Source organism: Urocitellus parryii, chromosome 8 (assembly GCF_045843805.1).
Source record: "Urocitellus parryii isolate mUroPar1 chromosome 8, mUroPar1.hap1, whole genome shotgun sequence".
NCBI classification, from domain to species: Eukaryota; Metazoa; Chordata; class Mammalia; order Rodentia; family Sciuridae; genus Urocitellus; species Urocitellus parryii.
The window spans coordinates 133432147-133493094 of record NC_135538.1 but is presented as its reverse complement, the minus strand read 5'-3'; the positions used below and the strand labels follow the sequence as shown (position 1 = coordinate 133493094).

Here is a 60948-nt window from a genome sequence, read left to right as displayed (position 1 = left end):
CACAACTGGCTGCAGAAAACTTAGCCACTTTTTTTTTTATAATATGTGCCATGAAGAAATCCACCTGGTATGTAACCACACAGTTGTTGTAAACCACCTTACTGTGAATGGTTACGTATAACTCTGACCCCTGGGAGCAATTTAACTTTACAAGGCAGGGGGCAGTGTGTGTGAATATATCCATTCCCCATCACAACAGAGGAAAGTAGAGATGCCCATGGAAAAGGGACTGATTTCTCACTGGCCCAAGTTACCCACTCTCCCACCTCCATGGAGTCTTCCAGAAAGCTCACAGAAATTTTAGAATTTTTGAGCTCTCTACATGAGGTTCCTGAGATGTGCCCTCACCCCTCACACCTCCTCACAGCTCTGCATTCTACTTTAGACTCCCCCTAAAAATGGGCTGAGATTTTCATGCCACAGTGGAGAAGAGAGAGGCACCACTTATCTTCTTATGCCTGGAGAAGGGCCAACGGTGTTGGCAGTTTTCTGCCCACAGTGAAGCCACAGGGTCCTTCCCAGCTGCAAGGGGGTAGGTGACAGCTGATCCCTGACAAGGCTGAATGAACCCAGCAGCCAATATGACCACAGACCCACAGAGAAGGGCAATTTCAGATCCTGGAAAAACATCTCACATGCAAACAGTAGTCAACATGGGTCTCCAAAATGACCCTTTATTTCTGAATTGTTACACTGCACTGATAAGGTCACTTGGGTCACAGGTACATGGTGGAGTGTCAGAAGAAAAGTGGGTCAGAGGGAGAAAGCAGAGGACTGCACCCAGGGATGACTGTTTCCTCATGGAGAAGAAACTCAGCCACAGAACAGCATCCCTCTGGTCCTGCTGTGCTGGATGAAGAAGAGGAAGGGGTGGTCTTCGCAGAAGCATGGAGTTATGCACATTGGCAGTATTCCAAGGGCTGTGGTAGCTGCAGCTTCAGTACCCTCCTCATTGACCTCCACAAAGGACTTGTGCATGACCTTGGACAGATGCAGGTCTCTCCTGGATGACATTCCAGAAAAGTCTGCCCTGACCTGATTGAAGGCATCAGTCATGCCCAGGCTGTGAAGGACTTCCTCCAAATCATAATTTTCTTGTAGCTTAAACAGAGGGAGGAAAACCTCCACCTCCTCTTCGTCCATCAGGTCTGGGCTGGTCCACTCTATGTATTTCTCATAAGTAAGTTCCTTCTCCACCTAGAAGGGAGTTGAACATGTCAAGACCGAGCTCATGCTGTCACACAGGGCCACGTGCGATAATGGAGATGCTCGAGTGGGAGCCTCACCTTGGACAGAGGTGGTGCTAGTGGTAACCAAGGTAAGCTCAAACACAGCTCAGCAGGAGACCTTACCTAGCAACTGCAAGGCCCTGGGTTCCATCCCCAGCACAGACACAAAAAAATAAGATAAAATAACAAGCTAACTGGGAATGGGGGAAAGCAGCTACACCAGAAACCCAAATGCCCTTCCCCTGCCATCACGGCCTCGTTATGGCTTAGTGCTCCTTACCGTTTTCAAGTCAATGTGTTCATTGGGCAGCATGATGATCATATTCAGCTCCTGGCTGACGTAGGGAAGGACCAGAATCTTGGTGAATATTTCCCGTATATAGGTCATTTTAAAAGTAGACTTCTGAAACATCATTTGCACAGGCTTCTCCTCATTCTGTAAGGAAATGGACAACTGTTAAGTAGAAACATGACCCAGCTGGCACAGTGGACTAACTCCACAGAGGCGGCCCCTGTGGGCCCCAGGAACACTCTTGACCCAGCTTCTAGGACAGGCCATGAGGTTCCGCCTGAACCCCTGTTATGGTTACACACCAAGTGTCCCCAGAGGCCAGTGTGTTAAAGGTTTTATCTACAGTGTGGAGCTATTGGGAGGCGGTGGAACCTTTCAAAGGCAGGGCCTATAGAAGTTAGGTCATTGGGGCAAGTCCTTGGAGGGGACTGTGAGACCCAAGCCCTTCCTCTCTCCTTCATTTCCTGACTGAGCTGACCAGTTTTGCTTGATCAACTGCTCTCAACTCTTCCATCCACCACCCTCATGCCTAAGAGCAAAGGGTCTGCCTCATCATGGATGGGAAACTTAGATTTTGAGCCCGGGTGAATCTGTCCCTTTTTAAGTGGATTATCTCATTATTTGGCACATTGAGAGAATGCTGACTAACAAACTGCCCATCACCAAGGTGCCCAGACTCACACACAATACCTTTCTTGGTGACTTAACCTAGTCTTACTACTTTGAACTTAATCCACGAATTTACAGTTCTAGCCAGGACCTCTCCCCTGGACTCCAGGATCATGTATTACACTGGCTGTGTGACACCCACACTTAGACCAAAAGAAAGTCCTAATGTCACACATGACTGTGGGGCTCTTTATATCCCCTTCCTGCTCCACCTACACCTCTGCCCATCACAGTTGGCAGTAACACCATGCATCCAGTTGTCAAAAGCCACGGTGCGTCCTTGCTCATGTCTTTCTCTTACACTCTGCATCTCACTCCTTAGCAGATTATGGTGGCTCTACCTTTGAAATACAACCAAAACCTCATCTGTTGTTCTTTCTTCCACTGCCATCACCCTGTCCCTGGAATACAGAGATGACCTCAGAGGGATCCCAGTGAAACATAAGTCAGATCACACCCCTCTGACTGGACACCCTTCCATGACACCCCCTCTCCTAGGAGCAAGACCTGAAGTGCTCAGTACATCCTATAATCACAACAGCTCATCTCCCATTCCTTGTCTCTCCTCACCTCCTACTACTCTCCCTCTGCTGGTTCCTATTCTCACAGGGGTCTCTATGGAAAATCAGGGTCATTCTATCCCTCCCCTGTCCACTTATCCCTATAACCTAGAGGGTGTAGCCTTTGCCTCTTCCTGGTCTTTACTCAAGTATCACCCTCTCAGTGAATGCTTCCTTGATAGACCTGACCTGCAACTGTACCCCCCAACCAGAGCTTCCTGTCTGCTTCCTTTGTGCCTCTGCAGCACTTACCACTGCCTAACAACTACTAATGTAGAGTTGAATGAAGCCCTAACATATATCTTGTTAAAGATGTAAAATGTAAGTTTCATGGGGCAGACATGTTCAGCTAGTCAATACCTGGCACATAGTAGGCTCTCAATTAACATCAGCTGAATAAATGAATAAACAAACTGGTCAACAGAAATAGCAAAGGGCCATCCTCAGACCATGAGAAAAAGACAGAGGACAGTGACCACATCCTACCCTACAATACTGCTTAACTCATGAGTACTCCACAGTTTGATACCAGCAGCTACTAAGATTTTGTTTTTAATTCCATGCAACAGGCACAGCTGAGGGAGCTCCCTAGTTGTCTGGCACAGCACACCATTCCGGATCAAATGCAGTAAACCAAAGACATATCTGCTGTCACTTTCTGTCTCTGCCTTGTTGAGCTTGCCTGAACTAGACCTCAGCCACAACAGTCTCTTGCCCTTGGCTCCTCAAACATGTCCTTGGCCAGAACTTGGCACACTTTTTCAATAAATGGGAGGACAGTAAATTTTTTGGTGTTTGTGCTACAGAGAGTTTCTATCATAACTACTGGATTCTACTGTTGTGACACATATAAACAAGTAAGTATGTGTGTGCACCAACAAAACTTTATCTGATAAACTTGATATGGGCCAGCTTTGACACACAGGCCTCAGGGTGCTGACCCCACCTTATTCAATCTCTCTGCATTCCCCTCCAGGACCCAAGGTCTCCAATCTTATAATAGAAAAGAATCCAACCTTGGTAATTTAATGACTCACTAAATATATAATTATGTTAGTAAGTTAATCTTGTTTCGATATGAGGAATCCAAATTAAAATCCTTATCAACTCAAAATCCATGTTCCTGGAGACACCCCTGCCACACACTCTGTGGGCTGGTACAGTCAACCCCTGCTGCAGCTCCACCCTCTCCCTCTACTGCAGAAAGCAAGGTAAACTGCTTCACTGCTCTGTATCCAGCAGAAGCCACGTGAGAGCAGTTCTGGTTTCCCTCTGAATACAATGGCAGAACCTCCAAAGAAGGCCTTTTGCCCTCCATCTTCTGTCCTTCCTGCTCCATCCTGCCTGGACAGTGGAGGCGGTATCTGAGCCCTCCTGTGAGCATGAAGAAGAGGCCACAGGCTGAGGTGGCAGAGCAGGGAGAGCTGGTTCCCAAGAGCCTCACCCCAGTGCCACATCAGCCCTGGGTTCTCCTCTCCTCTGGGCCCCCTTGGTGGTGAGATGAGCTGTGAGCTGAACTGCAGAGATCTTGGGTTTCCGTTGCTTATAGTTGAATGAAGCCCTAACATACATCTTGATAAAGATGAATTTCAAGGAGAAAAAAAAAGTCATATCTGGGGGAAAACAGGACAGTTCATTTCAGAATGAATCTCAACACAAAATGTATGTCTTGGAAAACTGAAGGTTCAGATCCAAGTGGACGAGGAAGATCTAACTTATGGTCAGTGATCAAGAACACATTAGTCCACCCTGTCTGCTTTGTAGCATGTAAAAAAAAATCTGTATAATTAAAAAGACTTTTTAAAAATTGGATTCTGTGAGAGAGAGACACCAGGCCATCTGCAAACACCTTCCAAGATGAAGGTGGTTAAACTCAAGAGTCTAATTCTTTGTGTGTATCCCTTTGCTTGTTTTTAAACAAAAATATGTACTGGTGTTTTAAACAAAAATATGTATCCTTACAAACAAAAGAAGACTGAAGATCAGTGACTGGTTCAGTATTTCCTGAGCACCGGCTACCATAACTACTCTATAACTTCCAACTGCCTACAGGTCAAGCACTTATATGACAGCCATCTGCCCTGGGATGGTTTTTCAACAAAAGTAAAAAGTCCTTCAACCACTGCTATGTCTACTAGAGACCAGCAGGGGGCGCAGTGACAGCTTAGATAAAGGGGCAGATGCCTGGTGGGGCTTCCAGAAGGGACACAGCAGTTAAGAAAGGAGTGTGAAGGTACTGAAGCGAATGGGGAGGATCCAGGTCCAAGAGGACCCTCAGACACCAAATTTGGAGTTTGAACTTCATCTCAAAAGTTCTGAGAAGCCAAGAAAGACCTAAAGTTAGCCTGAGAGCTACACCATCAGATTTGCCCTGTAGATTAACACAGCAGAGAAAGTAGGGCAGGTGACAGTAAGGGGGGGGGGGCTGCGAACAGAACCCTCGGTGACATACAAAAAGAGGAAGCTCATGAGACAAAGGCCCCAAGGCATAGGGATTCCTTGCTGCAGGGCTGTCCTACACTATGCAAGACACAGGCTCCGTGTGGTGGCCTTCATGATCTAGAAACCAACAAACACAGGCCCTGTGTCTGGGAATCCCCTTTGTTACTATGCAACATTCACCTTGCTGACTTTAAATGGTCTCTCCCGGGTGAGCTCTTTGTCAAACTGTTTATCCCAGTTTCCTTTGAAGTAGATGGCATTCAGGAGAACCAGTTTGGTAATTTTATCCAATGAACCTGGAGACAGCAACTCTGTAATTTTATCTAAAAGGAAGATTAAAGAACCAGTTAGCTGAGAGTTTTGTGATGGGTGTTTCAGCGATAATATGGATAGGGACCCACCTCCTCAAATGGTCAAGCACAGAGATAAAGGATCACATATGCCCAAAATAATATAAATAGATATTTGTCATCAAAAAAAAAAAAACAATATCCCTGGCATTGAAATACATGTTCTAAGAAAAATACCATCATTTGAATAAAACGTAAAAGGAAAAAGTAGATATTAGTAAGTGAATTCATACCACATGAGATAGAAAGAAATGATTGGTGCCACAAACAAAAGAACTTAAAATACTGTTACAAGGAGTGATTATAAATTTAAACCTAAATGTTTGAGGTGCTGATATGTTCAGTCTGATTTAAACATTACACACATTATGTATGCATTGAAGCATGATGTATAGTTTTGTTATTTTTTCTAGTCCAGCATATCGAACAATATTATTTTTGTACAATATACATGATTTTGTTATTATCAACTAAAAATATTTAAGATTTTAGAAAGATGTTCTTTACAAGTGTAAAGCACAATTTAGCCAGACATGGTGGTACATGCTGTAATCACAGGCTTGGGAGACTGAGGCAGGAGGATTGTAAATTCTAAGCCAGCCTTAGCAACTGAGGCCCTAAGCATCTTCACAAGACCTTGTCTCTAAATAAAATATTTATTTAGGACAAATATCCCATTACATTATTTAAGGATGTGGCTTGGTATTTAAGTCCCTCTGATTTGAATCCCTGGTACCAAAATTGAAAAAAAAAAAGCATACAGTTTAAATTAAAAACCACAGGTCCATGAGGATACCACCAAGCAACTTGCAACAATGCATGAAAACTGGGGAGCATGAGCTCATACTAGAGAGGACACAGCTGAGACCCGTCAGGTGAATTTTTCTTTATGCGATTGGTGAAAAGAAAAAACAAACAACAGCAAAGACATTACAGAGTGGATTGTTCTGGAAGAGGGGTGCTGACTAGGGGGAAATATTATGGGTACACTGAGAAGAACAGGGAAGACCTAGAGAAAATGTCATCCACTGACAGTATTTCAGAAGCAGACTTTTAAAGTCTGAAATTATTTGAGAACAAACACATCATTCCTGTTCATATTTGACAATGCTGTGAAGGAACTGACAATAAGACTGATGTAAATACTATTAAAAACAGAACAACAGGCTGGGACTGTAGCTCAGCGGTAGAGCATCTGCTCAGCATGCCCAAGGCCCTGGGTTGGATCCCCAGCACTGCAAACAAAGGAACTAGCAAAGCAACTACAACCCCACCATCAACAGGAACAGCAAATAAAAACTATGCTTTTACCTTCTGTCTCTTTAGCTACCCAGGTATTTATGTGTTCTGGACTCCTCTGTAGCATTCAGAAAGTCAAACTCTTCCATCTCTGCTTGGTAGAATTTCTGGCAGGAATCTTTAAGAGACTAAGGCAGAGCAACATAATTGCATGGTTCCAAAGTATTTAACAAGTGTACTTCTTTAATCTACCAAAGCAGAAACTTAATAATGTGCTGATTTAAGGAGGTAATTTACAAATTAATACATAGAATGAACCTAAAATTCACCTTCTCAGTTTTGGGCCATCTTTAATGTCCCGAGTATCGAATAATTTTCATGAATGGCTGGATCTTTATGGGAGTTGCTGAGCCTCAAGAAGTAACTGGGAGGAAGCTGAGCTGCAATAACTGTGGAGAGAAAGTTAACCCAGCAAGAGCTACCACTCCTCCGCACTCTGGATCAAGGGACACTGAACACAGAAAGTAGAATATAGGAAAATGAGCCATTTTGCACCACCCTGCCACCATAACTTCCTTTGATAACAGAAAATGAGTACCATCAAAAATGGTATCACAGGTGACTACAGAGCATCTGAGATCAGGTCAGTGCAGCTGCAGAACTGAATATTCTCTTTTATTAAATTTTGATTAATTACATGTGTCTAGAGATTGCCAGTGCTGCTGAACATCTCAGTTTGGAGTAATAAGCAATTCTCAAAAAACAAGCAGGGCTATGATTCGGCTCAGTGGTAAAGCATTTGCTCAGCATGGGAAAAGCCCTTGGTTCTATCCTCAGCATCACAAAAAAAGAAAGGAAAAAGAAGTTCAAAGTATTTTACTAACATAGCCTATGAAATGATAATGACATTGATGAACACATACATTCAACCAAGTTAAAATAGAAAATTTGTGGAATATAAGTGTGCTTACAACCCATTACATTGGCAATGCACTATGAAATTATTTCCTAATCTTCCTTTTGAACATATTTGATTTCTATTTATTTATAAGGAAAGATTTCACATTTCTCCTTCAGTATTGCACAGACACAGGTGTTAGGAACACAAGTTCTTTGAGTTATTAGCTGGGTGGCCTTAAAAAGGTTAATTAGTGTCTCTGCCTCTTCGTTTGCCCTGTAAATGAGACAGCACTGGCTGTATAAAGCTCCCAGAGTTACTTCGAGGCCCAGCTGAATTACTTTCATTATTACTACTTTATCCAATGTTACTGAATTCTCAACATATTGTGGGCACTTAAAAGGAGAACTTCCTGTATCATTCCATTTCATTCTCACAGAGTTCTTTACCAATTTCACTGTTCTGTTTTTTAAAAAATTTTAAATCTTTCAATCGAGGAAAATAGTCTGAAAGCAAACTGGTCACTCAAATACTGATAACTTGCCACACACTTGTGGGTGATTTTTACAACTTTTAAACACCCTAGGAAATAACTACCTGCTATTCAAGTTACTATTATAAAAACAATGAATAATCAAACTCAAGGAATATGTAATTTTACATAATGGTTGGTATTCAATTTTTGGAAGTTTAAAATAATGAATGACAAATATTTCTAATTTCCTTATTTTGTATACTAATACAAATTTTTAAATATCAATAGTTTTCTTAAAATATCCACCCCCAAAATGAAAGAAAATTAAATCAGCCAATCATGTGAGTATGTTAGAATTTCTGTTCATATAAAAGGCTTAAAGAGGGTGATGATACTTATAAAGTAGCTAAGACTAATTAAATAAGTAAAACAGATTATAAAAAATCATACTGTGATATATAGTTGTTATTAATATTTGAACCTATTCTTGTTTATGTTCATTTTATATCACTTCCTTTTAAAACAATTAATGTAGTTTAAAGCAGGTTTGAAAAATGAGAAAAAATAATAGAAAACATTGAAATCTCACACATACAAAAACTCTTATAAATCAATAAGAAAAGGGAATACAGATCAAGAGAATAATGTGCACAGAATATGTAAATAAACAACATACACAAAACATATACAGTTTGAATATCCCAAAATGTACATGTGCAGAAATATTTTACATTTTGGCACTTTCCAATTGTGGATTTTGGGATTATGGATACTCAGATTGTCCATGCTCAAAGAGCTTAAGTTCAATCTCATAAGTAATCAAGATTCAAAAGCTACAAACATGCAGTGTTGATCATGGTAGATGGAAACCAACATTGTGCTTATATCCCTGAAAGGAACAGATACATCACTTTGGAGAGACATTGAATAATATAATATATATTAAAATTTCTAAGCTCTATTTTCTTCCTCCTTCCACATATCTACCTGGGAGCAGCACACACACTCATACATGCACAAAAGTCACATTCGATAACACTGTAGGTCATCCATGAGCAAGTATCTTTCTATGTTACAATGTGTCCAACTTAGAATTATCAGATGATGGTTCATAATAGTGATGTAGGGCTGGGGATGCACTCAGGGGTAGAGCTCATGCTTATTTATATTTGAGATTCTGGATTCAATCCCCAGTGCCACATAATGGTGATGATGATGATCATGATAACAACACTGAAGTAGATCCACATACACTGAGATGGGAAGAACAAGAGAAAGTTATTTCAAAACAAAGTGTTTTGGATAAAGGCATAATGCAGAGAAAATTACTACAAAACAAGATCACTACATGTGCAGGAGGATAAATATCAAATCTATGAAAGCTCTTATTCTGGGAGGGATGATGGGTTGTGGGAAAGAGGTTAATGTGGCTCTTGCTTTGCTGGCTTTATTGCATTCTGCACAAAAATGTTCTCACCTGTGACTTGAGTAGTTTTCTGATTTTTTAAATGAAAGATGTGAACAAATACATGAGTAGCCAGAAACCTGAGTGAATTCACAGCCCAGGCTCTTTCAGCTGCACCACGAGTCCCCCTCCTCCCCACCACCTTGCTTCACCAAAAGCAGCGAGTATGACTTACTGAGAGGAAATCATAAGACTTTTCTCCAAAAAGCCTGTTGGCTGTTCTAAGCAAGTACTGTGTGTCCGTCTTGTTCACTTCAGTGAGAAGGGACTGGAAGCCCTGGTGGACATCTCCACCTCCACTGCTGCTGCTTTTATTTAAAGAAAGTGCCTGAAATCAGAAACACAACAAAAACACACCATTGCAGTAGGCCCTGACTACAGGGAACAAGCAAACTATACTAAACTTGGCCTAAGAACTGTGCAGATTCTTACCACCAACCAATTAGAGACAAAAAGTATCTTGAAAACTCACTCTCCAGTGTCCCTCCCAGGATCCTTCTCTGTACCCTGTCAGTATTGTTCTGAGCAGAAAGGTCTCTCCACAACCCAGGCTCTTTGTATCTGGAGCCTCACTGGAGACAGAGCTACCACCAGACCTCCCATCTCTGCAAACACAGGATGCTCCAGAAAATTGTAAGGTAAGGTCTCTCCCTGCCCTTAGGTCTGTGAAGGCTCTGACCAGCAGAATACAGCACAAGCAATGCTGTCCAGGCCTGAGCCTTAAAAGGCTTTGTAGCTGTCATGTTCACACTCTTGCACTCGCTGCCATGACGGAAGGAAGTCCAAGGTGTCCCCTTGGAGGATGTGCTATCACACAGGCTGAGTTGCTGGGAAGAGAACCAAAGCCCCATCCAATACCCATCACCAAGACTCCCCATGTGAGAGAAAGCCTCCTTGGACCCTGCAATCCAGCTGTCTATTGCAACAGTAGCATGAGTGGCCCCAGCTGTCATCACAGGGAGCATAAGAATTGCCACTGGATCTGAGACATAATCCACCATTATTATTTCGAGCCACTAATTTGGGGGATGGTTTGTTTTGCAGTAACAGATGACATGTGCAGCAATGCAGAAGTGTTCCATCATAACAAAAATAAACAACTTGATGCTGGCTTTGGAAATGGGTAGTTGACAGAGGCTGGAGGGCCAGGGATGAAATTACTACCACTGTCCGCAAAAGGAGGTAAGGTGATCAGGTAGGCATTGGCCAGAGAAGTGAAGATGTTCACCTGTAGCAAGAGGTAAGATAGGACACGTTCCCAGTGAATGCCCACAGCTGTCTAAGGTATCCAAGAAGTGTGTATCTTCCTTTTAGCTGCCTAACGTAGAGTGTGGGAAGAGAGAGATGAGCTAAAGCAAGAATTATTGCATTTTCAAGCAGAATTTAAAGGAACTATTTCTAACAGGTCTTGATAGGTAGAAACTAAAGGTGTTTCTTCTCTCCCCCCTCTCCAGTTGACAACATGATTCTCAACCTAAGAAATGGCCTCAAGGTAAAGCTCAAATCCTTGGCCTCAGTAGCATGGTCAAGATACACTTTGTAAAAACCTTGGGACAACAAAGGCAGCATCTCATAGACCTGTAGAGAAAGGGGCTTCTTAGCAACTCAAGAACATTGCCCCACAGCACCCTTACTTCCAACCTGACACAGTCTTGTCTCAAATAGGCTTGTACTGATAGATCCAGCCTGATTGCCTCTTAAAATTGGGAGCCATCTCCCCACAAAGCCATGAAAATCTAATTTCGGCTTTAGTATAAATTACTGCAAATTCTGAACTTGCTTAGAATGCCTGCCCGTGCCTTGAACTCACCCATGCCTGGCTCTCTGACCAGATAGCAGCCCTCTCTGAAACTTTAATGATGCCTCATAAATCTTGGCCTTTCCTGGCCAGATAACCACCCTCTCTGTGGTTCTAATGACCTTCATAATAGCAATTTAAAAATTTCTCCTTTCTACTCAGGGAAAACAAATTAAAGTGCTTTCTAATTTCCTGCAGAATCTCTGTTCTCTGCTTTTTTACCTCTTATTTGTCAGCACTAAAACTCTTGTAATGAACTCATGTGGGACTATCCAAACTTCTGAATGTCACAGCACACACGAAGAATGATACCAGTACTATACTTTGGGGAAAGGTTACTTGCTGTAGAGGTGTCCAGCTCAAATCTCCAGCCACCAGGCTGCCCACTCCAGCTGCCTCGAGTTGGAGAGGTCAACACTTTGACAATGCCCCTACACACAGTGAAAAGTCCTACTCACACCTTTTACTTTGCTTGCCTTTTTCATAACAAATACATTTTGTCCCATTTTCTGGAGAAAGTCCATTATCTTCCAATCTTTCTATTGATTTTACTATTTTTGTTTTTGTTAATGTCAGTTGTTACACTTTTTAATTTCCAAGGACTTCCTGATTCCAATTATCATAGAACATCCACTATAGTTTTCTTGAGCTTCTTTTGCACCCTGCCTTGCCTTTCCCTGGTGTTTTGCTATTGTTGTTGTTGTGGTGGTTGGTGATTGTTTTATTTTATGTAGGTTTCTCTTTCATGCTTAGTATTCCCAAAAGTGCCCACCAAACCCTGGGTGTCAGTCTATATTTAGGGGAAAACACAAAAGACTGCTGGAAATTCTGTTTACACAAGTGGGACTTGTCAGCTGGGGACTTCTCTGATCAAGGAGTCACAGTAGCTTTTCTGCTGAAGAATGGCAAATAGAAAAAACCTTGGTCCAGCTGCTGGATCTGATGTGTAAGTAGCTGGAATGGGGACTGGGGTGCTTCTCTTGGATTCCTTCTCCCCTCATTTCAGCCCAGTGCTTTTTCCACCACTCAGTGTCTGGGGGACCCTGACTTGGAGCATCAGTTCTTGCAGGGCTGAGACCTGTCCTCCTATTAGGGGACTTCTAGGCAACAGGGGGGCTGCCTGGTTTCCAGAGCAGAGGGGATGACTTCTCATGTTCAAACCGCTCCATAAACAGACTTTCTACCAAGGGCCCTGCTGCCACCTGCACTTCACCCTCCCTCTCCAGGGACTCCAAGGTTGAGACTGTCAGCTCCTCTGGGCTGCTCCTCCCCCCTCCCTCCACAGACACTGAGCTCCTTCCTCTAGCCACTTTCCTGCTCAAAACTCTACTGGCATCTCTTGTCCACTGCTCAGTTCCTCTCTCCTTGTCTTGTCCTTGGTTTTAATGATTTAAAGGGCTCTTTGTCTGTTGGGTTAGCAGGGTTTTATGTGCAAGAAGATGAATACATATGGCCACAAATATACAAACTATTTTTGTGAGCAAAGTAGAATATATGTGAATGTTTAAAAGCACATTCCTTTATGTTTTACTTAGTCTCTCTTTTAAGTGTGAAATGTGTTCAAGCATTAAATCCCATGTATTAAAACCTTTATTTGTCCTGAAGCATGAATTTGAAAATAACATGGCATGTAATCATAAAACAATTTTCATTTTCACTTTGCAATAACATATAAATCCATAACAGTCAGTTATAAAAGGATTGGAGAGTTCCAATCCTGAAAAGAGAAAATATTCCTAATTAAAAAATTTACCAATCACTAAAATATTCCAAATAACAAAGAAAATCATTAACCTAGTAAAATTTTTCAATTAAGGTCTTTCTCTTACCTATTGATGTTCCAGTAACAAGGATACATATTTCACAGATAGCATTGCAAACTCAATGCCTAACAATGTCCTTCCAAGTGCCTACTTCTACAGCTACAGGAAATAAGAAACTAAGTGCCAATTTCATCCAACACACAAACCCCAAACATAAGTAAAACTTTCTGAAAGCATGCTGCAGAGTCCATGCAAAATCCAAAGACCAGGCCACACACCCAAACCTCATGCAAGAGATTTGTTGTCAGTAGCACAAAGCAAACCAACAAGGCTGTCCCTCCAAGGCGAGCCCCAGCGTGTAGGCACTCACACAGCAGCTTTATAGCCCTCAAGAGGTTTTTCTTAAGCTGCTTAGGAGTTGTGTCATAAACTGGGGTGGGATTGATCTTAGCAGGCACATGTCCTTAAGGAAGTTCAGCAGCATGCCTCAGAATGGAATCTTTGGAGCCTCTAGATAAAATGTGTCCTGACCTAAAATGGTGAATCTGATGCCAACATTGATCTGATGCCAATACTTTCCCCATATCATCTTATCCTTCAATAGGCCAAATTTTATAACATTTTGCCTAGAATAAATTTAATTAAAAAAAACCAGCCTTAACAAGTTCTGAAAGGATCCCCGAGATCCTTCTCATTGCTCATAAGGAACTGTGGCCATTTTCTCTAACTTCTACTTTTTCTTCACCATTCTTGACAGATCTCTTTGTGATGATTTCTATGTCATGTATTAGTTTTACAGGAGTTTATATGAATTTCAAGTTGCTTATCCCATGCCTCCAAGTGACATGGAAGGAAATGAATGAGGCCCCCCTGACCTACACAGCCAAGTGAAATATAGGCTGTATCACATCCATAAAAATCCATGTCCAAATGCTTCTTAATCCCCTAAAAGCAGAGAAAAAATAAAAAAAACAGCCACAACATGGCCTCTGCTTTCCAAGGCAGCTTTTTGTTCTCAAAATTCTCAAATGGCCTTCAAACAAATATAACAAAAATGGGTCCCTTCCACCAAAATGTTGCCTCAAGTCATTATCTGTATTTAGGACTAGGAAATGATTTCCTCCCATGTCCTTCTTTGCCACATTTGGCATACATGTCTCATTTATAGCATCTGAAAAATTCCTCATGTGTCTCAGCCATTTGTTAGGAATTTGCTCTCTGGGTCCTCTTATTTTCAGAATTTTATCTGGATGCCCCTTTAGTGCCAGTTTCTGATATGTCTTTTGGATCACCTTGAGTGAGTCATATCTCTGCACACCTAGGACTTCATAGCAACACATTGTTTTAACAAATTGTTGGCACATGTTTGAGGTCTCTGGCGCAGGCAGCAGGAAGGACAAAAGACAGCAGTGGACCTCCTAGTTTTCCTCTTGGCTCCTCCCACTTTCCTCTCTGTTCCTCCTTATTTTTCATCATCTATAAATTACTTATTAGATGATTACATCTAATGTAATCATCATTAGATGATTACATCATTAGATGATTACAATGATTTGCATTAGGTGCTAGACCATAATGAATATCCTAACTATTTTCTCATACCCTTTCTTTAAAATGGTGTTGTGGAGATAAAAATTGGGTACATTTTGAAGCTTCTCCCAAGTTGGTCTCCAAAATGTTTTGCCACTTTTCAATCCCATGGACACTACCGCTTACACTATGAACAGTGGTCTGACTTATTTTTTGTGAATTGTGCTGCACAATGTCTGCTCCTGGCTCTTATTTTGGACTCACAGTTCACATCCTGTTAAACAAGCCATTCATAATACAGCTCTCACTCAAAATGTACCAAGCTAGACTGCCGCGTCCCCTCGCCAGCAAAGGAAACACAACACAGGATTCTTCCTTCAGCAGTTTATTCAGGCCTTTGTTTAGACATGTCTTTTAGCTTGTTTCTCTCTCGAACCCTCCTCCCGTGTGCCCCAGCCTTAATAAAGCAGATAAAGCCCCAATGCACAACTGCCACGTGGACTTTTCTCATAGGGTGCCAAGTCACAGCGTGCCAACTCATTCTGATAAGGAGTTGTTTGTCACAGACTACAGGGAAAACCAGCGCCATCTTGTAATGGCGGCCACAGTTCACAGAAACGGCTCACCACACTAGACCATGTTCCCCCTTAGACCACATTCATTTTAGTCGACACACATTTCAAGCACTTAGAGAAGACAGCAAAGTAGATTTGGCAGAAAATAAATCCACAGAACCACAAAGCTTATAATTGAAAATTTTTAATTCATTTTTTTCTCTAATTTTTAAAACATGTTCATAAAATTTTAGTAAGTATGATTGACATGATAAACACTTAAATGTCTAATTTATATTTCACAAAATTCAATATTGTATTCTCCAGTAAAACCCTCACCACCATCAAGATAATGAGTATATTTATTACACTCAAAACATTCCTTCTTTGCAATCGCTTGTTCAAACTTCTTTGCATCACCCATTCCCATACTTTCAGAAATCATGCAACTGTCACAGGAGAAGCCCTAAGGATATCCTGCACAGGGAGAAGGGGACCTCAACTCAGCTCAGGCAGGTTTTGACTTACACCACAGATAGAAATTTAAGGATGCATCAAAAGCAAACAAGTAAAAAATGATTTATTAAAACAATATTAATTCAAAGGAAGCAAACAATAGAGCAGGATGACACCCAAAGGGTGAAGGAGTGTAAGTGCTCCTAAGTGAGATAGGAATTGGGGTTTCAAGTTCTTTCTTTTATATTTTTACTGAATTGCAACTATCAGATTTTTTTGTTTTCTCATTGTATTTTTATTATCAAATATGATAAATATTATTATTAGATTTTATAATTATATATATTTTGTATTTGCATGTGAGGAGAAGACCATTCTTTCTCCCCTGAATTACAATTGCAAGTTGGCCAAAAATCAATGGATCATATATATTGGGGCTATTTCTCTGATATTTTGCATTGTACTTGGATTCTGTCAGCAAGGTTCTTATCCTAACCAGATAAGAACACTTGACCTCTGATCAGAAATGTGACCCAAAATAAACCCTCTTTTTTTGTTCATAGCAAACACAGTCTTTGTAATTGTGTTATTAGCAACAGAATTTGGAGTAAGACATGGTACTAAGTACAACTGGTGCAGAGGCATCTAAATGGTTCACACATGAGGCCGTCATTAATCTCAGGGGCCATGGTTCAAACAGGTCTTTCTCTGAAAAAGAAATAAATGAAGTTTGAACCAAGAAGAAGGATATTTTCACTCCGCAGAACTGCTCAATCCTGAGAAGGAATCTGCAGTTAATATATCAAATCTAGTAATTTCAAGTCCAATTAAGGGAGCTTATATAGGAAACATGTAGTAAGTAGTCCCCTTAACATGTAAAGGTGGCAGGAAAAGTGACACACACTCTAGGAGGGGCATCCCAAGTGCATCAGTTGGGAAAAGATGGGTCCAACAGTCTCTGTCTCACAGACATTCTGATCAATCCTTAAGATTGACATTCTTATCAATCCAAAACCAAAGGATTAATGATATTTGTTCTCCTAGGACCAGAGTGGCTAATACAAGGGTTAAAGAAACTCATAGGCCAGATTTCCCTTTTAATACTTTACATTAGAATAAACTGTCACTTGCCTGGAATTTTAACATGGCAGCTGACTGTCATCTCTGTGAGAAGATCAATGGCCAGATCTTATCCAAGTCATGTCCTTGACCCTCCTCTTCTAAGGACAATTTGGACTGCATTCCTCCAATTTTTACATGTGAATGTGACTTCTCCTACTGCTTCTTTCTCTCACTTAAGCACCCTTCATCAGACTTGAGAAGCCTAGACTTGATTAGTCAGCTACAGAGTCTCTCTCAGGGCTCATCCATTCCACACACTGAAAAAACCCTCCATGTGGGGCTAAAACTTACCTGTTGCTCTTTCAGAGTGTGACAAGTTCTATGCTTGGTCCTCAAGATCAATGATGGTTTGATATTTAAACCATTTAGATACTTTTGCACCACTAGGAACATCCCTATTTCTTCTAATAAATGAGAATATAAAAATAGAGGTAGTCTTTTCCACTCTTTCTTCTTGGAATCTTTGTGTCTTGTGTCCTCTTGAGGCAGAAAATTCCTGGGGATCCTCTAATTTTTTTTGGAAAGTACCACTTGATATCCAGGTTGAAAAGAATATAAGTTCATCTACCCAAATCATTACCTTTTCCAGGGATTCCAGGTATCAGGAGGATGCAATCATAATATCTCTTCTAGTACTTTTCAAAACTTCTTCTATACCCCTGGACTAGAGGTATTCAATTTTGTCTGCTGCTGAAATTTTGCCAGGTAACTGTACAGTGTTAGAACTGGGCCTGACCACAGGGCCTTAGACCTGACACTGCTCTTACCCACAGCAGGTATATCAGCTCCTACCCAGCCCCTCTCCTTTGCTGCTTGTCTTCTTCTCCATCCTGGTGTCAAGTTTCTGCTTCATGTCAATCTGCTGTCCTCCAGTGACTTAGAAGTCTTTCACCATCTCCAACTTGTGGATCTTGCAGTGGCTGTTGTTATAAATACCAACCCATAGATGGAGTTTTTAACTTTTGTACCTAACCTTCCAAACTCAGCACATTTGAAACCACAATGTATGGATCTCCAAGACATCGTGTCATGCTTATTCACCACGGGTTCAGAAAAAGCAAGTGATAAGAGTGTCTGCTTGTCTTTTTAAAATTTGTTTTATTTATATATGACAGCAGAATGCATTACAATTCTTATTACACATATAGAGCACAATTTTTCATATCTCTGGTTGTATACATATCATATTCATACTAAATTGTCTCTTCATACCTGTACTTTTGATAATAATGATCATCACATTCGACCATCATTAATAACCCCATGCCCCCTCCCTTCCCCTTCAACCCCTCTGCCCTATCTAGACTTTGTCTATTCCTCCCATGCTCCCTCTCTCCCTATCCCACTATGAATCAGCCTCCTTATATCAAAGAAACATTTGGCATTTGGGTTTTTGGGAATGGCTAACTTTACTTAGCATTATCTTCTCTAACTTCATCCATTTGCCTGTAAATTCCATGATTTTACTCTCTTTTATTGCGGAGTAATATTTTATTGTGTATATATGCCACATTTTTTATACATTCATCTATTGAAGGGTATCTAGGTTGGTTCCACAGTTTAGCTATTGTGAATTGTGCTGCTATAAACATTGATGTGGCTATGTCCCTAGAGTCTGCTGTTTTTAAGTCCTTTGTGTATAGACTGAGGAGAGGGACAGCTGGGTCAAATGGTGGTTCCATTCCAAATTTTCCAAGAAATCTCCATACTGCTTTCTCCATTGGCTGTACCAATTTGCAGTCCCACCAGCCATGTAAGAGTATACATTTTTCCCCACATCCTTGCCAACACTTATTGTTGTTTGTATTCTTAATAGCTGCCATTCTGACTGGAGTGAAATGAAATCTTAGAGTGGTTTTGAGTTGCATTTCTCTAACTAGTGATGATGAACATTGTTTTCATGTATTTGTTGACTGATTGTACATCATCTTCCGAGAAGTGTCTGTTCAGGTCGTTGGCCCATTTATTGATTGGGTTATTTGGGGTTTTTTGTTTTGTTTGTTTGTTTTTGTTTTGGTGTTTAACTTTTTGAGTTCTTTATATACCCTAGAGATTACTGCTCTATCCGATGTGTTAGGGGTAACGATTTGCTCCCAAGGTGTAGGTTCTCTATTCACCTCACAAATTGTTTCTTTTGCTGAGAAGAAACTTTTTAGTTTGAATCCATCCCATTTATTGATTCTTGATTTAATGTAGAGTTACATAAGTCATGTAATCATATATGTACATAAGGTAATCATGTCAAATTCATTCTGTTATCCTTACTACCACCATAACCCCTCCCCTCCCTTCACTCTCCTCTGATAATCCAAAGTACCTCTGTTCTTCCCTAGCCCCCTACCCTTATTATTAACTAGCATCCTCATATCAGAGAAAACATTTGGCCTTTACCAATCAAGGCTTCTATTTTACCCAGAGAGCAGGTTGGTCAGAACAGTATACTGATCCTGTACCTCCTACCCCACAAGTTTACTATGACCCTAAACAGTTACCTTTTCCACTGTGGAAGAGGAATTTATCTTTTTGACCAAGGAGAATAGCTCAGATTTACATTAGACCCTTGCAACCCAAGGGGTGGTCAATGGACCAGCCTTGTGTTGGTCCTTGGGAACACCTTGCCAATGTGCTTACAATGAGGTCAGAATTGTTCCTTACATCTATGGGTTTTGTTTCACTTTGCTGAGCAAGTAGTGTATATCAAGGACAAATGAGTCTTAATCTACCTTATTATTAGTTAAAATCCTCATATCAGAGAAAACATTTGGCCTTAAGTTCTTTGGGATTGGCTTATTTCACATAGCATATTGTTCAGCTCCATGCATTTACCTGCAAATGCCATAATTTCATTCTTTTTAAGGCTGAGTAATATCCATTGTATATATAAACCACATTTCCTTCATCCACTCATCTATTGAAGGGCACCTAGTTTTGTTCCCTAGTTTAGCTACTATAAATTGAGCAGCTATAAATATTAATGTGGCTGCATCAGTATAGTATGTTCATTTTAAGTCCTCTGGGTATAATCTGAGGAATGAGATAGCTTTGTCAAATGGTGGTTCTCTTTCAATGTTTCTAAAGAATCTCCATAATGCTTTCCATAATGGTTGCATCGATTTGTAGTCCCACCAATAATGTATGAGTGTACCATTTCCCCCACATCCTCGCCAACATATATTGTTGTCTGTGTTCTTGATGATTGCCATTCTGCTTTGGAAGGTAAGTAGAGCCCCTGAGGACAGTGGGTGGAACCATTAGCCACCCTCTGGTGGTGCATCTTTCTTCTACCATAGAGAACTAGAGGAACATACCATATTTGGCCAATGGGAAATGATGACCACCAATTGGGAAGATTTAGTGGCCCTGTGTAGAAAGCTTGTGTGTATAATAGAAAAAAACTGCTCTCAACATGCTCCCCAAACTTTTAAAACTTTTTCTACAAATGAAAATTCAAAATGTCAAAAGGTTGTTGAGACACAATAAAGTTAGAAAGTAACATCTTGTAAATACCCATTTATTTTTTAAAAATCCAAAATATTTTCAGAAGTGATTTGAAATGCACTTGTAAGGCCCCCTCTAGCAGACACACATGTTCACATTTGTTCAGTGGGTTAGAGGACATGAAGAATACTTTAACCCTGAAAAGGAGAAGGAGGTCCTATTCCAGAGTGGTTGTATCTAAAAAACATTTTTCATATTATAAACATCATTTTGTGTGTGCATTTTATTCATTACTGTATATATAGTTGACAATGCTAAGTGTTTTTTTTTAAATATCTAGACTTTCTAAAAGTTTTAAAGTGCCTGATACATGGTAAAAGTGGAAGTGGTAAAATATAACATATTTTGTAAACATTTTTGGTTAAAATTCTCATGAAATATTTTGGGAAGGCAAACCTCTTATTGAGTAGTTCACAGTTGTGTAGGTCCTTGGGAACACCTTGCCAATGTTCTTACAATGAGGCCAGAGTTGTTCCTTACATCTATGTGTTTTGTTTCACTTTGCTGAGTATGTAGTATATATATAAAGGACAAATGAGTCCTAATCTACATATAGTCTTTCTAGATGTTAAAGAGGTTGCCACTGTATGACAAAAGTAGAATTAATAAACAAGGTATGTGTGTGTTGTGTTAAAATTCCTATTAAGTATTGTCATCTGTATATTTGAGCATTATAGCCCACCTGGTGGCTGAAGGGCCAGAATGCTCATATTTTGAAGACATTTTCAAATTAGAACTATTGTTACCTGTGTGTAGTTTATTCCAGACTGTCATATACAAAGTGGACAAATTGAGTCCCTACTTAAAACATCCAGTCTGTCTAGAAGTTTAGAGGTACCCAATATATATTAAATATAGAGGTAGCAAAAGATCACTTTGGAATTTTCTTGCTAAACTTCATATGAAATATTGTCTTTGGGGAATGGAACTCTTAAACCACCTCTGTGAGCAGTATAGTACTGTCTGTAGATATTCAGTGATGTGGAGGAGGTGGGAGGGATGCAATTGCAAAAGGTAATATGTTCGTGTGTTCACACGTGGACATTTTCACACATCAGTTTGATGGATGCTTTTTTTTTATTTTTAATGAAATTTTTTTTTTTATTGGTCGTTCATAACATTACATAGTTATTAATACATCATATTACACGGTTTGATTCACGTGGATTATGAACTCCCCCTTTTACCCCATATACAAATTGCTGTATCACATCAGTTTCCCTTCCATTGATTGACATATTGCCTTTCTAGTGTCTGATGTATTCTGATGTCTGTCCTATTCTCTACTATCCCCCCTCCCCTCCCCTCTCCTCCCCTCCCCTCCCCTTTTCTCTCTCTACCCCTTCTACTGTAAATCATTTCTTCCATTTGTATTATCTTGTCTTACCCCTCCTTTCTTCTTGTATGACATTTTGTATATCCCTGAGGATTGCCTTCCATTTCCATGCAATTTCCCTTCTCACTCCCTTTCCCTCCCACCTCTCATCCCTGTTTAATGTAAATCTTCTTCTCAAGCTCTTCGTCCCTACCCTGTCCTTGTTTACTCCCCTTATATCAAAGGAGTCATTTGGTATTTGTTTTTTAAAGATTGACTAGCTTCACTTAGCATAATCTGCTCTAATGCCATCCATTTCCCTCCAAATTCTATGATTTTGTCATTTTTTAATGCAGAATAATACTCCATAGTATATAAATGCCACATTTTTTTTATCCATTCATCTATTGAAGGGCATCTAGGCTGGTTCCACAGTCTTGCTATCGTGAATTGAGCTGCTATGAACATCGATGTAGCAGTGTCCCTGTAGCATGCTCTTGTTAGGGCTTTAGGGAATAGACCGAGAAGGGGAATAGCTGGGTCGAATGGTGGTTCCATTCCCAGCTTTCCGAGAAATCTCCATACTGCTTTCCAAATTGGCTGCACCAATTTGCAGTCCCACCAGCAATGAACAAGAGTGCCCTTTTCCCCGCATCCTCTCCAGCACTTATTGTTGTTTGACTTCCTAATGGCTGCCAGTCTTACTGGAGTGAGATGGTATCTTAGGGTAGTTTTGATTTGCATTTCTCTGACTGCTAGCGATGGTGAGCATTTTTTCATGTACGTGTTGATTGATTGTATGTCCTCCTCTGAGAAGTGTCTGTTCAGGTCCTTGGCCCATTTATTGATTGGGTTATTTGTTATCTTATTGTCTAATTTTTTGAGTTCTTTTTATATTCTGGTTATTAGGGCTCTATCTGAAGTGTGTGGAGTAAAGATTTGTTCCCAGGATGTAGGCTCCCTGTTTATCTCTCTTATTGTTTCTTTTGCTGAGAAAAAACTTTTTAGTTTGAGTAAGTCCCATTTGTTGATTCTAGTTGTTAACTCTAGCGCTATGGGTGTCCTATTGAGGAATTTGGAGCCCGATCCCACAGCGTGTAGATCATAACCAACTTTTTCTTCTATCAGATGCCATGTCTCTGATTTAATATCAAGCTCCTTGATCCATTTTGAGTTAACTTTTGTGCACGGCGAGAGATAGGGATTCAGATTCATTTTGGTGCAAATGGATTTCCAGTTTTCCCAGCACCATTTGTTGAAGATGCTATCCTTCCTCCATTGCATGCTTTTAGCCCCTTTATCAAAAATAAGATAGTTGTAGTTTTGTGGATTGGTTACTGTGTCCTCTATTCTGTACCATTGGTCCACCCGCCTGTTTTGGTACCAGTACCATGCTGTTTTTGTTACTATTGCTCTGTAGTATAGTTTGAAGTCTGGTATCGCTATACCGCCTGATTCACACTTCCTGCTTAGTATTGTTTTTGCTATTCTGGGTCTTTTATTATTCCATATGAATTTCATGATTCTTTTATCGATTTCTATAAGATATGCTGTTGGGATTTTGATTGGCATTGCATTGAACTTATATAGGACTTTTGGTAATATCGCCATTTTGATGATGTTAGTTCTGCCTATCCATGAGCAGGGTATATTTTTCCATCTTCTAAGGTCTTCTTCTATGTCTTTCTTTAGGGTTCTGTAATTTTCATTGTATAAATCTTTCACTTCTTTTGTTAGGTTGATTCCCAAGTATTTTATTTTTTGGGGGGATATTGTGAATGGAGTAGTTGTCCTCATTTCCATTTCAGAGGATTTGTCGCTCATATACAGGAATGCCTTTGATTTATGCGTGTTGATCTTATATCCTGCCACTTTGCTGAATTCATTTATTAGCTCTAATAGCTTCTTTGTGGACCCTTTTGGGTCTGCTAGGTATAGAATCATATCATCTGCAAATAGTGATAATTTAAGTTCTTCTTTTCCTATTTTTATGCCTTTAATTTCTTTTGACTGTCTAATTGCTCTGGCCAGTGTTTCGAGGACTATGTTGAACAGAAGTGGCGAGAGAGGGCATCCCTGTCTTGTACCAGATCTTAGAGGGAATGCCTTCAATTTTTCTCCATTCAGAATGATGCTGGCCTGTGGCTTATCATAGATTGCTTTTACAATGTTGAGGTATGATCCAGTTATCCCTAATTTTTCTAGCGTTTTGAACATAAAGGGATGCTGTACTTTGTCGAAAGCTTTTTCTGCATCTATCGAGATGATCATATGGTTCTTGTTTTTAAGTCTATTGATGTGGTGGATAACATTTATTGATTTCCGTATATTGAACCAACCTTGCATACCAGGGATGAATCCTACTTGATCATGGTGTATAATTTTTTTGATATGTATTTGAATCCGATTCGCCAGAATTTTATTGAGGATTTTTGCATCAAGGTTCATTAGAGATATTGGTCTGCAGTTTTCTTTCTTTGAAGTGTCTTTGTCTGGTTTCGGAATCAGGGTGATGTTGGCCTCGTAGAATGAATTTGGAAGTTCTCCCTCTTTTTCTATTTCCTGAAATAGCTTGAAAAGTATTGGTGTTAGTTCCTCTTTAAAGGTTTTGTAAAACTCTGCTGTATACCCATCCGGTCCTGGGCTTTTCTTAGTTGGTAGTCTTTTGATGGTTTCTTCTATTTCCTCTATTGTTATTGGTCTGTTTAGGTTGTCTATATCCTCCTGGCTCAATCTGGGCAGATCATAAGACTCAAGGAATTTATCTATGCCTTCACTATCTTCTATTTTATTGGAGTATAAGGATTCAAAGTACTTTCTTATTATCTTCTGTATTTCTGAAGTGTCTGTTGTGATATTGCCTTTTTCATCCCGTATGCTAGTAATTTGGGTTCTGTCTCTTCTTCTCTTCGCTAGCATGGCTAAGGGTCTGTCAATTTTATTTATTTTTTCAAAGAACCAGCTTTTAGTTTTGTCAATTTTTTCAATTGTTTCTTTTGTTTCAATTTCATTAATTTCAGCTCTGATTTTAATTATTTCTTGCCTTCTACTTCTTTTGCTGTTGTTTTGCTCTTCTTTTTCTAGGATTTTGAGATGAAGTATGAGACCATTTATTTGTTGGTTTTTTCTTTTTTTGAGGAATGAACTCCAAGCAATGAATTTTCCTCTTAGAACTGCTTTCAATGTGTCCCATAGATTGCGATATGTTGTGTCTGTGTTTTCATTTAACTCTAGGAATTTTTTAATTTCCTCCTTGATGTCTTCTAAAACCCATTGATCACTCAGCAACCTATTGTTCATTCTCCAGGTGATGCTTGATTTTTCCTTTCTTCTTTTATCATTGATTTTCAGTTTCATTCCATTATGATCAGACAAGATGCATGGTATTATCTCTACCTCTTTGTATTGTCTAAGAGTTGCCCTGTGACATAGTATATGGTCTATTTTTGAGAAGGTTCCATGTGCTGCTGAGAAAAAAGTGTAGCAACTTGATGTTGGGTGGTATAGTCTATATATGTCAATTAAGTCTAGGTTGTTAATTGTGTTATTGAGTTCTATAGTTTCCTTATTTAACTTTTGTTTGGAAGATCTGTCCAGTGGTGAGAGAGGTGTGTTGAAGTCTCCCATGATTATTGTATGGTGGTCTATTAGACTCTTGAACGTGAGAAGAGTTTGCTTGATAAACATGGCTGCACCATTATTTGGGGCATATATATTTATGATTGTTATGTCTTGTTGGTGTATGGTTCCCTTGAGCAGTATGAAGTGTCCTTCTTTATCCCTTTTGATTAGCTTTGGCTTGAAATCTATTTTATTAGATATGAGTATGGACACTCCTGCTTGTTTCCGTGGTCCATATGAGTGATATGATTTTTCCCAACCTTTCACCTTCAGTCTATCTACATCTTTTCCTATCAAATGCGTCTCCTGTAGACAGCATATTGTTGGGTCTTGTTTTGTGATCCATTCTACTAGCCTGTGTCTCTTAATTGGTGAGTTTAAGCCATTAACATTTAGGGTTATTATTGAGATATGGTTTGTTCTTCTATCCATATTTGTTTATTGATGTTACTAAACCTGATTTGTTATCCTCTTTGACTACTTTCCCCCCTTTACTGTCCTACCTCCCATTGTTGGTTATCAATGTTATTTTCCATTTCCTCTTCCTGTAATGTTTTGCCAAGGATTTTTTGAAGAGATGGTTTTCTAGCTGCGAATTCTTTTAACTTTTGTTTATCGTGGAAGGTTTTCATTTCATCTTCTAATCTGACGCTTAATTTCGCCGGATACACGATTCTTGGTTGGAATCCATTTTCTTTAAGCGTTTGAAATATGTTATTCCAGGATCTTCTAGCTTTTAGAGTCTGTGTTGAGAGATCAGCTGTTATCCTGATTGGTTTACCCCTAAATGTAATCTGCTTCCTTTCCCTTGTAGCTTTTAAAATTCTCTCCTTATTCTGTATGTTGGACATCTTCATTATAATGTGTCTAGGTGTGGATCTCTTATGATTTTGCACATTCGGCGTCCTGTAGGCTTCTAGGATTTGGGATTCTGTCTCATTCTTCAAGTCTGGGAAGTTTTCTTGTATTATTTCACTGAATAGATTGCTTAATCCTTTGGATTGGAGCTCTGTGCCTTCCTGTATCCCAATGACTCTTAAGTTTGGTCTTTTGATATTATCCCATAGCTCTTGAATGTTCTGCTCATGGTTTCTTAGTAGACTTGCTGAGCTATCTATGTTCTTTTCAAGTTGAAATATTCTGTCTTCATTGTCTGATGTTCTATCTTCTAAGTGATCAACTCTGCTGGTAGTATTCTCAATTGAGTTTTTAAGTTGGTTTATTGATTCCTGCATCTCTAGTATTTCTATTTGTTTGTTTTTTATTACCTCTATCTCCCTGTGAAATTGATCTTTTATTTCCTGGATTTGCTTGTCAATATGATCTTTCATTGTCTGATTTTGCTGTCTCATGTCTTCCTTGAGACTCCAGATCATCTGAAGCATGTATGTCCTGAGCTCTCTATCTGACATTCCATCTGTTGCAGCTATTACCTCTTCTAAAGTTGAGTTGACCTGCATTGCCTGTGGTCCTTTCTTTCCTTGTCGTTTCATACTACTGGCGTTTCTTTCTGCTTGGTGAAATTGTTGTGTCTTTGATATTTTCCCCCTCTATTTAATTATATTGCTCTTATATAGTTGAAAAATCACCCTTTCAGGGCAGGTAGTGGCTGTGATCCTCCTCCAATTAGTGTGATACTGGGGAGGAGAGATATTAGAAGGGGAGGGAAGAAGTCACTAAAGAGAATGAGTGTAGGCAGGTAGAATTCAAGGAAGGTGGAATAGGAAAATTGAAAGAAGTGAGAAGACAAAAGAAAAAAAAAAGTGAAAAGAAAGAAAGAAGAAACGAAAAAAAATAAAAATTTAAAACCAATAAAAAAAAAAAGAAAAAAAGAAAAAATTTTATAATGATAGTAAAAAAATGGAAATTAAAGTTTAAAAAATAATAGTAATACTAATAAAATAAAAAGAATTAAAAAAAATTGAAACCATTAATAGGAACGTTAAAGAACAACAACTACATCAACAACAAAAAGTGAAAATAAAAAAAAATACTAATAATAATCATTAAAAAAAAATAATAATAATAAATGCAGTCATATAGCTCGATTAACTTCTCATCCAGTTGGTGGAGCTATGCCCACTGGGCCAGGCTTCTCTTCTTGATAGGTGGGAACCAATCACTGTGCCTCAGCTCTTCTTCCCAGACTGTGTGGGTCTCTAATCCTGAGTGCCTAGGGCCTTCTCTTGTGGTTCCTCAAGCCAGGCCCCGCTCACCTGTGACACTCACCACAATACTGACTACACGCCAGGTCTGCTGCTCCTGGAGCCCTGTTTTCATGGGTGCCTGGGCACACCCTTTCTGTTTGCCTCCCTCAGACCCTAAGTTTGTAGGGCTTGGGGCTGAGGGCCCCCAGCGAATTTGTTTGCCCTCAGGTAGCAGCAACTCCCCTGATAGCTGGTGCAAGGAACCTGTTGTCAGCACTGGTGATAGCAATAGCTGGGAGTCCTGCGCCGCTAGTCCTGCGTCACTCCTGATTCCCTGGGTCTGGCTGTGGTGCTCAGTTGGCTTTTACCTCTTTGAGTTCAGGCGGGCCGACTGGTTATTTCAGTGGGATCATTAGTGTTGAGTCCATGAAGCAGGCGAACCTGAGCTAGAATGCAGCCAATTCGGGCTCGGTGTGTTCTGAGAAGGCTAGACCGTTCGCCCGGGGTCCACTTCAGCTCAACCGTGCCTAGTGGTCCTGAGCGAACAGTATTTTGACAGTTTCCTTCTCCCTATGCCCGTGCAGCTGAAGGGGTTAGAGACTTGATCTCTCCGCGTCCGCCGCCATGTTGGATCATTTAGATTTTAAATTGTCACTCATCTTATCAGCTGTTCCATTTTACTCGGTTAAGAGTCTGTTCTAAGGTGCTCCGCGGAAAGCAGTGGCGGCAGCGGCGGTGGCTACAGCGGTGGCGGTGGTGGCGGCAAAGCTGTGGCCTTCGGGACCCCCGTGGAGGGGGTGCGGGCTGGGGGAGGGGAGGCAGCGCCTCGGGGCTCGCGCGGGCCGGGTACTGGGCACGCGAGAGAGCGGGTGGGGTGGGGGAAAGAGATTGAGATCTAGATTTAGGGAGTGAGCGTGGGAGGAGAGATGGCGGGGGAGAAGCGAAGCGGAGAGGCGGAGAGGGGAGTGAGAAGGGGCCCAGGGAGCCCGGCAGCTCGGGGGCTGCAGCCTTACTGCTCAAGCTGAAGTCGTGGCGGATTCACTCCATCTAGGCCCTTTTCTTGACACGGTGCTGAATCCTTGTCGACAGATGTCCTTTGATGATCTTTACTTCTTCTTTTAAGAAGCAGCAACATACGCTGCGGCGGCGGTGGCGCGGAGCACAGAGCGGCTCACTCATTCCCAGCCGCCATCTTCCTCAACCTATAGTATCTGGGAGGTCTAGCAGTTCATTGTGTTGCAAGTCAAGGTTGGTTATTTGTATGCAGTTTCCAATCTCCTTTGGAAGGTGTTCAAGTTGATTATGAGCTACATCCAGCATAATGAGGTTACATAATTCACCCAGGTCCCTGGTCCTCAGCCTTGGCTGCCTCCTCCTGATGGATGCTTTTTTGCATTTTGTTTTGCTGTGTATTTAGTTTATATAGTGGACAAATGCGTCGCCAATTGCAACATCTAATCTCTAGGTGTTAAAGAGGTTGCCAGTGTATGACCAAGTTGTTAGTAAAATGAGTACATTTTGTGTTGGAATTCATGAGAAAGCTTGTCCTTTGTAAATTACTGTTGGACATAGAGTTGTTCAACCATCTTTAAGTGTTATCTATGCCGGTATTGTCCACTGGAGAAAAAGTAGAGAGAAGGATGTGAGAAGGGAAATGTTCAAAGACAATTGGTGATATTAGAAGATACCTTGGATTATAACCATTGCTATGTGTGCAATTTTATTTACCAGTGCTGTGTGCATAGAGAACAGCTTCTTATGCAGAGTGTCTAGTCCTTCTATATATTTAGAAGTGCTTGACACATTTAAACTAAAAGTAATTGAATAAAACTTTTTAAAAATATCTCTTAAAAACTGATTTGAAATACTGTGTTTGTAATTGTTAGACCACTTCTGAATGAAATTGTTAAACCACCTATGAATGGTTTACTGTCTATTATTGTTCACTGGGCTAAGGGAGTTAGAAGGGAAGAGGCTACACAAGGTTTTTTGTTAGAGTGTGCTATAAAATCTCAGCTTACTCCTTGTCCTGTAAGGTGTGTTTCATTTAACTTTTCTGTACTGTATATAGTATGTATATCCTGGAAATGAAGTCCTAATTTTATAATGTTTAGTCTCTAGATATGAAAGAAATTGACAGTATATGACAAAAGTAGAGCTGATAAACTAATACATTTTCTGTAGTGTGTGTTAAAATTCATAGAAAGGCATTCTTCTGAAAAGAACTTTTATAAGTTAAATTGTAACATCACATCTGAGTGACACATGTGCCTATATCAGATGTGACATAGGAGAAATAAATAGGAAGAAATGAAGGATTCTAGGCCAGAATGATCCAATTTTGAAGACATTTTCAGATATAACCATTGTCATGTGTGGAGTTTATTCAACACTACTGGACCCACTTAAGTCCTTATTTGAAAAATTTAGTCTTTCTGGATGTTTAGAAGTGCACAAAGTGTGTTAAAAGTCGAGGTAGTAAATAAAACATTTTGTAGATATATTTGTTTTAAAACTCAGAAGGAGATAACTGTCTTTTGGAAATGGAATGATCAAAGCACTTCTCTGAGCAGTACATGTTATCTTTGTGCTCTGTTGGAGTGAAAGAAGGAAAAGAAAATGCAAAAGGCCAGCAAGCACCACACCCCTGGAAAACACTGATCTTTCTACCATGTCTGTGGTTTTACCTTTCCCAGTGACATTAGACTATGTACCTTTTCAAATTGGCCTCTTTCACTTAGAAATATGAGTGCAAATTTCCTTTGTGCCCTTTTTGTGGCTTGATAGGTTATTTCTTTTTTAGGGCTGAGCAATTCCATTGTGTGGAATGACATTTTATTGTCAACCTCAATCTTTTCCTCTTAAGGACTTCAGCTGATTAGTTGAGATCCATGAGCACTTTGGAAGGCAATCTGCTCACATAAATGCTCATTACATCTAAAGAATAACTTTACAGCAATAGCCAGACTGGTGTTTGTTTGACTTTCTGGGTACGATGACCAAGTTGACACACAAAAGTAATCAACACAGAAAGTGGGTTTCTTTTTGTCCTCTGTCCTATGGTCTCTGGGTGAACACCAAATGATTCTAAAGGGGAGAAAAATCATCATAGTTGTGTTTCAGAAAGATTCCCAGGCTACATTCTGAAGAGTATGTCATGGAAGACCGATGTCATGGGCAATGGTGAGAAAGAGGAAAGATGAAATGGGGTCAAGGCAGGCAGGATGCAGAGACCTCAGCCACCAGTGAAAACACAGTCTCCAGTGAAGTCCCAGCTTCTCCTATGTCATTTCACAGCTCTTCAGCCAAGACTTGGGCATACCTACGTCAAAGATAAATAAAACCAGTCAAAATTTTAATCAATATTATACAATGGCAGTAGTGAAGAAGTTCCAACAAGAACCAAATTCAACTTTGTGCAGAAAGGACTGGATATTTTAAATGGAGAATTGAACTAGTAAGAGGGAGGGTGGGGGAAGGGCTGAGGAACAAAAATTTAAAAGTACAAAGTGTAATTGTTCAAGTTCAGGTTCTGTCCTCCCACAGAGACTAAGGCAGAGGTCCTTGTCTCCCTGATGATTGCATTCCAAAGGAATGGTTTCCAGGGCCTTGAGAAACGCACTTGTGGGTTGTAAGAGATACATATTTCTATAGACCAAGGGACAGAGGGAAGACTCACAATGGTAAATCCTTTAGAATAAATGCTTTGGGAAAGTGAGGCTCTTTCATAAAATGTTAGCTGTAACAAATGGTGAATTCTTTGAGCAGTCTTGAGTTTTCTGAGGCAGGTACTTTAAGGGGAAGGGCTAGGTTCATCATGCAGATGTGGCCTTAAACTATTGAAAACCATATTAGTGTTTGTTTGAGTCTTTTATTGTGGTATAGAGCAATAAACAAAATCCTATGGGCATTTTTTATAAGCCACAGTTGAGGCCTAGTAGAAAAGGAGGTTCAGCAGATCCTGCCTGCTTGGTCCAGAAGAGAGTCTGTATTGTTCACTGCTGCTCATCCCCCAGTCAACCTTGGATATAGTTTTTCCAATTCCCTCAGCTCCAGATTTGGCATACCTAAGGAAACCCTCAGGCTGTGCTTCCAGCATCTCTATCTCAGACTTCTGCTGGCCCAGGGAAGGAATGGAGCCAGATAGCATCTAAGTCCCCAGGATGGGTTAAAATAACTTGAGTCCTTGTGGGTGAGATAAAGAAACCCTATGCCTGAAAAAGAACAGGTAGGACTAGTCATGCAGCATCATATGTTTTTTTCCAACTAGGTTTCAAATTTTACACTCAATGACTGTCCAGGTTCTTTAGCAATGGCCACTCCCTATGTCCATGCCTGTACCCTTCCATCAGATTTCCATCAGGGTTTCAAAGAGGCATGAGATAAAAACACATTCACCTCTTAATTAATCCCAGGAGAAAACATTACAAGAAGCAGAAGCTTCAAAGTGCTAAGGGAATTGTTGACTGTGCTTCTTGTGTCTTTCAGGGGAGAGGGATGCTGAAGGAGTCTTTGGGATTTGATCAGGATCCCATGGACACTTTGTGGAAGAAACAAGTTCAAGGTCCATGTGTCCTCCCTGACAGAACAGAACTTTCTCTTTCAAGCCCTGTGGAATAATATTACACAAAACTACCAAAGTGTCCCAGATATTCAGTGAGGAAAGAAGAGTATAATTATGATGAGATGTACTGATAAAAATCAGGGGCCAGAGTAGGGGCACAGCTCATTGGTAGACACAAGCTTAGCCTATGTGAAGCCCTGGGTTTCCTCTCCCCCAAACCTGGAGGAGGAGATGGAGGAACAGGAGTAGGGGAAAGAGGAAGAGGAGGTTGTTAGTTGAGAAGCTTTTAAGGAATGGAATTTTCATTTTCTCCAAGAGCAGTCAGGCTGAATGACTTGTTCTATATGATTTGTGATGCCATTTTGTGGAAGCTAAATTGCTATTTCAATCAAAAATGATATGGACTTTTTGATGCCAATTTGATTGAGTTCAGTACAGCTCTACTAAGGGGTATAATTAATTGACCTAAATCTCTTTTCTTTTCATACCACTGTGTCTATTTAAATGATTATAGAACCTTTTTGCATACTGCTTGGTGAGACCATAGAATTGATGAATCATTCATTTAAGATCTACTGCTTTCCTTTTTTATCCTCTACCACATTTTATTTAATACTTTTCAGCATCAACACAGTCTGAAAGTTGAGTACTCAGCTATAAAGTGGTCATGTAGATAATCCAAAACATGCTAATATGAAAATATTTGCAATGTTCCCTAAATGAGAACATGCTGTTAGAGAGAATGAAGGGAACTAATCACTGAACTAGGAATATAGTGGGGACCTCTGTTTGAAAGCATAATATTAGTTACTTTATTGGATTGTGTATCTGAAGGAAATTATGAGATAAACAAGTGTTTCTCACGTGAGACCATCAGGCATCTGCCATTGCTATTGTGTCCATTAAGTAAGGGAATACCTGGAGGTATCAAATGACAAGGTTTGGGAAGATAAAAAAGGGCATCTGTTTGTTTTCTAAATATGTCCATTACTTTGGGGGTTTCTTGATTTGGTGGTATACAGATAGAAAAGTTACATAGGAATATAATCCTCATATTCTCTTGGACTACAGCATATCAACAGGATGACCATAAAACCTGCTTTGTCTGAGATCTCAGTTGTATTTGTGACCATGGGGTCCTTCCCGTTTCAGCATTGGACATGGTTTTTCCATTTTTAATGAAATATCATTTATTAATAACTACAGGAGAAACTGTGGCAGATCTTTACAGCAGTCCCCTTATCCACCAGAGGGAACCCAGGTTCTCCAGTGGATACCTGTAGCCACAGATAATACTGAACCCTATAGATACCATGTGTTTTCCTTAGGTCAAGGATTTCCAGCTCCTCACTTAAATGAAGAACTCTAGAGCTTCTCTTTGGTGTGTTTGACTTGTCAGAATCATTACTCTTGTACTTTGAGGACATTATGAAGTAAACTAAGGGTTATTTGAACCTTAGTTTTACAACCCAAGGATTGATTGCCATGCTGTCATGTTAAGTATGGCCACTAAGTGATTAATAGGCAGGTAGACTACAGTGTGGATCCCCTGGACAAAGGGCTGATTCACATTCCAGGCAGGACAGAGCAGGACGGTGTGGGATTTATCATGATACATGGAATGGTGCACAAGTTCATTGAATAATTTTCAAACCAGGTTGGCTGCATGCAATTGGAACCACAGAAATAAAAACCATGGATAAGAAGTACTAATACACTGGTGGTTCAGGTTTCTGCCAAAGTCTTTCCTAAGAGCATATGATGTACAATGCTGATCTTCAGGCAGGGCCCACTCAAAAAATAAAACCACATCAGTTATTTGACTAGAGGAGATTTAATATAAAATTGTTCTTTAGGGAAAGGGGAGAAATAGCATGAGAAATAGAGGCAGCTATAACCTCAGGCCAATGACAAGTGAATGATAAAGAGTCTGGCATCACCAGAGACCTACATGCATACACATACACAGACTTCAGCCTTTTGAAGAGGAAAAGGCTGCCATTGGAACAAGAAGCTGACCTCTGGCAAAGGCACTGACCTGAGGGCAGCTGGCCCACAGAAGCTGCCTGCTACAGCAGCAGGGTATGGGCAGGCTAGTTGGAGCTGGTCTATACAAACAATTTGCCAAGTATTCATACACTTGATTGAGGTTACAGCATTATGATTCCTGAAATGGCCATTGCACAGGGACAGCTTGAGGGTGAGGCTAGAGATGGTCATCGTGGATTGTTGGGCCCCTACCCTGATTATTCCCTTCCAGAACCTGGAAGGGAAGTGCTTTTCCACTAGGTCCTCACAGCCTCTCACCAGTGCCCTCTACTGCAATGCTGGCAGACAGAGAGTGAGTGCAGGGAGACAGGCAGTGAGCTAGTGCTGGCCTGGTCAGGTGTCTGGGTGTTGGGGAACCAGTCTGTAAGCTAGTTGTTCTAAAATCTAAACTCAGTGGTCTTGTGAGAGCCACCATCCTGTCTTGGCTTTGGTTTCCCTTTAATCTGGTGGCATTTCTGGTGCTAGCTAGGTTTTGGCTTTTTCTGGTGGCTGCTTCTGGGCAGCCTGTTTGGTGGCAACATCAGTTTGGCCATTCCATTTTTTGCCACTGGACCTTTGTAGTGGACAATTGCCACCTCCTTTGGTTCCCATACTAGTTCTGGAAGTTTTCAAATTTTTAGTTGGGTTCTTGGTCCTTATTTTTTCTGTGGTAAGGAGTCCTCTTCCCTTGTTGAAGGCTCCATGGACATGAGGAGTAGGAAGTCATACTGAGATTTGGTGTAGAGCTCAGTGTTGGCTCGCTGGTCTTGGCTGAGTTCTTATGTCCTGGTTAATGTTCATAATTCTGCTCTTTGTGCTGTCCATCCTTGGAGAAGTGACTCTGTTTCCCATCCCTTTAGAATCATACACCACAGCATACCCAGCCATCCTCTTTTTATCTGCTATAAAATTGCTTTTATTAGTATAAAGGACCAAGTCTGGGTTTTGGAGTGGGCTGTCAGTCAGGTCTGGTCTGCTGGAAATTATTTTCTCTACTATTTCCAAACAGTTATGCTCAGGGGCCCTGCCTCACCGACTAGGAACATAGCTGACTTTAGAGTTTGTATAACTTGCAGGTTTATGTATGGATTCTCACATAGTAACCTTTGAGATCAGGTCAATTGTGAAGTATGAGCACATGGTGACTGTAGAGCATGATGTAACATGTGGACATGTTGCATCAGAAAAGAGGAAACCTAACTGGCTACCCGCTTCCCAGTCCTGGAGCCACATGTGGCTAGTTGATGCGTGGCAAACAGCCAGGATGCAGTGCAGTGGGTGTTGATGAAAAATCAGACCACCACTAGGATAGGCTCAGAACTCTCCCTGCTGACTTTTATCCTGATTGGCTCCTGTGCATTATGTTATCTGTGTGTGCTTCCTCAATCAATGAGATCTTGCTTTGACTGGTCTTACTGGCCTGTCTGATTGTACTCTCAGGAGGGAGAGCTAGGTGCAGCAGCCAGTCTCCTTTTGCCTTTCTTGGCTTGTCCTGGTTGGGGCATGCTTTCCCCATCTCTCCCACAGGTCAGGAGGAAAAGGGGGCTAAAATCCCTGACACATGACCTTTGCGCAATAAAAGCACATGGTGACATTTGTTATCCTTCAGGGTTACAACTGAGTGTGGGGCTTTAGAATTGAAGTTTTGTCCCAGTCTCATCTTGTCAGCTTCCCTTACAGCAAAGAAGTGACTGCAGGGGGCTCAGACTCAGGGCCCCATCTAGCTGTGACTGAGTTAGTTTGTTTAGATAACCACCCCCCTGGCCTTTGCCAAGATCCCAGTTCTTGTCCTGAACAAAGAGGTTGAACTCTCTGAAGTTCCTGGGCTGGGGCCTCAAGATTTTGGCCTTGATTGTCTGAAAGACCACCTCCTGTTTTGTTCCTCACTCAATGGGACTTTTTTTTTTTAAGTCTGATAATCCAGTCTCCATACCCTGCAGCATCCTGTTGTTCCTAGGAACTCTCAGACTTTGTGAAAATGGTGGGGGTAGGGATGGCAAAAAATGCACATTGTTTTGTTGTTGTTATTGTTTCTTTTTTCAGATTCAGCATTCACCATCCTTGTATCATGTTAAAACCTAACTATTTAATTTGTCTCTGACAGATTTGTGTCTTCATTTATTTTGATATGCAATACCTTGCCCCTGTTAGTAGGGAAAGGAGGAACTTTTTTCCTTCTAGGCATTGAGCCTCTGTCTAGCTGGCCATCAGAAGGTTATTAACATGTTGTAACATGACAGACAGGAGTGTCTGTCCTGGAAACCCTGTCAAGTCAGTGGCTAAGCCTTAGCTGAAGAGTGTAGGTGAGTTCTTGCATCCTTGAGGGAGTCTCATCTAAGAGAGCTGTTCCTTAGTTCCTGTTTGTGGGTTTTTCTTTTTTTCTTTTGTTCTCTCTCTTTCTTTATAAGGCAAACAATGTTAAAACCAAGTTGTGGAAGGCTCACACTGATACTGATATCATCATGCTATTTTTTTGATTTTAGTTATATTTCTCTGACAACATTTAGTCAAAATATGTTCTTCTCAAAAGGGAAGACTTTTACTCTTTTTACTGTGATTCAGCAAACACTGGGCAATTTTTGACAACTGGACAACTTGTATTTTATTGAGAGAGAATGGCTGAGGCATCATTACATTTAGGGACTGAGAGCTCCTGCAAAGAAAGATGAGGAAGAATGGGCTTGGCAGGGAAGAAGAAAGGAAGGACATTTCTTTTTTTTTGGGGGGGGGAAGGAGGGTGTTCTTAGAAAATCTCTACTGTATTTCCCCTTTTTTTTTTTTTTTTTTTTTTTTTTTTTTTAAAGAGAGAGTGAGAGAGGAGAGAGAGAGAGAGAGAATTTTTTTAATATTTATTTTTTAGTTCTCGGCAGACACAGCATCTTTGTTTGTATGTGGTGCTGAGGATCGAACCCGGGCCGCACGCATGCCAGGCGAGCGCGCTACCGCTGAGCCACATCTCCAGCCCCTGTATTTCCCCTTTTGATGTTTATGCCCTTTTAGGGTTAAAGAACATCATCCTGATTTAATTGCTTATATTTCCATAACATCATGACATGAGTGGCTGTCATGTGCACATTATGTGAAAGTTCTCACCTTGAGATGGTGTCTCACAACACCTTGGTCTGCCTGGTCACTCTCTTTGTAGAGATTTAGGTGCGTCTTTGCCTCAATGTCAGATTAGTATAAGCCTCTGACCTGGACCACATTCCCATGGAGGGACTTTGGATCCTCTTGGTTTTGTGCTGTCTTAAGCTTATGAGGTCACCATGGAATCACAATCAAGACTCACTCAGGCTCCATAGTCTGAAGATGGTGGAGCAAAGACTAAGTCGCTCAGGTCACATGCATGCACATAACAGAATTGACAGACAGACCTCCCCAGTAGGCAAACCTGTACTGAGTGACACTTCAGTCACTGGGAAGTGATTAGTTTTTCTTTTCACTTCAAGCAGCTCCTAACTTGGGAAAATGATTTTGTGGGACTAACCAGTTTAATTTCCACTCATGAAATCTACTTCTGTTCTTCTTCTGAGTTCATTCAGGAAGTAATGAGAGCCAGGGCCATCATAGCTCCTGTGAGAGTCAGGATCTGGCATGTGACCAGGTGATGCCTATCCCTCTGTCAGGTTCCTAGACAAAGCCCCCAGTGTATGTTATGGAAAATATAGAAAAATACCAGAAATAATGTTCATGGAAAGAGACAAGCAGCACTTGGAGAAACAGAAGAGCAAGGTTTCTTCAGCACTGCTGCAGCTCAGCAGAGTCTTCTCCAAAGGCTGACCACTGCACTTTGCTCTCAGCATCTTTTATACAGTACAGACTTCTGGGTTTCAACACTTTCTCATGATAGTAACCTTGAGGTCTCCCCTCTTCTCTAGGCATCTCTGGTTCCTTTCTTAGCTGCTGAACAAGCATGTTAACAGAAAGAGAAACTGGCAGGTTGCTATTTTCTATTAACTGAGTATTATCCATTAATAGAGATAGAAGAAACATCTTAGGAAGGAGTTGCTGCTTCAGCATCAACATAACCTGAAAACTTGTTAGAAATTGAAAAAACTCAAACATCCACCAGACCTTCTGAATCTGCTTGTTGTTTGTCCAAAGAGGCCGGATACCATATACATATGTCTGTCATCTATCAGTCTATCTATATATCTATCTGTCTCTCTCTCATCTCATCAGTTTGTTAGGCTTCCATAACTGTCACACGCTGGGTGGCTGAAACAACAAAAATTTATTTTCTTTTTTTTTTTTTTTAGTGAGAGAGGAGAGAGAGAGAGAATTTTTAATATTTATTTTTTAGTTCTTGGAGGACACAACATCTTTGTTGGTATGTGGTGCTGAGGATCGAACCCGGGCCGCACGCATGCCAGGTGAGCGTGCTACCGCTTGAGCCACATCCCCAGCCCCCAAAATTTATTTTCTTACAGTTAAGAAGCCTGAAGCCCAAGATCAAGGTGTCAGCAGGTTTCTTTTCTCCTGAGGCCTCTCTCATTGACTTGCAGCTGCCCACCTTCTTGCTCTGTCTCTGGAGGTATGTCTGAACTATTCTGCTTTTGACAACATCTGTCAGATTGGATAATGTACATTCTAATGGCCTCATTTTAGTTGAGATAGCTCTATAGAGGTTCTATTCCAAATTCAGGCATTTTCCAGGATCTGCAGGCTCCAGGGCAGCATCACACTTGCTCCCAGCTTCTGGTACAAGCAGCAACCCTTGGTGTTCCTGGGTGTGTAGGTGCACCTCTCTGGCCCTTGCCCATCTTCATGTGACACTTTCCCTGTACTACTGTCTTCACAGATCACCTTCCTCTCTGTGTCTTTGTGTCCATTCTTGGAAGGACACCAGCCCACTGGCCAAAGGGCTTCCTACTTCAGCATAAACTCCACTTAACAAATTATGAGGGCAGTGACACTACTCCCAAAGCAGGTCACATATGGGGATCTGGAACAGAAACCATCCACCCCATGCAGAACCCACCAGAGGCCTCTGATCAGAGGTGACAGGATGTGGCCTATTTCCAGAAGCATCTCTCTGACTGTGGGTGCAAGTTCTGATGTGTCACAAGCCCCCCAGTCCTTGGTGTTCTCAGTACCACTTGAGTCATATGAACAAGAACAATCTTAATGACCCCCCCTTCCTGACCCCTGTGCATTCCCTCTGCAGTCATTCTTGACCTGGTGCAGGATCAGCTGTGTGGTTCATACTACATTCCCACTACTCCCAAGGCCCATGCCAAATGACAAACATCCACTCCCAAGTATATGCCAGCATTTCCAGCTGTGCCACCTGGGGTCCTCAAGGGATGCTGAGGCTCTGTCACCAGGTGGGAGCAAACAACATATTCCAGCTCTGGTGAATCATTTTCCATGCTTTTCTCCCTGAGGTGGTGGACGACATGGTTCTTTCCTGTTTACTACCTCAGTGTGAGTCTTTGCACTCATTTGAGACAGGATGGAGGCCCATGTAGTGGGGACAATTCCACTTACAGGTGCAGTGGTTTTTTGGATTTAGCCCAACTTCTGGATCTAATCAGCACAATGCATGGAACCCTTGATGCTGTCAGGAGGGCAGTGAAGTAAGTGTCCTGGAGCAGACCAGAGAGTGCGTGTGGACTCACACCATCATGGTGGCCATTCTTTAGGTCCATATATCTGTACATGAGAGCCCCAGTGTGCATCATTTTCTTTAGAATTAAAGAGAGACACAGGTGACCTTGGGCCATGAGGCTGCCAGTGCTCCTCAGGGCCAGTGCACTGACCACAAAGCCCAGGTTCTCTGCAGTCCATCACTAGGAGCTTCAGCCATCTTTATGCCTCCTGAAGCTGAGACACAGGGAGCTCAGCCATCAGGAGAAATGAGCCATATGGAAAGGAGGCAGAGCAGGAACAACTGTCCTGGGGATGTGCTCTCATCCAGGGAATGCAAGCCACATTTCTCCATGGTCCATGTACTCACCAAGGGCTCCAGGCTGGAGAGCTCCCTTCTCCTCTCAGCCCAGACACCCAGAGTGTGAGCACAGAGCCTTGGGAGCACACAAGAACAGCTCAAATAATGAAAAGATTACAAACTGTCAACTAAATTCAAGGTGGATTAAATCACTAATCTAGGCAATCTGGTGTCATGTTCCCGGTGACTTAAACACTCAGGGGTCACTCCAGGGGAACTGAAATAACTGAGCTGCAAGAAATAACAACACAAATGACAGAAATACCTTTTTCTTTGGGGGTTCTATGATGGCTCCTCTGACCATAACTGTCTGCAGAAATAAAGAGAGAGAGCCCACACATACTGACCCCTTTTATTGATGAGAAGCCATTCAAATGGGCCAAGAGGTCAGTTTTCAGGGGGCTGAGTCTAACTTCATGATGTCTGCTACCAGCAGGTTGACTGACATCTAGGTAGGCCACACCCAAGGGCAGGGTAACAGAAGGGGACTCTCAAAGGGCATTTCCATGGAACATTCTATCCCCAACAGGGGAAGGGGTAATATCACAAAGGAACAGGTGAGCATAGCTCCACCCATGGGGCTGCAGGAAGGCACGAGCATGCACAAAGACACATTTCTGTTTTCTTAACCCAAAAGATTGGGGCTAATATCTTTGGTTACCTAAGCATCCAGATCACAGGCCGCTATGTCGGCCTCCCACAATCCAGGTCCAGATAGTGCTTGTGCCTGGTCACTTTCCTTGGCTGCAAAAAACTATACAACCCATCATTGGTTGTGTGATTTTTCAGAGTTGATTTTTAAAAACTCGGGCAGCACCTAGGCCTGGAAGATGACTGTAAGTAACTCACAGGAGCAAGGGTGTCATAGTGAAGGAGAAAACCACCTGGAGGTCACACTTATGGTCACTTTTACTCCTTGATTGTTAATTAGAAAATCTGCAGAGCTTCCTTCCCCTTTGGCCAAAGGAAGTTGGCCAACTGTGTCCTGTTGTGTCTATAGTCACATGAACACATGTTCGGATGTACAATCTGGAAGGTGGCAACAAGCTCCCTGTCCCATTAGAGGACAAGAACCCATGTTTTCCACCTGATTTACACAACCCAGATTATGGGGTTGGTTTGCTAAGGGCCTTATAGCTGGGGATGCCAGGGAGTTTCCATGCCCCATACAAACAGCTGTTTGCTGGCTGACAGGAGATGAAGGGTGACCCTGAAAGCAGGGGTGACAGCTGGTCAGCTGATAACACTTAGTGGGCCTCACCAACTCCTCTCTGTCATGAAATGGGAAGGGTGTCCAAATCTCGCCTTATGCCTCCCAGAAGTAAAGGGGTACTTCACCGGGGGTAAATGCATGACTGGGGAGCTTCCTGAGATGGCTCTAGTCCAGGTCTCACCATTTCTGCCAGGAATCTGGACAACAGTTGGCTTTGTGAAACCTCATAGATCCAGTAACAGAGCAGCTGCAGCCCAAGGCACAGCAAGCCTGCCACAGTGATACCACAGAGGAACCAGAGGCAGTGCAATGGGGACGATGGATCAGGCAAGGTCAGTGAGAAAGAGATCAAATTATTCACACCACCGTAAAGGAGGGCAGGTCTGAGATACTCACACTGCAAATGAGGCCTTGAAAATTGTTCTGAGAGCCACCAGTGCAAAAAGAAAGGGAAAGAGGCAGACTCCCTTTAGCTAGCTGTGACACCGTCTCCCAGGTCATCAGTGTTGCCAGAAAGCAGAGAACCCACAGGGAGCCAACGGAGCTCCAGGGAGAGAAAGCACCTGCACAAGCTTTGGCTCCATGCAGAGCAGAGCTGAGGCCCAGGCAGGTGGACAAGGAGGTCAGGCAGGGAGGCAGGGATTCTCCCATGAGGCCTGGAAATTGGGAGTACCGGAAGCTCCCTCAGGAGTGAATCAATCATTTTTAAAAATAATTTTTTTGCATAAGTAGCTTATTGATGTGGTTCAAGATACAAATGCTGTGCAAGCACCCTCAGCACTGTCCCTCAGCCACCCAGTCTGCTTATCTCTCTAGCACGTTCAATGCACATATGGACATAAATCCTTCTGCTCACCTTGCTGAGTGCACAGGGTGCTAAGTCAGCACCAAACTGAGCACCTTTCTATTTGTCTCTTTTTCATGGATCTGGGGGGGCCTCTTCCATCTGGGAAACAGAGTTACATCTTTATCCTCAGCAGTACACCATGACCCACTGCAATGGTATCCACTATATTTCACCACTTCCCACCAATGGATATTGAGGTAAAAGATATGAAATAAGCAAAAAATGTACTACATGGTACCCTGATGGAATTCAATATCCTAAAAATTGACAGAAAACACTTCCTGTTGGTAAAAATTGATTCAAGGATTCAGGGAAGACAGAGGCAATAGCTATATGCTCTGAGTGCATCTGGGGTCTCTGCCATCTATTCTGTAGCTTATGCCAGCAAAGAGAATGCTGGCCCATGGCAAGTTCCTTGTGAAAGTCCCAAGGTCCTACATTCACCAGCATGGACCACTATGTTCATTATGGCTAGACATTTGGTATCACAGACTTTGGTTTAGTTTGGTGTGTCTGACAGTGCCCCAATCTGGGTTTGAATTAAATATCTAGAGATGGAGGGCTGGGATGATTCCTGTCCACAATGAAGCTCTCTGCCCCTCTGATCCTTTCTGCAAGTGGTGCCAGGCAATCCTGCCAATATTCATGTATCTCAGATTCATAAAGGAGAGCAAATCATAGAGCAAGAATGAGATGAAATCACCATGTAAGGATTCTCACTGTCGAAATGTACAAGGCAGTGTGCCTCTAGTGAGCAAACTTCGAGAGGTAACAGGCACCCTGTTTTCCACACTTGGAATATTCTATAGTTTCTCTGTGGAACTAGTAAGATGACTAATACTTGCTCAATGCCTAGCTGCTGTGGTAATGTCCTTGAGAGGAGGATCTGTGCTAGAGTCTTATCAGCCTCAACCTTAATCTCAGATACTCAGCTTTTGGGAATAAAGGAACTCTCTTAGACAACACCAATGTGTCCCTATGCCTAAACCTGCCCACATGACGGTAACTTTGTACAATGAGCAATATGTACTAATGATGTCAATGACCTAACGTAACCTATGGATATCAATAAAGCTGGCAGCTCAGATGAGCAGCACTTTTACTTTGCTCCTGCACCTTGCTTCTATCTCCTTTTGTTTTCTTTACACCACTGCCCTTTTGGTTCACTGTACTTTCAAACTTCAGGCTCTTCAGGGACAAGTGGCTGTGCCTCCTGGTTCTGATGTTGATGTATACAGCAGCAGGGGTTCCTCTTGTGGGAATACCAGCAGGTAGGCAGCAGCAGCAGCTCATGCGATCACCATGCTTCTGCCCCCCATGCTGTCTCTGCACATTAAGGACACAAAATATCCCAGGGTCACCCATCCAGGGTCCATGGTGGGAATGCTCCAAGGAGTTCCAGTCCTTCAATGACTGAGTATGCAATTTATGATACCAGTCCTCAAGTAACTTCTGACTAATAGACTTCTTAAGTACTGGGTGAGAATTGCTATCCCCATCTCCAGCACACCCTGGGCATAAGACAGTCTTGGGGATACCACGGAGCTAGGTCAAATTGGAACTGGCCATCCTGTGTCCCACTCACCTGCCTTCCAAGGCTTGCCACCTCCTACCTCATTCCCATCTTTCCTTCCTCCCATGCAGGGTGCCATATAAGATGGTTGCTCCTCAAATCTGAATTCCTGAAAAACTACAAGAATCTTTTCTGGAAGAGGGTGTCCCGTGCCATGTTTGTGTGTTGTACATCTCATATGGAAAGACCACTGTTAGGGCAATATGGAGGGATAGGCTTGGAGTTCAAAAGAGATGAACAGGACAACCAAATGTCCAGTTGTATTTTGGACACCCCAAAGCCATCAGAGTTGTCATGTGACTCCAGCCTCAGCCAGTGGTCTAGATGTGGGCAGCCTCATGCCCTTTCCCATCTTCTGGGTGTCTGTCTTGATTCCGTCCAGGGATGGCAGTGTGGTGCTGAGGGTGCCTGGGGACTTACTGAGACTGGCAGGGCAGCTTTTCAACTCCTAGCCTCTACTTTTAGTTTCCTCATTTTCAAGACATCTTATTCTGTCTTTCGACCTAATAGGAAGTGATCATCTCAGTAGAAGATAGTCCCTGCTAGTGCTCTATGGAACAGTGCCTCGATGGTGACACATGGCACAGAACACACAGAGAACTCCATGCAGAAGTCTGTCCGAAATTTCCTATTTCATTTCTGACCCCCAAAGGGATTTTCCTATAAACACTAGCGTTGCTCTCTTGTGCTGCCTGGACAAATGGCTCAGGCCCTAGGAGTGTGCCTGCTGTCACAGGCCAGGTGCTCTAAGCAACTCAGGTCAGATTCAGACTTGAGCCCTGGATGATTATGGGCACTATAGGCAGTTCCATGCGTTTCTCTGAATTTCTTCACTACCAGCATCCTGGGCATCCTGGTTGTTGGTGACATGGTGGATGATCTGCTTGTGTGCCAACACTGCACTCTGCTTCCTGTTGTGTGGGAAGGTCTCCAGGTACACAGGCAGGACAGTCATCTACATGTTGGGTAAGTATCCATGTCACAGGGCATTCAGTGGAAAGAGGGTACTAACTCAAGAGTGGGCATGAGGTTTGACTGCACAGTGCCACCAAGTGGCTTCTAGTCCAAGGATCCCTGTAGGAACACTTTAACAGGGTCCCGAGGCTCACCTTAATGAAAAGACCTTCTCTATCACTCTGTGGGTGCCCTTAGCTCGGAGCCCCCTGGAGTTCAGACAAGATGGTCCCCATCCTGCCAGGCTGAGGCAGCTAGAGACTATATACCAGGAAAGCATGTTCATCCAGGCAGGTGTGTGGAGCCCAGAGTGTAAGCTCAGAGTAGGCCCCACACCGCACCAGCTTCCAGAGCAGACCAGCAATCCACTCACATATTCTGGAGATGGTTAAGAAGGAAGTAGATGAGTAAACGTGGCTCCTCCTGAAGGCTCTGAGTGCCCATGACACTCCCTATCCTGGCTTCTTCCCTCTGACCCAGGTGAAGCAACCCACCTCTCCTGGATCATTGCTCTCTTGCTGTGATGCCCACACTCAGCCCACATTGAGGTGTTCTTCCTGCTCCCTGCCTGTGGGGAATGGGGAATACTGTCTGGCTGATGCAGGACAACGGTGAGTATCCAGAGCCCAATTATGTGACCCACTTTCCTGGACCCCCAGGCACTAGCGATAAGCAGGCAGCCACTGTCATGGTCACCAGCCTCCAGCCAGCCCCAGCATAAGTCAGTGGGCAGGTGTTTGAATGAGGGAAATGAGAGAGAGACCAGGCTGTGAAGACTATGTAACATGCTCTAGGGCTGAATTATATTCTCTGAGTGTCTTGGGTTTGTGACAAACCCAGAGAGAACTTATTTCAACACCTCCAAGAAGGTCTGAGAGAGTTCTAGAATTTTAATGAACATTGCGAATGAATAACCTAGAATATAAACTAACTTCTCAAAAGTCATTAGAACTTACCCATTCTTTTCTTTCTTTCTTTTTTTTTTTTTTTTTTTTTGGTTCCAGGGATTAAATTCAAGGGTGCTTAAGCACTGAGCCACATCCACAACCTTTTTTAAAATTTTTATTTTGCAACAGGGTCTCACTAGTTTGCTTACAGCATCTCTAAATTTTGGTGGCTATCTTTGAATCTGTGATCCTCCTGCTTCAGCCTCCTAAACTGCTGGGATTACAGGGGGGCACCACCACACCTGGAATGGGAATCTTCAGAAAAATTTATCTGATAAAAATACAGGAAGTGTGATAAATAGCCCTACAAAATTGTAAAATTGCTCTGTAGATGTTTACCATGATTGCAATAAGAATGTTGGTTTTCTTTCCCCATGAGACACATGAATAATTGCTCTAATTCCCTTCTTTATATTCACATCAAAATTACTCTTGGGCAAACAAAGTCTTTGTCAAAAATTGTACAAAGATAACAAGAGCCAATGAATAACAAATACTGAAGTCCAATGAATTACTTCAACAAGGAACCCTGGGATAATAGATAGCTTCAGATGAAATTACTTCTGAAAATTGTACAGGTTGGGTACATTCTTTTTTCCAAAGACAAACATGTTAGAAAACACTCATTCTCATGTGTTTGGTAGTTTCTTTTGGAGTGTGTGCTGACAGTTAGTTGCCTTATCCAGAAGTGGTGTTTCAATGCTGGATTCCTGATGCTGGCTTCACTAAGCTCCCTTGAATTTGTACTGCATGACAAGCCATGTCCTCATATCTGCTGTGGTGCCCAGCTGTAATCCTAGCAAATTGGGAGGCTGAGGCAGGAGGATTGCAAGTCGAAGGCCAGCCTCAGGAATTTAGCAAGACCCTGGCACAGGGCTTAGGAAGACCCAATTTCCCCAAGCTGGTGGAAACAGAAATATCAAGAAATGAGAAGGTGCAGAGGGAGAGGGGAGAAGGTTACAGGAGGGACTAGTATGTTTCTAAGTGGTAAGAGGAGACAAAGAGCTGTGGACACCAAGCATCACCCTGGGATGGCTTCTGCTGGTTCAGCTCTGGTTTACCTATTTGATCTGTGGTTGGATCTTACAGGAGCTGTGCCAGCCACACTCGTGAAATTGCACTGAGAATATCATTTGCTGTCACTGCTTTGTGCGATGGGAGGATTGAGAGAATGGCCTTCTGCCTCTGTGCAGAGTGAGGCTTCCTGCAGCTTTTTCTTGTTCTCCTCTCAAGCTCTGAGACTGGTGGGGGTCCCATCCCTACTCTTTCAGAAATTCCTGGTGCACCTCTCTGCTGCTGAGAGATTGATGGTGTTAAGCCACTCAATGCAGGGTCTTTAGCCCAAGAGGGCCTGTTGCTAATAGTTGGGAACCCAAGGTGGCCTTGAGCCCACAGGTCCTCAGCACCCAGCCACACAATTCTTGTGAATCTTCCCTGCCCCCTCCTCTGACAGGTTGTTCTTGTTTCCATAGAGAAGCCCCTACCTGGGGGATGACATGGGGGTAGGAGTGTTCAGCATGCTGTATGGTGCTGTGCTCCTGTCCCCCATGTTCCTCCCTCCCATCCTCATCAAGAGATGTGACTGCAAGTGGAACATTGTCGGCTCCATGAGCTGCCTCGTGGCTTTCTCTCTGGGCAACTTCCATGCCAGCTGGTGCTGCCCCTCTCAGCCCACCCACATCTGTGTTTGCAGGCCCAAGTTGGCACCTTGACTGCAGTCATCCGTGCTCAGTTCCCTGTAGTTTCTGCAGAAAGAATGATTGGCAGGCTCCTCTCCATGTTCCCACCAGGACTTCCTGCCTTCCCTTCTGGCTCCCTCTCTTGCTCCTGACTCCTAGCACTGACCTCTTCCTATGATCTCTCTGTAGCCCTCCATGTCCCTTGCACACCTGAGCTCTCATGGCTCCAGTAATGGCAGGTAGAACCTAACTCAGTTGAAGAGGGTGAACCTCAGAGAAGTGTGGCCAGGATGTGACTGATGACCAGAAACTGTTCCTTTACACCCTTCAAGGGTAGGGAGGAAGGTGCCACTCACTTGCTTCTCTTGCAGGTACATGCTGATCCCCAGCCCCATGTTTCTGGGGCCGGGAACAGCTCCCCCGTGGTTGGCTCAGTGCACCTACCTCACAGTCGTGGGGAACACACATGCACAGGATGTTGTCAAGCTGGATGGTGATGTGGTGAACCAGTAGTTGGCATGTTTGTTCTCATAGGTCCTTTGGTGGGTGGGGCAACTTGATCTCCTCTCTGGTGTTTGGCCAGACTCCCACTTAAGGTGCAGAGAATAGTGGTGAGCTAGTTGTTTTGACAAGGAACAGGGTCTCCTTGGTGACCACTGAGAAGGCTGATAACCATATACACACTTGTATTTGTTGCCAAGGGCGGCCCTCAGTCTCCCTTTGCTGTGGAAGCAGGTAGACCCTTCTCCTCCAAGGACAGTCAGGGGTCTGAAGATGCATCCCCACAGGGTGACCCTTCCAGGGGAACGAGTATCCATGGAGTCATGGCTTACTTTTGAGGCTAAGCACAGTTTGCCTGATTATTTCCTTATGGAATTAATCCACTAAGAAGCTTTTTAAAATTCTATGCTCAACCCCTTCCTGTAATGAGGGGCCCACTCATGGCAGAGCCCTCCTGAACCTGCCTCACAAGACCTTGCCCAGCCATGATGTGAAACAGGCATGAATTGCACACCACTGTGTTGAGGATCTGAGACTGGCCAGGGGAGATCAGTCCTTCAGTTCTCTCAGGAGCCCCGCCCAGGGTAAAAAGCTCTGGCCATGCTGCTGCTGTCAGGGTGGATTCTCTGCTGCAGCCTGGCCCAGCAACCTGCTCTCCCAGATGGAGCCCACCTTTGTGAAGCTCTGTAGCCAAGGCTTCCTGCTCTTTCCCTGAGCGTGGTCATCACTGGCTACATGCATCCCCACAGGCAAACCACAGTGTCTCAGGTGCCGCTGATGCTCATTCTTGCTGTCCCACCACAGTGAGGGCTCAGTCTGTGCAGCTGGGACAGTGAAGCAGCAGCTCACTGGACATTCAGGCTGGGAGCTAAGGGCAGGAACCGAGGGCACATGCATCCTCAGGGCTGCAGGGTTTCCCACCATCTTGTGCCCTCAGCTTCCACTACCTTCCATTTCCTCTGCCTCACATCTCACCAGCCCAGAAGATGCTGCAAGGTTGATGTCATGAGGTTTGCATCATGAAAACCATCAAACCCTGATTGTGTTATGTAAGGAAAGTGGGATAACAGGTAGCCAGGGCCCATTCCATTTATGTTTTTCCCTGGGTCTTGAGAGAATGCTGATCTGATTCTCTACCTTCCAGATAGAGGTCTTGATATCAAGTCGGCAGACAGTGTGCCTCAGCTTGAGTGTGCCCCAGCATGAGTGTGCCCTGGAGTCCTTGTCAAATACAGCCAGGTCTCTCTAGTTCCTGCCTCAGAGGCTCCACCACCCTCTCCCTGATGCTTCCCTTCAGGTTCCCACATTCTATCATAAGTACTCTCATCTGGGCTGTGTGCTCCTGACTCCACAGAGGCCACCCCAGAGGATCACCTGGACTATTGTGGTGCCAATGACTGCCTGCTGACCATAGCACCCAACAACAATATCTACTATTGTGAATGAGGTAGTTTTCATAATTTCTCTTTCAGAGAATTCATCACTGATGAATAGGAATGCATTTGATTTATGGGTATTGATCCTGATGCTTTGCTGAATTTATTAGCTAATTCTAGAAGTTTTCTGATGGAAGTTTTGGATCCTCTAAGTATAGAATCATGTCATTGGAAAACAATGATAGTTTGAGTACTTCTTTTCCTATTAGTATCCCATTAATTTTTTTCATCTGTCTAATTGCTCTGCTGGAGTTTCAAGGACTATGTTGAATATGTGTGGTAAAAGAGGGCATCATGTCTTGTTCCAGTTTTAGAGGGAATGCTTCTAGTTTTTCCCCATTTAAAATGATGTTGCCTTGGGTTTAACATAGATAGATTTTACAATGTTGAAACATGTTCCTACTATGCCTAGTTTTTCCTGGTGTTTTGAACATGAAAGGTGCTGTATTTTGTCAAATGCTTCTTCTGAATCACTTGATATAATCATATGGTTCTTATCATTTATTGATGGGAAGAATTATGTTTATTGATTTCCATATGTTAAACCAAATTTGCACCACTGGAATTAACCCCACTTGATCATGGTGCACTATTTTTTAGTATGCTTTTGCATTTGATTTTCCAGAATTTTATTAAGCGTTTTTGCATTAATGTTCATCAGGGATACTGGTCTAAAATTTTCTTTCCCTGCTGTGTCTCTGCCTGATTTTGGTATTAGGATGATACTAGCTTCATAGAATGAATTTGGAAGGGTTCCTTCCCTTTCTATTTCATGGAATAATTTGAGGAGCATTAGCATTAATTCTTTTTTTGTAGGTTTTGGTGAACTCAGCTATGAATGCATCTGGTCCTGAACTTTTCTTGGTTGGTAGGCTTTTAACGGTGCCTTCTATTTCCTTGCTTAAAATTTATCTGTTTAAATTGTGTATGTCCTCTTAACTCAGGTTGGGATGATCATATGCCTCTAGGAATTTGTCAGTGTGTTCAAGGTTGTCTATTTTACTGGAGCATGAATTTTCAAGATAGTTTCTAATGGTCTTTTGTACTTCAATATGTCTATTGTTATATTTCCTTTTTCATCACAAATTTTAGTAATTTTAGAGTTTTCTTCTTCCTTCTTTTTTATTAGTTGTTTAAAACATTACATAGCTCTTGACATATCATATTTCTTACATTTGATTCAAGTGGCTTATGAACTCCCATTTTTACCCCGTATACAGATTGCAGAATCCCATTGGTTACACATCCACGTTTTTACATACTGCCATACTAGTGTCTGTTGTATTCTGCTACCTTTCCTATCCTCTACTATCCCCCCCTCCCCTCCCCTCCCCTCCCCTCCCCTCCCATCTTCTCTCTCTACCCCATCTACTGTACTTCATTTCTCTCCCTTGTTGCTTTTCCCTTTCCCCTCACTTCCTCTTGTATGTAATTTTGTATAACAATGAGGGTCTCCTTCCATTTCCATGCAATTTCCCTTCTCTCTCACTTTCCCTCCCACCTCTCATCCCTGTGTAATGTTAATCTTCTCATGCTCTTTCTCCCTACTCTGTTCTTAGTTGCTCTCCTTATATCAAAGAAGACATCTGGTATTTGTTTTTTTAGGGATTGGCTAGCTTCACTTAGCATAATCTGCTCCAGTGCCATCCATTTCCCTGCAAATTCCATGATTTTGTCATTTTTTAGTACTGAGTAATACCCCTTTGTGTATAAATGCCACATTTTTTATCCATTCATCTATTGAAGGGCATCTAGGTTGGTTCCACAGTCTAGCTATTGTGAATTGTGCTGCTATGAACATCGATGTGGCAGTATCCCTGTAGTACGCTCTTTTAAGGTCTTTAGGGAATAGTCTGAGAAAGGGAGTAGCTGGGTCAAGTGGTGGTTCCATTCCCAGCTTTCCCAGAAATCTCCATACTGCTTTCCAAATTGGCTGCACCAATTTGCAGTCCCACCAGCAATGTATAAGAGTCCACTTTTCCCCACATCCTTGCCAGCACTTGTTGTTTGACTTCATAATGGCTGCCAATCTTACTGGAAATCAAAACCATCTTTGGGTGGTTTTGATTTGCATTTCTCTGACTGCTTGAGGTGGTGAGCATTTTTTCATGTACTTGTTGACTGATTGTATGTCCTCCTCTGAGAAGTGTCTGTTCAGGTCCTTGGCCCATTTATTGGTTGGGTTATTTGTTTTCTTATTGTTTAATGTTTTGAGTTCTTTGTATACTCTGGATATTAGGGCTCTATCTGAAGTGTGAGGAGCAAAATTTTGTTCCCAGGATGTAGGCTCCCTATTTACCTCTCTTATTGTTTCTCTTGCTGAGAAAAAACTTTTTAGTTTGAATGAGTCCCATTTGTTGATTCTTGTTTTTAACTCTTGTGCTATGGGTGTCCTATTAAGGAATTTGGAGCCGGACCCCACAGTATGTACATTGGAACCAACTTTTTCTTCTATCAGATGCAGAGTCTCTGTTTTTATATCAAACTCCTTGATCCATTTTGAGTTAAGTTTTGTGCATGGTGAGAGAAAGGGATTCAGATTCATTTTGTTACATATGGATTTCCAGTTTTCCCAGCACCATTTGTTAAAGATGTTATCCTTCCTCCATTGCATGCTTTTAGCCCCTTTGTCAAAAATAAGATAGTTGTCCCTCCTTCTTTTTAATAGGGTGGGTAAGGTTTTTTCAATTTTATGTATTTTTTCAAAGAACCAGGTTTTTTTTGTCAATTTTTTGAATTGTTTCACAAAAGAGGTGAAAGATCTCTACAATGAAAACTACAGAACACTAAAGAAAGAAATAGAAGTAGACCTTAGAAGATGGAATGGTCTCCCATGCTCTTGGGTTTACAAAATTAATACAGTCAATGGCCCCATACTACCTAAAGTACTATACAGATTCAATGTGATTCCAATTAAAATCCCAACACCATTTTTTTATAGAAATAAAAGATCCAGAATATCCAAGGCAATCTTTAGCAAGAAGTGTGAAAAAGGAGGTATCACAATACCAGACCTTAAACTATACTACAAAGCTATAATAACAAAAATGGCATGGTATTGACACCAAAGCATACCTGTAGACCAATGGTACAGAAGAGAAGACACAGAGACAAACCCACATAAATACAGTTATCTCATACTAAACAAAGGTACCAAAATATACATTGGAGAAAAGGTAGCCTCTTCAATAAATGGTGCTGAGAGAACTGGAAATTCATATGTAACAAAATGAAAATAAACTTCTATCTCTCACCATGCACAAAACTCAACTCAAAGTTGATCAAGAACCCAGGAATTAGTCCTGAGACCCTGCTCCTAATAGAGGGAAAAAGTAGGCCCAAATCTTCATCATTGCAGAGCAAGCCCCAACTTCCTTAACAGGACTCCTAATGCACAAGAAATAAAATCAAGAATTATTAAATGAGATGGACTTAAACTAACAAGCTTCTCCACAGAAAAAACAGCAACAGCAATAATCAATGAGGTAAAGAGAGCTTACATTTTTGTCAGCAAATTTTTGCCACCAGAACATCAGATAGAGCACTAATCTCTAGGATATATAAAGAACTCAAAAAACTTAACACCAGAAAACAAACAGCCCAATAAACTAGTGGGCAAAGGAGCTGAACAGACACTTCTCAGAAGAAGATATACAATCAACCAATATATGTAACATGTTCAACATCTCTAGTAATTAGAGAGATGCAAATCAAAACTATTCTAAAGATTTCATCTCACACCAGTCAGAATGGCAGTTATCAAGAATACAGACAACAATAAATGTTGGCAAAAATGTAGGGGAAAAGGTACACTCATAGATTGCTGGTGGGACTGCAAATTGCTGAAACAAATGTGGAAAGCAGTATGGAAATTCCTTAGAAAACTTGGAATGAAACCACCATTTGACCCAGCTATCCCACTCCTCGGTCTATACCCAAAGGACTTAAAATCATCATACTATAATTAAGCAGCCACATCAATGTTCATAGAAGCTCAATTAACAATAGCTAAACTGTGGAAACAACATAGATGTCCTTTAATAGATGAATGGATAAAGAAACCATGGTATATATACACAATGGAATATTACCCAGCATTAAAAGAGATAAAATATGGTGTTTGTAAATAAATGGATGGAGTTAGAGAATATCATGCTAGGTGAATTAAGCCAATCCCCCAAAACCAAAGGCCAAATGTCCTCTCTCATAAGTGGATGCTAATCCAAACAGATGGGGGCAGACATGGGAAAAATGGAGGAACTTTGATTGGGCAAGAGGGAGGGAGGAGGTGAGGAGAGTGCATGGGGACAGGAAAGATGGTAGAATGAGATGGACATCATTACCCTAGGTGCACATATGACTGCACATATGGTGTGCTGCTACAACATGTACAACCAGAGATAAGAAAAGTTGTGCTGCAATTGTGTACAAGGAATCAAAATGCATTCTTCTGTCATACATGCATAAGTAAAATGAAATGAATAATGAAATAAATAAAAGATCAAAGGTTTGACATGGAACTGAGTCCTGCACTCTGTGTAACTGGATGGTCAGGAATTTGAGCACACATGGTGGAGTGTTGTCTTCATGCAGAGACAAGCTACAACACACTCAGGTACCTTGAGCTGCCCAAGTCAGAGGTACTGAGCTCATCAATGAACAATCAATGAACAAAGCCTAGGGGCTCTAGCTTTACAGCTAGTGTAGCTGACAGCTCACAGTGACATGTGCCGGGTTTCTGTTCTCGCGACTGAAAGGCTCAGGGGTCACTCTAGTTAAACTGGGCTAACTGGGCTGCAGGAAATAACCAAACAAGAGACACAAATACCTTTTTCTTTGGGGTTGCTGTGACGGCTCCTCTGACCTTAAGGGTCCTCAGAAAGAGAGAGAGCAAGAGCACACGCTGACCCCTTTTATGGAGAAGAAGCTATTCAAATGAGGCAAGGGGTCAGGTTTCAGGGGCTGAGTCTATCTTCATGATGTCCACTGTCAGCAGGTTGACTGACACCTGGGTAGGCCACACCCAAGGGCACAGTAAGAGGAGGGGACACACACAAGGCACTTCCATGGAAGATTCTATCCTAAACAGGGCAAGGGGTTATATTACAAAGGAACAGGTAAGCATAGCTTCACCCATGGGACTGTAGCAAGACACACCCATTTCTGTGACTGAGCGCCTCAGCACCCAGCTGGGGAGTGTAACTCAGTCACCCGAAAGGTTGGCCTCCCACAGACATGTGCCATGCAAAATTCTAGGCAAAGACAGCAAGAAGGCACCTTCCAGTCATCTTAGAGCACTAGTCTCTACTAGTGCTCTGTGGAACAGGGCCTAGATGGTAACACCTGGCACAGAATGTACAGAGAACTCCATGCAGAATCTGTCCAACATGTCTTAGAATGTGGAGGAGGGGATGAAGTCACATTCTGCTAATCTGAATGTAACAGAACGTGAGCTCCTCAGAGCTGCCAGGTGATGCTCCTGGGATATGCACTAGGGAAGCTTCTAAGAAAGGCTGTCCCCACACTTGCTCTTGAAGACTCGGCAGAGATGCTAAGGGCAGAAGTAGAGGGGAGGGAGGTACAGGGACACCTGTGACTTGGGGGTAGCATGAGGGGTATCAGAGACAGGTGGTCAGACTGGTCAAGGCTGCTGTGAAAGAGAGCCTGAACCAGCGCCATTATGTTTCCTGGGAAGATTCTCTCATCTGCCTGGTTTGGAGGTGGAGGAAAGCTGGTGGTGGCCATTCATCTTGGAGTCACAACCCAGAGGAGCAACAAGGGGCACTGGCAGCATTAGTATCATGAAAACAAGACCTGGGGGATTGTCTGCAGACACAGTGTGGAGAGAAATGACTGGGGTCTACCAGCCTGGGAGGCATTTGGCTGGAAGGGGCAGCACGCTTCAGAGTGTACAGTGGACTACGTGCAGGGTGGGTGTGGAGGCATCTTTAGAGGCCCATCTTTAGAGGAGGAGATAAGTTTTTAGAGAGGAAGAAGTAGGAAGGAATTCAGTGAGAACAGGACACAGCCTGGGCACACCAATGTTGATGGGCTGGGCAGAGCATGGGAGTCCTTGAAGAAGACAGAAAATGAAACCAGGAGTCTGGGAGGACCCACAGTGGCAGCAGCTGTAGAGAGTGGGTATGAGAGGGTCAATAGGGATGAAGACCGTGGAGGTTCAGGAGAGAAGGTGGACAGAGGGCCTTTGCCACCAAGAGACTGTGGACACCCTCAAGGGTGCTGATGTTTGAGACCAGAGTGAGGGTTGGAGAACAGACTGCAAGGTGGGGAGGGAGTCAATGAGCAGAGGCCTCATTGGCCTGTTTTCCCGGGGTCCCCTGTTTCCATGGATGTGGTAGGGAGAGGTCAGACAGGGCTATGCTTTCTGCTTTCCCTGTTTGCTTCAGTTTCCTTTACACAGAGTGGAGGCCCAACTCATAGAATGCCTCCTGATCGTGTTGGCCATGTACAGTGGACTGCAGCAGGGATTCCTCTCCTGCAAGCACACTGGGTACCCCTGTGTGCATAACCCTGCTGCATCTGCCGCTTATGAACACAGTACTCCAGAGCCGCCCATGCAGGGCCCACAAAGTTCAAAGCCCTGTAATAGCTGAGTGTGTGGTCAAGATAGCAGCCTCCAAGTAACTTCCAACTCACAGGACTTCTTGAGTCCTGGGTAGGAGTCGCCATCCTTGTTCCCAGCACACCCTGGGCACCAGACAGTCTTGAGGAGGCCACAGAGGCTAGGTCAAGGCTGGACTGGCCAGTCTGTGTCCCCTGACCTGCCTTCCTAGGTTTGCCCCCTCCTGCCTCATTCCCATCCACCCTTCCTCCAAGGTAATGCTGCCAATGAGGCACCATGTGAGGAAGCTGCCCATCAAATCTAGATTTCAGATAAAGTCCAATGATCTTTAAGGGACGAGAGTGCCCCATGCAATGTTTGGGTGTTGTACATTTCATACGGCAAAGGCTGCTGTTAGGGAAATCTGGAGGGATAGGCTGGAGGATCAAAAGAGATGAACAGGACAACCAAATGTCCAGTTGGCATTTTGGATACCCCAAAGCCATCATAGCTGTCATGTGACTCCAGCCTCAGCCAGCAGTCTAGATGTGGGCAGCCTCCTACCCTTGCCCATCTTCTGGGTGTCTGCCTTAATTCCGTCCAGGGATGGCAGTGTGGTGCTGAGGGTGCCTGGGGACTTACTGAGACTGGCAGGGGGCTTCTCAACTCCTAGCCTCTAGTTTTAGTTTCCTCATTTTCAAGACATCCTTTGTGTCTTTGGACCTAATAGGAAGTGATCAGCTCAGTAGAAGATAGTCCCTGATAGTGCTCTGTGGAACCGTGCCTACATGGTGACACATGGCACAGAGCACACAGAGAACTCCATGAAGAAGTCTGTCTGAAATTTCCTATTTCATTTCTGCCCCCACAGGGATTTTCCTACAAAAACTAGTGTTGCTCTCCTGTGCTGCTGGAGAAATGGCTCAGGCCCAAGGAGTGTGCCAGCTGCCACAGGGACAGTTGATCTAAGCATCAGAGCACAGCTTCAGATTTTAGCCACAGAGGGTTGTGGACACGGCTTACAGTGTCTTGTGCTTCTTTGCAGTCCTTCAGCACCTGTGTGCTGGGCATCTGTTGGCGACAGGATGATCTTCCTGTGTGCCTCCACTGTGCTCTGCTCGCTGTTGTATGGAAGGTGCCCCCGTCCACGTGTAGGACAGCCATCTACATGCTGGGTAGGCAGCCCCTCCCTGGGCTTGCAGTGGAAAGTGGGTGCCAGCTTACAGGGGGTGTGGGGACTGACTGGACAGGTGTCACCAAGTGACTGTGAGACCATGGAGCCCCACAGGAACACTTTACTAAGGCCCTAGTCTCACCCTAATGAGAAGCCCTTCTCCAGTCATTGTGTCTGGGTCCCCTCAGCTCAGGAGCCTTTGTCCTGCTAGGCTGAGGCGCTAGAGACCAGGGCAGCAGTTTCACCCAGGCAGATGTGTGAGCCCAGCTTGTCACTCAGAGTAGGCCCCACACCATGCCAGCTTCCTGAGTAGACCCCCAGTCCACTCACACTGTGTGGAGGTGGCTAAGCAGGAAGCAGAGGAGGAACTGTGACTCCTCTGCTAGAGGCTCTGGGTGCCCACAGCCACTCCCTGTCCTGGCTTCCTCCCCCTGACACAGGTCCACAGGGAGTTTCTCTGCTTGCTTCATCCTTTTTTAACCTTTTCCACAGATGCCTTTGTGGCTGTGTCAAGCACCCTGGTGAGAGCCTGGAGGAAGGACGCTCACAGCTTCAGTGGTAAAGCATGGATGCTTTTTGTCCCAGGCCACCGAGAGCTGCCAACCCAGCAGAGCTTAGGGAGTATCGAATTGTGATGGACTTACAAGGAAAACTGTTAAATCTTTTTGTTGTTATTGTTTTTAATTTTTTTGTTGATGATGAACCTTTATTTTATATGCAGTCCTGAGAATCGAACTCAGTGCCTCACACACGTTAGGCAAGTGCTCCACCATGGTGCCCCAGCCTCAGCCCCTAAACCATTTAATCTTTCTCTTAGTTTCCATGTAAAATGAGATTATTGAGATTATTCCTACTTTACAAAGGATATTTAAAGCCATGGGTTTTTGTAAAGCACCATGAAAAACAAGGCCATGAAGCACCCAGAAAACCATTTGCTAGAACAAGGTCATGGTGAAATACATTTTGGTGAATCCCTTAGCTGCACTGGAATTCTTACCAGCTTTGATTTGGCTTGGAGTATCCATCTTAAATGCTCATGGCCCAATTCCCAGGGCTCAGTAAGAAATACAGACCTTGAGCTTGAGTACTTGCTCAGAGTAATTAAGAAAGGCAAGATTTTTAAAAAAAAATGTGTCACAATATATTATAAAATTTGGTAAATAATGAATTTGAATCTAGAAATAATGAAGTCAAGAGTACACCATAAAAAGGAAAGGCCTGTGTCAACAATTGGGGCCATGGCTATGGTAGTCTGCAGGTCACTGCCATGTGCTGAGGCTGGCTCTGAGGTCTCTTATGTCCAAGGCTAAAACAGAAGCCTGGATCCCATGAGAGCTATTACTTGACAAAAGTCAGCATAGCAGCATTTTAAAAGAAGTTGATGTTCAGGTATTACATTGTAAAAGGGTTTGCATGTGGGCCTCAGCAGAGAAGATGAACCAAGCAGAGTGGGCCCTGTCTTGGAGGGGTGCTTGGTTTCTTTCTATGGCAGTGAGATAAAAACCGAGGGCCTTCTCTGGGAAGGTGGCTGTGAACAGGTTTGAGCAAGGCAAGCTCCTGGGGCTTGAGCAAAGAGCTTTTGAGTGGGTTGGGCTTGGTCATTTCCTGCTGCCTCTCCAGGAGACTGGAGCCTTCTACTCCTCGGTCTGCACCCCACAGCCTCCATAAAGCTGCTCCAACTGGCATTATTTACACAGCAAGGTAAAGTGCTCAAAGTGTTTTACTGAAGTGAGAGAAATGCTAGAAAAATACCTGATGCAAAATAAGAGTGAGAGAAGACTCTTCTAGTTTCATGTCCAAACCAAGAACAAGAGAGGACTTTCCTTCCACCTCCATTTCTAGGCCCAAGTCTAGGTGGCTGCTTGTGGCTGGGCACCAACTCCAGCCACCACAGAACACTGTCTCAGAGATCCCTGAGCACCTTGTCCCAGGCCTGTGATACAAAACACCTGAATCTGGGGCTGGAGGTGGCACCTTTCTTCCTCCCCCACTTGGCTCCCCTCCACCTGGTGTCAGCACCCCAGAAGAGGCAGGGAATGCAGAAAGGGGTGCATCTGCTGGAACGTGAGCCTGAAAAGGTGAAAAGTCAAGGGTCAATCCACCCCAGGCCTGAGGCCTTCTGACAGACTCCAGCATGTCAGCTTCTGAGGGCTGTGGCTGGTGATGGGTGCCCCAGAGTGGGCAGAGTTTGAACCACAGGTTAACAGAGGGGCTCAGAGAACCCTGTCCTGCAGGTTCCATCTGATGGCATATCTTTTTGGCTTATTTATGTATTTATGTTTATTATTATTCTCTTTTGTTTGGTAGCCAGGATTGAACATAGGCACACTAACAACTGAGCTAAGTCCACAGGATTTATTTATTTATTTATTTATTTATTTATTCATTTTTAATTTTGAGACAGGGTCTCCTATGATATTTCACTACATTGCTGAGGCTGGCTTTGAATTTGCCATCCTCCTGCTTCAGCCTCCTGAGCTGCTGAGATAGGACAAGTGTACCAACATGTCCAGCTCAGCCTGGTGTCTTAAAAGCATACCTCTTGTCCTAATTTATAAATGTTTCCAGGCCACATGTCCTTCAGCTTGTCGCTATGGGTCATCTCTTTCACTAGGGAAGACTGCCAACACAGTGCACCCTCGCCTCTCTTCTCTACTTCCTCCCTTTTTCTTGATCATTCTGTTTTTGGACATTAGGTCAAATGAAAACCTACCAGGGCTTTCCCACCAGTTGCTTTTCAAAGTAAGAATTTTCACTCAGGAATTCACAAGCCCACTCTTGTCCACTGTGCTTTGTTGACATCTGCCTACCCGGCACTTCAGGCAGAATGAGCCCTCCTAGGAGAAGGGTCCTTTCTTTCCAACTTGAGGCAGAGCTGGGTTCTCCTCCTCTCCAGCTCTGGACCTGAAATGTGACCAGTGACAGGGGTGGAGACTTTGAAAATGTGGCACCACATCCACAAGAGCTCACCCGCATGTGAATCCGGAGTGTACATATGGTTCCCACGTGTACAAGTGCATGCCAGATCCATGCACGCAACACAGAGGAAAGCATGACATCCTGGAAGCAAATTCAGGATGTGCCCATTAGATATGGATACAGAGCCAGGGCCTCATGCACAGTCCCCTGGTGAGCAATGCCTTTGGCCATGCTGTCCTCTGTCCAGAGCTCTTCACTTCCCCTCCCTCCTCTGTCTGCCCTCCTCTGGCTCCATTTCAAGGGGGTTCAGTGAACATACTGATTCAGCCTCCCAGCAGCCTTTCCTGAGACTCAGTCCTGTTGGTTTAGCTTCCCACCCTAAGCCCACAGATGCCAAGTAGGCTTTCTTGCCCCAGATGATTCTTGTCACACAAGGAATGTATGTAGTTAGCAAACTATTTATCATGAAAACCCAAGCATTGTCCTGGATACGGCTGAAAAAGCAGTGCCCAGAAGAGCAGAACTTTGCTCTTGAGAAGGTTCTATTCTTCTCCCTACTGTGCAATGAGTCCATGGTGGTCAGCTGTGGTCAGGGCTACAAGATAGAATCATGCACTGTTGTGTGTGGGGAGGAAGCACCCAGCTTCCCTGGCAAGGAGAAACTTGCAGGAGGAGCTCAGCCTGTTATATCAAAAGAGTTGACCACTGCAGATGCAGCCTGGGAACCCAGGGCAGCATGTGGGCCTGGGGTAGATCATTGCTGCACAGACACCAAGTTAAGGATGGTGGGTTTCCTCTAAGCAACACGGGACCCTGTGCTAGTTTCCTAGGTGGTGATCTAAAGCGAAGTACCACAAAAGTGGGTGGCTGAAAGGCAGTAACTTGGATCCATATGGTGTATTGACATCTCCTCTCCTGAAATGCTGTGCAATCCCTGTCCAGTACCTTTCACAATTATGAGATGATTTGGGGTGAGGGACTGTGTGGCAGGGGGTGAGGCACCCACCACTGCTCCTGGTAGGCTGCCCCTGCCCATTGCCCAGCTCTTCCTTCCCTGCACACAGTACCATGAAGTTGATGTAAGAGGACACTGAGATGTCCCCCGCCTTCTCATATGTGACTTCTCCAATATTTGCCACCCATCAGTACACAATCCACAGGGAAGGGTTTTGGTCAAG

General features: G+C 42.9%; 1 pseudogene; it reads right to left on the bottom strand.

Moving 5' to 3' along the window:
• Positions 1 to 798: 798 nt before the first annotated feature.
• Positions 799 to 34207, bottom strand: LOC144256503 (serpin B6-like; annotated as a pseudogene).
• Positions 34208 to 60948: the final 26741 nt, after the last annotated feature.